This window comes from Cryptomeria japonica, chromosome 3 (genome assembly GCF_030272615.1).
Source record: "Cryptomeria japonica chromosome 3, Sugi_1.0, whole genome shotgun sequence".
Taxonomy (NCBI): domain Eukaryota; kingdom Viridiplantae; phylum Streptophyta; class Pinopsida; order Cupressales; family Cupressaceae; genus Cryptomeria; species Cryptomeria japonica.
In genome coordinates this window covers 810,993,660-811,065,748 of record NC_081407.1, presented here as the reverse complement: position 1 = coordinate 811,065,748, position 72,089 = coordinate 810,993,660, and the positions used below count along the sequence as shown (strand labels likewise).

The 72,089-nt window shown below is 37.0% G+C and overlaps 1 protein-coding gene across 1 annotated transcript; it reads left to right on the top strand.

Moving 5' to 3' along the window:
* Nucleotides 1–40,891: 40,891 nt before the first annotated feature.
* Nucleotides 40,892–47,475, top strand: LOC131054365 (MLO-like protein 12). Its single transcript, XM_057988869.2, has 13 exons — nucleotides 40,892–41,023; nucleotides 41,889–41,946; nucleotides 42,052–42,302; nucleotides 42,496–42,612; nucleotides 45,347–45,407; nucleotides 45,504–45,592; nucleotides 45,722–45,796; nucleotides 45,896–45,984; nucleotides 46,089–46,138; nucleotides 46,844–46,884; nucleotides 47,002–47,175; nucleotides 47,275–47,310; nucleotides 47,404–47,475. The coding sequence occupies exons 1-13, from the start codon at nucleotides 40,892–40,894 to the stop codon at nucleotides 47,473–47,475; spliced, it is 1,245 nt and encodes a 414-aa protein (XP_057844852.2).
* Nucleotides 47,476–72,089: the final 24,614 nt, after the last annotated feature.

Here is a 72,089-nt window from a genome sequence, read left to right as displayed (position 1 = left end):
AGATCGAGAGATCTCAATGCTTTGCATCGTCCTCAAGTAGACAACACTAAGGACAACAAATAGAAGAATGAGAATAACATATAGAAGAAGTAACACAAGAGAGGAGGAGAGAATCTGCTATGCTAATGTAACTAGTCTAGCACGTCATCTACCCCCCGATCTTGCTGATCAATGTTTCAGGAAGGCAGAGAACATGCTAGAGGAGGAACATCCAACACAGCAGATGGAGCTATCACAAGATCCAAACAAGGGCTATGTTCATGCTCTGAGCCACATTGTTCTTGTCTAGGAGCTAGGATAAGTGCTTTAGAAAATTCATTAGATAAATGGTTATCAACATCAACAAGTTCATATTCACTATCAGAAGCAAGAGGAGTAACATTTTCATCATGAATAACATTTTCATCTATATCATCATCAAGATTTATAAAAATAGGATCTTTAACTCGCACAGGATCAAGACCATCATGCATCTTATGTTTAGGAGATTTAGGCTCAATGTCTGGCTGAGGAGAAAATGGAATAATGCTTGTTGAAGGTGTTTTTGGAGATTGCAAAGTTTGAGAAGCGGCTGCTTGAGCTCTAAGACGACGCTTTCGTCGGCATTCACGTGCAGAACGATTTCGTCTAGTCTTAGTAGGAAGTGGAGAAGATTGAGGAGGAGGAATGTTCTCGTCCTTAGCACTTGGGTGTTTAGGTTGTGGTCTCTTAGGCTGGATAATAGGAGAAGAAGAAGGTCTCTTCTCTCTATAAAAAGAAGGAGGAGGAACTGCTCCATATAAAGGAGGAATTTTTGGTTTAGGAAGGAGACCAAGTCCATCATGACGAGGAGGTATAGGTCTACTTTTAGGAAATTTATTAGATATAGACATAGTGACATCCATAGGGATGGGTTGGGAATCTTCTTGAGGAAAGACATTAGTTTTATCTTTCAAAGGAAGAACTTCCTTCTCAAGAATGATAGGAATATCAAGTTTAGGTGTTCTAGGTTCACTTAGAGATAGGATCATATCTGTTTTCCACTTTTGATAAGATTTGAAAAGATGATCACTTCGCGGAGGAAGAGATTGGAATTGTTTAGGCCAAAAGTAATCAATAGGAACGCTAGAAGTTCTTTCAGCTGGTTTAAAGAGACTATGATTGACAGTAACAAATTCACCATTATGGGGAAATTTCAAACACTTATGAATAGGAGAAGCAATAGCTTTCATGGAAGACAGCCAAGGATAGCCAAGCTTCACACGAAATTGTTCGGAAGATGGAATAATAGCAAAGTTCACATCAAGAGATTTGTTATGGACCTCAATAGGCAATGTAACAGAACCAATTGCAGGAGAAGAAAATGCATCAAATAATTTCACAATCACATCTGTTTTGTCATAAATCACTTGATTCAATTGCAAAGTAAAAAGAAATTCTTCAGTAATAACATTAATCATGCACGAAGGATCAATAAGCACTCCACGGCAAGGTGTATTCTTAACTTTTGCAACTATGTATAAAGGACCATCAGGTGCCCTAATGGTTTCACTGGAATCAAATGTGATGGAAGGTTCTTTAGGGATTTCTTGCTGCTCTACAAAGTTAATCACATTCGGAGTCATAGACACAAGACCATCAGATGAAAGAGAGGAATCATTAGTCTCAATTGCATTAGAGGTATGAGAAGGTAATGGATCAGTAAAAATCTGAAGATTTTGATTAGGAGGAGCTACAAATGTATTGCCTTTATCGTTCACTCCAGAAACAGAGATAGTATTATTATCAATCAAATCTTGAATTTTACCCCTTAAAGAAAAACATTTTTCAGTATCATGCCTAGGCTGACGATGAAAGTGACAAAAAGATTTGTTATCAAAATAAGGTGAAGTAATCTTTGCAGGATCAATTTGTCTTATAGGAGGAAGAGTAAGCACATTTTGTTCCAATAACTTATTCATAATACTATGCAATGATTCATTCAAAGGAGTATACTTTCTTTCTTTCTTGAAAAATTTAGAAATAGGAGGCACACCTGATGCTGCATTCACATTGTTGTTGATGATGTTTTCATTGAATTTGATGGAATCTCTGTTTGGTTTAAACTTCCCAAATGGTTGTTGACTGCTATCACCCTTATCACTCGGAGCCATAGGATGTGATTGTTCCATTTGACTCACAGTCAGTTGATAATTGTGAAGAGTTGCACACAACTGTTGGAAAGAAGTAAACTCAGAAAACAGAAGTTTGTCTCGAATATCTTTTTGTAAATTAGAAATAAAGATTCTTTGAATATCATTGTCAGAAACTGGAAAAGAAATTTGAGCATACAAATGCTTATATCTACCAATGAAATCAGTCACTTTTTCTTTAACACCTTGTTTACAATGCATTAAATCAATCAAAGTAACTTTAGGACTTATATTGTTTTGAAATTGTTGAATGAAAGCATTTGCAAGTTGTTCGAAAGAAGTAATAGAATAAGAAGGCAACGAGCAATACCATTGTAAGGCTTTGTCTCTTAATGTTCTAGTAAACAATTTTGCAAGCAACCTTTGGTCATAAGCAAAATCAGTACATCTTGTTTGAAAGGTCTTAACATGTGTTAGAGGATCACCCTTACCATTATAAAGCTCCAAATGCGGAATTTCAACATGTTTAGGAGGAATAGCTCGAACAATATCAAGAGAAAGTGGGCTCGCAACATCAAATGTGGGCACACTAAACTTAGATTGATTCATAGAGGCAATTTGTTGCTGTAAAGAAGAGACAGTTTGTGCAAGATTGTTAATGGTCGCTTCAGTCGAAGAATTCATATTGGATGTGTTAGATTGAGATGGAGGTGTTATGTTATTGAAAGAAGGTAAAGAGTAAGGTGGTGGGACTCTATGATAATTAGTCATAGGAGATGATTGGACAAGAGGAACACTACAAGGAGGAATGGAATGGTTAAACAAATTGCCCCCTTGCGTCATGTTCATTTGTGGAGATATAATAGGGACATTCATTGAAGGAATGAATGAAGAAGTCGGATTAAATGAAGGAAGAGGGTTAATTGAAGAAGAAGGGTTGCCCCCATGACTAGTAATCACGGGAGGAATGTCTTGTGTAGAAGTAGCCATTATGTTTGATGTAAAGGTAGGTATGCTAGCAATAGAAGTCATCAAAGGAATAGAATGATTGACTTGTGTAGGAGGTTGTGTATAACCCAAATTTTCAGCACAACTCTTTATAGGCATCACATTCGAATTCACAATGTGTGAAATACCACGCAAAATATCAATTCCATTCTTATCGCTTTGAAGCATATGTTTTAGACCCTCAATTAAAGGAAGAGCTTGACTATCGGGGTATTCTTGAGACATCCATTGTCGAAAATCGTCAAATTGGTTATCCAATTTCGAAAGTTGTTCTTCAGAAACCTCATGGAGAGCTTCTTCATCATTAAGAGGATTAGAGGAATTACCCATGTCCTCGTTAAAAAGGCTATTCAAATTAGGTTCCATCTCCTCAGTAGTTAAACCTTGGAAAGACTTAATTCTACGGCTTCGTCTAACGGGAATAGTGTAAGTAGGGCTTATTGTTGTAAAACTCATGCACTAGAAAGGAAGAGGAAATTTTGAATTTAGAAGTAGCAATTTTCAGTAAGATCAGCCAATCTTCTGGATTTAAGCTGTTAAATGTAATCACAACAGTCTCCCGAAATTTCGGAAAAAATGTCCGGGACCGTGGCGCCCAGAGTGCAACACGGTCCTTGCAACTTTTTTCGAAATTTGCAGGGATGAAAGGTATGATGATTTTAGAGCTAATTTGAAAAAATTGAGTGATTTTACGATCTGTAGATAGGCCAAATTAAAGTTGCAAATTCAAAATTGAATCCTACCAAGATTGTCGAAAAATGCAAAATTTGAATTTTTGAAAAAGAGAGGGAAACTGAAATTTTGAATTTTATGATTTTTAGAGGGAATGTCAAGAGCAATGCAAATTTTGAAATTTGAAAATTGACTCAATTTCATGCAAAATTCAATTTTGAAAGCGGAAATTAAAGTTGTTGTAATTAAGCACTTAATTTCAAAAGTCACAAATTGTAAGAATTTGAAGAAAGCACTGAAATTTCGAATGAATGCAAACACACTTTTCAGGTTTAGGACAGTAAGAACACAATTTTGACACAAAATTTCAATTTCAATGATTTTTGAATGATTAGGAGCCCTAAACCAAGCAATCACAAGACCAACTTTGACTGTAATTTTGAAGGTGTTAGAATTGATAAAATCAGCCAAAATTCTGGATTTTAGCAGGAAAATACAGTAAGATCTTGCTCCCGAAATTTCGAAAAAAATGTCGGGGACGATGGCGTTCGGCGCCACGGTCCTTGCAACTTTTTTCCAAATTTTTAGGGATGAAAGATATTGTGATTTTATTGCGGAATCCAAAGTTACAGCTGATTTGGAGATGTTTTGATCAGTGAAATTGTCGGACAAAGGTTGAATCAAGAGGGTTTCAAAAACTAGGGTTTTGACACTTAACCACTTAATTTTCAAAATTAAAGCACAAATATGAATTGATAATTTGTAATAGAAGGGCAGATCTGAAACAAGCATTAATGATTAAATATTTCACAAGTTTAATTACTAAAAAGAAAATTTAGGGTTTTTATGCAATCACCTCTAAAATTTTGCAAAAGATCAAACATGGAAATGTAATCAATTTTTTTTTTCAGATCTAAGCATGAAAAATCAGAAAGGATGTTCACGTCGGGTTCACCAAAATGTAAAGCGGAAAATCGCGATCGAACCCTAGTTGCTCTCCCCTCTTCCAACTCCAAGGAGAGAGAAGGGAGATTCACTAGGGTTGATGGTTTTCACTTAGGGGAGAGACTTTACATTCAAAAGAGGGGTTGAAACCTACAAGATCCAATCCCACACAATGCAAAATTGGATGCTAAATGTGTTTCGAGGGTTAAGAAAGCAAGGCTACCCTCTTTTGTAAAGAATGTGCATAGAGGAATTAAGCTAGGAATGCATAGAAAGTGACAAAGATTTGCTTATAAACTGAGATAGGGATATAGGATGAAGCTGCGGACCTGGAATTAGCAGTAAAATGTCGGTACGACGCTGTCCTGCAAATTTGAGCAAAAGTTGTCGGGACGATGGCGCCCGGCGCCACAGTCCTCCGAAAAATCAGCGAAACGAAGGGGGATCTGTTCGTCTCTACACAAGGATTCCAGATCTTCAATTTCAGCCGCGTACCTGCAACCTACACACAGAAAAGTGAAGATGATTGGGGGGTTAGGGATTAGGGGTTTGCCTTTAGGTCAAACCCCGGTTTTGGAATTAACCAAGAAATGAGCAAGTGCTGTAAATGTAAATGACTGTGAAATAAGTACTAATACCTTGTTCTAAGGATGTTTGTATCCTTATGTGCGAAGGTATAGATGTTGTATGTTGTATGTTGTAGCATGTAGTATGTGATCTCCTCTTCAATGGTTGAATCCTTGTCTTGAATGCAACACTTAGCCTTGAATGGAGACTTGAAATGATCAATTGCTTGAAGGAATGCTTGAATGCTTGAATGCTTGAGTATAGTTTCCACGCCTTTTCCATCATGTCGAATGAAAGAGGAAAATGTAGTTTATATACTTGTCAATTAGGGCTGATAGACTGATTTTCCCGACCTTAGGCCGACCAGGAAAGTTTAATTTCCAATTTGCAAACAAAAAGACCGGAGACCCTTTAGGAGACCGGGCCCAAAATAGGACCCAGGGACCAGGGCGCTGGGTGCCATGGTCCTGGGGACCAGGGCGCTGGGCGCTCTGGTCCCACCTCCCGGGACAGCAGGGTGCAAGGAGGTTCAGGCCAAGGTGCTTGAAAAATGCAGTTTTCAGTGTCGTGAGCAAGTTTCAGGGTCTCCATTCAGGTTGCGTGTTGCGTCGCCATCGTGAAGACCGAAATGCAGTTGAAATTGCAAGTGTCACAATTTTAGGACGCTACAGAGACATACACTTTTCACCTTGTGCAGGGGGAGATGACAGTGACCCTGGAGGATGTGTGGCGCATCCTGCATATTCCAATTCGGGGGGAGTTGGTTACATATGATAGATCCTGGGGGACTCTAGTAGTACATAGATTCTTTGATGAGGATGTATTCATTGATGATGGCTGCATTGCCTGGGAGGAGATTGCTACATTATATGAGCCTTTATCAGCAGTTGTGTCCGGCATTGTGGGAGGACAACTGTGTCCTGATAGGTGCTCGCATGGTCTGGCCGTCGGATGGGGACTGGTGATAGAGTGGATGATTTCAGAGGGGACCTAATTTGCCTGGGGACCGTGTGTGCTGGTGCACCTTTATCAGGAGCTGCATGAGGTGGTATACCATGGGAGGGGCTCATTAGTAGTGGGAGTGACGTTGCTACATATTTGGGCATGGGAGCACTTACCAATGACTCTACCAGTGAGTCTCAGGTTCCGAGCAGTGGATCAGCCGTATATATTTATGTATAGCGATATGATGAGTCAGCCCCACCTAGGGAAGTTAAAGTGGTGGCGGCGGGCATTGGATGATCTTGATGCAGTGATATGGAGACCTTACTTGGAGTGCGAGCCCTAGGATGATGATGCTGAGGCACTACCATATGTGTTTATGACTCGATTCCTCATTGGGAGGACCTCGTATCATGTAGAGAGACAGGTGCCAGGTAGAGTGATGAGGCAGTTTGGACGGCAGCAGGGACTGCCTAGTGGTTCGGGAGAGTATGCACGGGTGATACGAGAGAGATATGCATGGGGGCCAGTACTTCCGTATGACCAGGCACTGGCTGAGTTTCAGATGCTGCAGGCGAGACCTTGGGACATACGACCGAGGGTTGTGGATGCAGGGGTATCATATGAGTACATGCAGTACCTAGCGGCTCATCCGATTCTATGGATATCTGATCTAGCAGAGCCGGTGCTTGATTTTGAGGATGAGAGGGGACGGAGACGGAGGAGGGTAGAAGATCGAGGACCGATAGCAAGTGGAAGAGGGAGAGGAGGTGGTGGAGATGGAGGAGGAGGGGATGGAGGAGGTGGCAGGGGAGGTGGTGGGGGTGGTAGGGGAGGTGGCAGGTTGGGTAGTCGGATCCAGCAGAGAGGGAGAGGCGGATTGCCACTGCGGATATCATAGGGACCGTTGATGCAGGGAGGAGTTAGATTGGGCGGGAGAGGTATGGAGAGGGAGATACCGATGGATAGAGGGGAGGGAGCCATTGGAGAGGGATATACCGATGAGGAAGCCATGGAGACAGGAGAGGGATCAGGTGGAGATGTGCGAGAGCGACTGATAGTACATTTGCAGTCTTGACTTGAGGCATCTGAGACACGGGTGGAGGATTTGGAGGTGGAGGTTGCAGTTAGAGATGTGCAGCTATTTGCACGAGAGGCAGAGCTGATTGCAGTGTTGCAGGAGAGGGATAGTGCAGTGGAAAGATTAGCGGAGCTACAGGTGAGAGTCCGGGTTGGAGTAGGACCACAGGGTCCTATTGGGGAGGTGATGAGACAGTTTGGACGGGCACAGGCTGAGATAGAGTATTGGCGAGGATTATATGAGCAGGTGGTGCCAGCTAGTCAGCGAGCGCTGAGCTATACATAGATACGACAGACCAGGTCAGAGCGGTTGTAGAGGATGCAGAGCAGTGGGGGAGTGATGGGTCCTCTACGAAGAGACGGGTCAGGGGGTGCAGGAGCTAGTGGGGGATTGATGGGGCCTCCACGAAGAGATAGATCAGGTGGTGCGGGGATGAGTGGGGGCAGGTGGCGATGGTGGTGCCGCATCTAGTCAGAGTGGCATCTAAGAGAGCATTTTGCATATATGTAGTTTATTTTTGGACTGTATCTTGGATGGCTCTTGGTAGCCGATTTTGTAGACTTCATTGTACTTTGATACATGAGATGATATATACGAGGAGATCCCATTTTTTGATTTATATGCATATTGTGATGTATGGATGCTATGCAGGATGGTGTTTTGTGAGTTTATGCTTAGATGGATACGTGTACATGTATGCATTTTATGAGATGATTCCTATATGTATGGTTTTATGATGATTTATGATGTTGGATATTGACATATGAATGTAGGTTTATACATGTGTGCATGTTTTATTTTGATGTAATGCTTTATGTATGTAATGCCATGATGATGATGTATGCTTATGATGATTTATGAACAGGATTTTGGTGTTTCCTGTTTTGATATAATGATGAGATAATGATATGCAATGATGTTAATGCAATGTTTGAATGAATGATTCTATGTATGGATATGCATCTAGATGTTTTTAGATGAATGTAATATGGATAAACAAAATGTAAAGTACAAATGTTTATATGATAATGTCTAAATGAATGCATATGTATAATGGATATATAAAATGGTATGAACCAATGTTTGGAGACAAATGGTTTTATGATTTTAAATGCCTAAATATGATTAAGTAAAAATGATAATGTGATGATAATGCAACTTATGGTTTAATAACTGCACCTTAATGCAATTAAAAAAAGGATAATGAATGCAATGTAAATGAATCCTAAAATGAGCATAATAAGACACTTAATAAATGGATGAATGAGTGCACCTTTTAACTAATGAATAGATAAATGAATGTATGCAATGATAAATGATAAAGGATAATTAATCATGATAAACGGATAATTGATATCTGACACTAGATGAATGCATAGTAAGTGGTTTAATAAAATCAAGGATAATTTGATCATATGAATCGAATTATGCAATGATGCAAATGATTTAATGAAGATTAATGTCAATAAACTAAATGAACTATATGCAACTTTAATTAAAAATGACATGAATGTACTTAATGCCAAAATGTAACTAAATGTAATGATGATATGACCATGAGGAATGCAAGGTTTTTGAGATTTTGCATGATGTATTGATGATGTATCAGAGTACTCGGTCGTGATTGTATTCAAGACAAGCTCAATTTTCACACAACTGTTCATATTAACCTTGTTCATATTTGCATACAAATCATACATATGAATGAGTGAATGGATGGGTGATATGCAACGAAATGCAATATATAATCAGATGAGATGAAATGACGATCCATAGTGCTCTATTTTCATCATTGAGCTTTAAAATGTTGTAAGAAAATACAAGCATCCTGACATAATGATTCAAGATGACCTGAGGAATTCTTACATGGATTTTGATATAGCAAGTTAATACAAATGACTTGATATAAGGGTCAAGTCAACCTGAGTATTGCTTGCGGAACAGACAAGGATCATCTCTGTTTATGCATGACTTGGATCGTCCTCCTTGATCTTGGGCTGATCATATCCTGAGACAAGTTCACACCTTAACAAGAGACAAAAACCTTTATCCAAATTGGATGAGGTAGGAGGAACCAAAGGAGCATTGTTCTTGTAAGCAAACAATATATACATAAAGAATAAAGAATATGGATCCTTGGTAATGGTTCATGCTCATATGGTCGAGGTATACGTTGTAGTCAGCAAGCCGTAATGATCTATGACTGCATTTTGCATAAGATCATGTAGCTTAGTGAACTTCGCATGTAGACACCATTAGTACATGCCCCAGAAATTCATCGAAATAATTCGCAGAAGATACACAAACAATGCTGTTAGAACCTGATACAGATAAACGAATGAATTACTCACAAATCAACCAAGTATTTGATAGCTTAACACAATTTTCTTGTCAAAGAAAATGTCATTTTGTCTTTGTTTTGGTAAGGAAGGATGCATCCTTGTTGAAGACAGTTCGATTGTTGATGTTGATTGTTTTGGTCAATTTGAGAAGTGATCATCGTGCGAGGATTTTTCAATGCTTGTTTGGTATCTACGCGGATGGGTATGTACAATGGTGTTGCCATGTTTTTGTTTTGATTTTTTTTTATGTTTTTTGATGTTTTTGGATTTTGAATTGTTTTGAATGTTTTTGGATTTTGTGAGACAGTTTTGGATGAATAACTTTAATGAATTACAAGACAATGTAGAATCCACTTCCATCAATAGGTTAAGGGAATTGCCCCCAGTTTAGTCATGACTATGAAAAAGCGGGATGCAAGACACATGCAGTACTTTCTCGATTGCAGATAAATAACAATCCATGGTTTGGACAGATGGATGTATTGTATGAAGTAGATGTGATCGTAACAAGTCCAAAAGACAATGGAGCCATAGCCTTTATGAGTGGCACCTGTTTGCCAGGTTTTCACCATCACACTTACCCAAGGTGCCACCGGAGTGGTTGTTCACCGTTTGGAAGCATGATTTTTCTTTACTATTTTGATGTTTTTGTATTTTTTTCAGGACATTTATCTGAATGTTTTTGGTATTTTTGCCAGTATATATGGGAGCCTGATGCTCTATGCAACTTATGTATAAAACCGCTTGAGCTGCTTGCTGTTGATCGGATCTGCTAGTGGTTCTCCTTCTGAAGTAGCCAACTGATATGCCCTGGACCCAAATACAGCAGTGACAATATATGGACCTAGCCAATTTGATTCAAACTTTCCTTGATGTTCTCGGTTGGGTTGGTTACGAGGATTTTCTCGAAGAACAAGATCACCTACCTCGAATGTACGAGGCCTAACTCGATGATTATAACTTCTGCTCATGCGTTGTTGATAGGCTTTGAGGTGGTTGTATGCAACTTGTCACTTTTCATTAAGTAGCTCTAAGTCCTGAAGACGGGATACTCTGTATGCTTCATCATCGATGAGATTGTGCAAGGAAACCCGTAGGGATGGTATCTCGACCTCAATAGGTAGAATAGCTTCTGCACCATAGACCAATGAGTATGGAGTTGCGCTTGTAGGGGTTCAAATGCTAGTTCGATATGCCCATAGTGCTGGATTCAATTGAACATGCCAATCACGACCGACATCATTGACTATCTTCTTTAGGATTCTTAATATGTTCTTGTTGGATGCTTTGGCCTGACCATTGCCTTGTGGGTAATAGGGAGTGGAAAAACGGTGTTGGATGTGAAATTTCTCGTAGAGTTCACGGACATCTTGATTCTTGAAAGGAAAACCGTTATCTGTGATGATGGACACGGGTACACCATACTGGCAGATGATGTAATTGAGGATGAATGAGGCGATCTGCTTGTCGGTAACTTGAGTAAGTGGAACAACTTCGATCCACTTTGTGAAATATTCGGTGGCAGTAATAATGAATTTATGGCCATTGGATGAAGATGGATGGATTTTACCCACAAGGTCAAGGCCCCATTGACAAAAAGGCCATGGTGTTGTGATTGGTTGCAATTCTTGTGCCAGTGCATGTATTGGGTCTCCATGAATTTGGCATTTCTTGCACTTCCTGACAAAGTAGTAGGAGTCTTTTTCCATAGATGGCCAATAGTATCCATTGCGCAGGAGTTTCTTGGCTAGTGACGGACCGCTTGCATGAGTTCCACAAATTCCTTCATGTACCTCTTCCAAGGCCTTTGTTATCTCATCTTGTTCTAGACATCGAAGGAGAGTACCATCAAGACTGCGTCGGTATAGGGTTTCAACAATAATGGTATATCGAGCAGTTTGGCGAATGAAGGTTTTACGTTGGTTATTCAATTGGTTAGGAGGAAGGGTGTGATCATGGAGATAGGTGTAGAACTCACCGTACCATGGGGATTCTGAACCGACAAGGTGACATATCATCTCAGATTCGGGGATATCATAAGCAGGGATCCAAAGCTATTCTACCAAGAACTCATAGCGTGTTGAATTCTGTGAAAGATCTAGGAGAGATGCGATGGTAGCCATAGCGTCAGCAGCTCGATTCTGATCTCTTGGTATCTGCTCAAAGGTAATTGTAGTAAATGATGCCTTTAGATTGTCCACCATTTGCTTGTATGGCATGAGTTTATCATCCTTGGTCTGATATGCATCAGTTGCTTGTCAAATGACCAGTTGTGAGTCGCCATATACTTGTAGTTCTTGTAATTTCCATTGTACGGCTAGCCTGAGTCCTGTGATCACGACCTCATACTCTGCTATGTTGTTGGTGCATGGAAATGTGAGCCTGTAAGACTTCGGGATGCTGTCACCTTGAGGTGTGATAAATAGAATGCCTGCCCCCAAGCCATGCCTAGTATACGAACCATCAAAGTATAGTTTCCATGGTTGTGCTGTTGTGATCATGAATATCTCTTCATTTGGAAAATTGGAAATGAGAGGATGATCGCCTATGAGTGGTGCTTTGGCCAATTGATCTGCAATAACTTGCCCTTTGATGGCCTTACGGTCTACATACTGGATGTCAAATTCACTTAGAATCATCACCCATTTGGCCAAGCAGCCTGTTAATGCTGCTTTGTTGAGTAAATACTTGAGTGGATCAATCTTTTCAATGAGTTGTACCTTGTGTGTTAACAGATAGTGCCTCAGTTTAGTGGCTGCCAAGATTACTGCTAGGCAAGCTCCCTCAATAGGTGTGTAATTGAGTTCATAGCCCACCAGTGTACGAGAGATGTTATGCCAATAGTACACCCAATGCTGTACTTGTTGCTGATATATAGAGTAACAAAGGTCTACTTGGATCTGGTGGGATCAACAATGGCGTATTCATGAGATAGTCTTTGAGCATCTGGAATGCTTGCTGGCATTTGGCATCCCATTGAAAGAGGATGTTCTTGTGTAGTAGGTGTGTAAAGGGATGACAATTATTTGCTAGTTTTGCAATGAATCTTCGGATGGATTGTAGCCGTCCTTGTAATGTCCTTAGCTGACTGATATTCTTTGGTGGTGGCATGTCCATGATTGCTTTTACCTTTGTTGGGCCGACCTCAATACCTTTGCTTGAGACAATGTATCCTATAAGCTTCCTGGAGGTTACTCCAAAGACATATTTCTTTGGGTTGAGTCGAACATGATATTGTTCCAGTCTATCAAAGATTTTATCTAATATGTTGAGATGCCCTTCTTTGGTGAGTGATTTTGCTAGTAAGTCATCAACATAATCTTCCATCATAGTATGCATCATGTCATGGAAGATGGTGGTCATTTCTCGTTGATAGGTTGCTCCTGCATTCTTTAGACTAAAAGGCATTACATTCCAGCAGTATGTGCCCCATGGACATGTGAAGGCTGTCTTATGTTGATCCTCTGGTGCGATCTTTATCTGATTGTATCCTGAAAAGCCATCCATGAGTGAAAGCATGGCATGTCCTGCTTTTAGATCTACTATGATGTCGATATTTGGGAGGGGGAAGTCATCCTTAGGACATGCCTTATTCAAATCTATGAAGTCAGTACAAATGCGGATGCCCCCTTTTGGTTTGCCAACAGGAACAATGTTGGAAATCCAGTCTGCATAATCAATTGGTCTAATGAAACCAACATCTAGGAGTTTCTTGAGTTCTATTTTGACTAGTATTGCAATCTGAGGATGCATCTTGCGAAGCTTCTGCTTGACAGGTTTGGCTCCTTCTGCTATGGTGAGGTGATGCATGACTAAATCAGGATCAAGTCTAGGCATGTCTGCATATGACCATGCAAAGTTGATCTGACGTTTTTGAAAGAACTCTACAAATTTAGGTTGTTCCTCTGGAGTCAAAAGAGATGCCAGATGTATGAGGTGAGGAGTTTCAGGAGTCCCCACATTGTATTCTTTGGTTTCTTCAATGCGAGTCATTGATTGTTCCCGTTGTGTGCTACAGGGAAGGATGTCAAACCTTTCATCCTCAGGCGCCTCAAAGAGGTTTTCACCATTGGATATGTTCTTTCTTTTTACTTTTGTTGAATCAAACAGTGCCACAGTGTGGTTTTCACTGGAAGATCCATGTTTTATTGTTATATTTTTGCAGCTGAAAGGTTTGGCATCCGCCCTGAAGTATGCTATGCTATTAAGTTCTATGGCGAATCTAGCTTTGTGATCCCCGCTTGGTATGTTATCCCATAGTTCCAAGAAGTCAATGATGGCCTCGTCATTTTGGAAGAGGTCAAGACATGAGGGATTTGGTTGGTTCCATTCAATGAGTTTAGGATGGATAATGGGCATTATTTCATCGATTAGGTTAAGTTCGTTAGATGTATCAGTGAGGGTTAAGACGTTATGGTGAAGGTCATTGATGGTACTCTCCCTGTTAGAATCAGGCGTGGGATGCGACGTAGGGTCTGTGGAAGAAGTTTCCAGCTCAGGAACCCAAGAGGTCTTTATCTGTGCTTCTCCGTAAACAGGGATGTGGAGGTGGTGATGTGTCTTCCTCATCTGAAGTGTTAAGCTGTATGGAATCAAATTCCCATTCATGTGAGTCGGTCTCTGAATCACTTTCCAGCATTCAATTACTATACCATACTGGGATGTCCGTTGTGTTAAACACTGCGGGTGTGATCGATTGATGTACCTTTGTAGATGAAGTGATCGGTGCTGCAGGAAGGATGATGGGGATCAATGAATCTGATATGGGGAGTATTGGTAGTGTTGACTCGGTTGCTTCTACTGGAACTGCTGGTGTTATAGATGCTGCTACGGGTTCTGATACAGTTGTTGCTGCTAATGGTGTTATTGATATTATTGTTGCTGCTGATGGGATTACTATTTTGATTGGTGGGATGACTGGTATTGTAGATGGTTGTGTTGGGATTTTGAGCCTTAGTGTTGCAATTGTGATGGTGTTTGATGCTGCTTTGATAATGAAAGGTGTCCTCTTTGTAATAGGCTGATATAGTGGTTTGCTGGGTTTTCCTTTGAATCGGAGCTTAGGAAAGATCTCCTTTTCAAAGCCTAGGCCTGTATTACCTTTGGGCTTTGATTTCGACAGAAGTAGTTCATGTCTTCCTTGTTTGTAAGATCCCAAAGCACTCTGACCATCATACCCCATTCTTTGCATAATGAGAAGGCCTTTGCCATATTGATCCGTGGGAAGTGTAGCTTGCGGTATATCAGTGGTGATGGGATCTTTATAGATCCATTCTGCTAAGTCCTCATCTTGGGTTTCTTCTTCTTGACTCTTTCCAAGGATGAAAGGCGTCAAAGCACATGCTGGTGTGATCAGTGGTTGCTGAAGTAACTGCTGCGGTTTGCCATGTGTTCTAGGAGAAGTGGGCATTTGTCCCACACAAAAGAGTTGACTCAAATTGTATTCCCCAGGACCTTCCTCTGCTATTTTCATCTTAAGCTTTTCTTGCTTGGGTATAGTGGTGTTCGAACTGGCAAGAGAGGTTGGACTTATATATGATGTGGAGGAAATGGCTTCTCTATTGTTAGGAATGGTAATCTCTAGTTGATGGCTGATATTATGACAATATGCAAAGGGATTTGCATCGCCCAGGATTGTGATCTTTACACCGTTATGTGGGAACTTGATACATTGATGGTAGGTAGATGGAATGACTTGCATGGCATGTATCCAAGGTCTTCCTAACAATAGATTGTATGGTAGAGGAAGGTCCAGAACCTGACAGATGATGTGTTTTACCACAGGGCCCACTCGGATTGGTAGTACCACCGCTCCTTTGGAGGAACGCTCTGCATCATCATAGGCCTTGATTGTGATCTTCTTGCGAGGATCCACAGATTCAATGGCATATCCCAATGTTGTGATCAACTGCAGTGTACAAATATTTAGGCCTGCTCCATTATCGATCAAGACTCGCTTGATCCTATGTTGGTTGATAAAGCCTTCAATGTGTAGCGAAGCGTTATGAGGTTGCTGGAAGGAAGAGTTGTCACTTTCGGAAAAAGTGAGACAAGGTGATGACTTTAGACTTCCAACCATGGCTTGAAATTGGTTTGTATTCAGGTTAGCAGGGACTGACACTTCTTGGAGAGCTTGATCCAAGATTGTTTTATGAGATGGAGATAGGCGCAATAGCTCTAAAATGGATATAAGCGCAAGCGTTTTGTCTAATTGTTCCACAAGATTATACTGCTTTGGTATGGAGGTGGTGCCTTGTGGAGCTGCCTTTATGGTAACCTTGCCACGACGTGTAACAACATTGCAATTTGAGCTGGGATTCTTGATGGTTATAGTTGCAATTTGTTCACTGGCATCATACATGTGATTTACAATATAATTATACGCAGCCTGCGTATAATTAGTGGTATCAGTGCCTCTCCTGGAAGTGGAAGGACCCCTTTGATCTTGTGATGGAAGTGGATTTTTGAACATCAGATGATCATTGTTTGTTGTTTTTGGGTCATGCCCTTTGATTTCAATTTCACCTCGGTCAATAAGATCCTGAATAAGATCTTTTAATCTGTGACAATTACTTGTCTTGTGTCCTCTCCTTGATGGAAATCACAGCGTTCAATATCTCTCCACCATGCAGGTTTGACCTGAGGCTCATAGTTTGATGTTTTAGGTAGAGTTACCAAATTTTGAGAAACCAATTGTCGCAACACTGTTTCGATGGGTTCCCCTAAGGGAGTGTATGTTCATTTTTGTTTTTGCTGACGAGGTCTAGGTTCATCGTGAGATGTGATGCGACCTTGATTTGAAGGAACAATTGTGTTATTCTGAGGTGGAGGATTCTGTCCTGCAAATCAAACCACAGGTTGTGCACTTTTGATAGTTCTGGCATCCACAACCCCATTGTTGACGATATTCTTGTTTTTGTTCTAGAAGCTTGGTTTGTCACTATTGAAGCGTGGGCGAGGACCATCCTTTGGTTCATTATAGATTTTGATAAGTCCTTTCTTGATGAGGGCTCGCTCACATTTCAAACCCTTGGTGATCATGTCATTAAAAGAGTCCGTGTCTTTGACATCCAGGTGAAACTCCATTTCTTCGTTTAAGTTGGAAATGAATATTTCCACTAGTTCTCGTTTAGGTAACTGAAGAGAACGTCTACTAGACATTTGACGCCATCGTTGCAGGAATACTGAGAATAGTTCACCTGGTTTTTGTTTAGTGTTGCACAGATCAGCCATGGTGATGTCGCGTTCAATGTTATGAGAGTAATGTGCCAAGAACTTCTGAATTAGTTCTTCAAAGATCCTAATGCCACCTGGTAGCTGGGAAAACCATGATGTGGTTGTTCCTCCCAAGCTTTGGGGAAAAAGTCACATTAGGTATGTGTCTTCATATGCCACTTCGAGGTAAGCTGAATGAAATTCTCTGACATGATCGTGAGGATCTCCCTTTCCTTTATATTTTTTGAATTTGGGTGTTTCGAATCCTTGTGGAAAGGGTGGCATATAAATATTCCTATCAAAGGGATAGGGACAGATGTCATTGAGTGAGAATTGGTTAGTCTTTACACCACTATGAAGTTGTTGGGCAAGATTTTCAACTTATTGCTGCAACATCTCCATTTCATTTAGAGGAGGAGGTGGTGGGTTACCTCGAGGAATGGTATATTTGATGGGATCTCTACCTCTTTCTTCTTCATGGCGACTTTGTCATTTTGATGCTTGTCGTAATTGGGCAAGATCAAAGTCAGAGGGGAATTTGGCTCCTTCTTGAGCGAGCTTTAAAAAGTGAGCATCTGCATTGCTCCTGAGTATTTCGTCAAAAAGCCTATTAAAGAGAGGGTTATGCTAGGCCCTTTCTATTGTTGCAGGAGTAGGAGTACTTGGGTTTTCGTCATTGCATTTCCTCCAAGTGCTTCTTGAAATTCATTGATATTTTCCTCCTCTTCTTCTTCAATTTCTGCTTCTCGTTGCCTTGAGTGTGATCGGGTGTGAGCCATTTTGTTTACAAGTTTTTGTTGAAGTTGAGCGAAAATGATGATGAGTTGTTGATGAAATGAAGGATTGATGGTTGGTGAATTGTGTTGCATGTGGATCTCTAGCACTTTTAAAGGTAGATGTAACTGAAATTCTTTCTTTGATTTGCTTGTTTGTTTGATAAGGTTTGATGTGATAAGGTGTAGAGAAATCTGAGATGTGTTACAGATTTAACTACCTAGTAATGAGAGGATTCACTCATGAACTAGTTTTAACCTGCGTAGATGTGTCTCTTAGGATGAGCTTATTCTAGATGTAGAAACAATCTAAAAAGTGATGTGATGCATTTGATTCAAGCAATATCTAAAAGAGAACTTAGGACAAGAACCTCTTAATGTTTTGAGAGTTGGAACAAATTGATGACGAAGTGATGATGTATGAATGAGATGATGGATGAAATGTTTTAACTTCAATAAAAGCTTTGTGTGACAAATGGAACAAATTCTACCTCTTCCCTTTCGGGCGTTGGTGGCGTTTCTCGAGTTATGTTGTATGTGATACAAACGTTTGGGAAGAAGTTGGGATTAATCTTGCCTCCTTGGTTTTTGTGATAACTCAAAGCTCTATATTGCATAAAACCTTTGCGATTTAATGATTTTGAATCAAATTCGTTTGTTTTGCCTTGAAGGTAGAGACGCATGTGACGTAGAAAAACTCTATGAGAGACAAAGATTTGTCTATTTAGATAGAAGAATTTCCTCCTTTTGATCAAAGACTTTGAGCTCAATGGTCTTCTTTTCAAGTTGATGTTCTGATGACGATTCTTCTTTCGCAAGATGTGAAGAAAGGTCATAAAGTTTGATACTTTGTTGTTTGCACTTTGTTTTTGATATTTTTGGTTGTTTTGAAAGATGTTTGGTTGGATGAATACTTCTTTTTTTGTTTTTGGAATTGATTTTTGATTCTTCTTTGACAAGAAAACAAAGCAAGCACACAAACACAAGAATATTGCCTTAAAAGGCACAAATGAGTATGGGTCTAGATCAACCCAATCTTTGGACTTTTTATGACCCTTTCCTTTAAGTGTATTTTAGGTGTTTTTCTTTCCAAAGCCTTAAGTCGGCTCAATTTGTACTTGGTCTTGACTAAAATGAAAACACCTCAAACACTTTGTATCCCTAAGGTCAAATGGCCAGTTGTGATAAATTCAGCCCACATCTTGATATTTCTTCGACTTTGATACTACATACCTTATGAATCCCGTCGTGGCAGGTAAGGATGTGATATACTAAGTCTTGCGTGAGTATAACAAATAGATGATCCCTATGATGGGGGAGTCACCACTTTTATCAAGCCACAAGTGACTTTTCAAAAAGCTATGTTTCTACTCAAGGAAATATGTATGGTGAGTATCTTGGGAGCAAAACCATCTATGCTCTTGCACTGAATTATATCTCAAATATTCTCAATCAATAGAACGGGTGGGCTACTACTTAAAGGTGTTTAGTCATTTTCGATGTCTTTGGACATAAGTTCATTCTGCAGTGACTCACTTAAGAGCCTTATAACTTGTGGTGGGGCCCATTTGTCCTTTTGGCAAGTTACACTGTAGGAACAACTATACCCAAGGCTATAGCTTTCGCTTTCACCTGATTTCTATAGCGGCTCAAAGGATTTACTGCGCGAGGTCGTTCCCAAGAGTGATGTGTCTCTTGGCAGACCTCTCTTAAAAAGATAAAAATTTGAGTGTTACTAACACTTTTCTCTTGCACCTAGGACCACGAAAGCCAAGGGAGAGGATAGTGTGTATTAGAAGTAGGACCACTCGACCAACTTTTTGCACAAGTGTGCCAAGCACGAAAAACACTTGTTCTTTTTAACTTGCCATCGCAATGTGTTCTAACTATTTGGAGATGTTGCTCCAACAATCATGGTGTTCTTTTTAACCTCAAATGCAAAATTTTAAGTAAACTAGAACTTTGAAAATCTTAGTCAACTTAATTTGAAGCACGTATGAAGGAAAAATCGCTTTGCAAATTTTTTTGAAACAAGTGGATTGTAAGTTTTAATTGCACCAAAAATTGAAGTGTGGATTGTAAATTTTTGCTTAAGTTTGATGCTAGAAATGGATTTGTTTTGTTGATTTTAAGCACCAAATGAAAAGTTAAGCCTAAACTTGCAATAAACAAAAGTTGTTTTGTTCAATTTTAGAGCACCAAACATAAATTTTGATCCTAAGCTTGCAAGAAAGCAAATTTTGTGTTGTTCAATTTTAAAACACCAAAAGGAAGTTTTTGATTTTTAAAGAGGTTGGTTTTTAGACCCGCACAAGAGACAAATAGTTAGTAAAAATCGAACCTATGGTGGGCTTCCACAAGCCTAAGGATTTTTCTTTTTTTGGTTACAGGGTCATTTTTACAACGTTCTATTACAATAGCGCTACTCTGTGTTTAAACAGAAGCGCTATTTAACACAAACGCGCTAAAAGAAGAAAAATGACAGGGAAGGCAAAAGCGCTCAAACATGCTCAATAGTGCCAAAACAAAGTCAAAAGCACTCAAACAATGTCAATAGCGCTAAGAACAATAGCGCTAGAACAACAAGTTGCAATAGTGCTACAATGTGATCAATAGCGCTAAAGTGCAACCTGTGTGTCAAGTTCAACATTCAAACATGTTAGTTGTCAAAAAAAAATTTGTTTTTTAGGTGTTCGATTCACGTCGGGTTCACCAAATGATGCTCTGCAAAAAGGGAAGGTTAGTCAATGATAACAAAATACAAACAAGAAGAAAAGCCAAACTATTAGTGCCAGAAAAAACAAACAAAATACTTTCCTACACAAGCATATCAAAAGATATATCAAAAGCATGACAGAATATCTAACTAAGAAGGTAAATATGATGAGGCATCTCCAAATGCCTCCTAACATGCTCTTGGTTTCTTCTCCTTTGCTCCTCTCCTCTCCAAGTTCCAAAATAGTGTAGCTCTCAGCAGCTTTTTGCACTATGGATGCTTATGGAGGTTTGAGATTGAAGTATTTGCTCTAAATATGAATAAAAAGCTAATACTATGCTATTGATACTAAAATGATTTATTTTATCCAAAATGACAAGATATTAGTTGATTATGCTAAAATGCTCTCATAAAATGCCTATAGCTTAAATACATACAAGTTTTCAGGATGCTTGAAGCTTTGAAAATGAGGAATGAGAGCTCTATTTATACTGAAAATAGGGAACTGGATGGTTGAGATTGAGCAATCTCAACAAGGGTCAGGATTGAATGATTTGAGATCCATGTGAGGGCTTTCAACCCAATCCTAGGATGACAAGTGTCAATGTGAGATAGGTTGAGAGGAGAGGGAATAAGCATTAAATGCTTGACATGACCTTGGAAGTTAAGGTCAAGGCTAGTTGAATGAATAAACTCTTTATTCAAAGAATAAAGCTTTTATCCAATAGATAAACTCTTGTGCAAAGGCAAAAGGGATAAACATAGTCAAAACAATAAATGCTCGAGGAGACACATGAGTGCAAGTTGAAATAACTATAAATGGTTATGTAAGAGCCATTAATGGTCATGTAAGAGCCATTAGTGGTTTTGGAAGACTTTGGAGGTTAAATTGTTGAACACACAAAGCATTAAATGCTTTTCAAAGACTTTGAAGTCTTTGAGAAGTGACTCCATGTTGCTTAGGAATGTGACAATAATTAGGGAATGGATTAGGTTAATTAGGAAGGGGTTAGAAGAATCTAGAAGGGGGTTTAGGAATGCAAGTGGATTTGGTGGGCGAGGGAAAATAAGATTTTAATTAAAATAAAATTAGTTTATTTCAACTTGTGGTTGCAACTTGCATTTGTAGGAAAATGCAAGTGGGGGGGGATTTATGATTTAAATAAATGTTTTATTTAATTTATTTAAAAGAGGAAAAGGGGGATTTAATTAAATAAATAGATTTTATTCATTTAATTGATTGTGAATTTGGTTTAATGAATTAATTAAAATAAATTGAATAATTTATTTAATTAATAGGAGAATGTTTGAAGATGAATTAATTAAATATTAATTTAATTAACTGATGGCTAGTGGATTTTTAATCAAATAAATAGAAAATATTCATTTAATTAAAATGGATAGATTTATGTGACTACATAATCATTTCAATTTATTCCTTCAATTTTAAAACTTTAAATACTCACAAATTTTGCATACAAAGTCTCATTTTTTTCCTATCACCTCCTTTATCTATCACTTGTCTATCTATACTTATATAATATATTTTATCTATCTCTTTCTTTTCTACTTATGTCACTTATTTTCTCATCCCATCCAGATAAATAAATTTCCAAGTTACATGCATCTCTGCATATATCTCCATCTTTCTATCCTATTTCTCCCTCTCCCACTCCATCATTATCGCTCCTTGTTTATATACTTCTCTCTAATAATCTCTCTTATCTCTATTTATCTCCCTCCTCTACCTTATCCTACCTATACTTATATTTTACTTTTCTCTATCACCTCCTTTCTCTCCCTATATTGTCCCCTCTATCTCTATATCCCTATAGATCTGTCTTCATGTATATTTATATCTCATTATCTCTAAATCTCACTTATTTACTCCATCTCTCCCTCCATTTGTCTTACTCTCTATATCACTTTCTATCCATAACCATCTCTATCTCCATCTTCACATCTCCATCTCTTTTGCTATCAATCTCTATTTTTACATGTTCCTCTATCTTTATATATCTTCCTCTATACATGATAAATCTTCTTCTCTGTCTCTTCCTCTATTGCCCTCTTGAAGTATCTTTCCCTTTCTCTACCTTTATCTCTTTATTTGCTCCATCTATATATATCTCTGGCTCTCTCCCCACATCCTTCTCTATAGTGCCTTTATATATCTCTATATCTTCCTCTTTCTCTCTCTCTCTCCCTCTCTATCTACCCCTATCTATAATATCTATCTATCTTTCTCGCTCTCTTGCACTATCTACATCTCTCTATCTATTGATATTTCTCTTCCTTTATATCTCTCTATCTCTTCCTTTTTTTTATCTCTCTCTTTACCCCTCTCTATCCATTTTTCTCCATCTCTTCATATATTTATCTATGTCTTTACCTCTCTCTTTCTCTATATCTATTCATCTCCCTCTCCCTCTATCTTCATTTTTTTATATCTATCATCCTCTCTCCTTTTTAATATCTAGATATGTCTACGTCTTTCTATCCATCCTTGTCCTTTAGTTTTTCTCCCTCTCACTTCATACTCCTTAATATCTATATCTCTATTTATGTCCTTGTCCTTTAGTTCTTTTCCCTCTCTTTAGTTTCTTCATCTCTCTTCACCCTTATATCTCTCCTTATTTGAAACTTAGTGTATATTGTTTCCTAATGGGTTATATCATGTCCTAAGGGGTCATAGAACATCATATGAGCCCTTAGGACACAATATGACCCCTAACGACACCATATGGTCACCTAAGGGTTCATATGGTGTCTTAAGGGGTCATAAAATACTATATGACCCCTTAAGACACAATAAGACCCCTAATGACACCATATGGTGTCCTAAGGGGTCCTAAGACACCAAGTGACCCCTTGGGACACCATACGACCCTTAATGACACAATGTGGTATCCTAAAGGATCATATGGTGTCCTAAGGGGTCATAGGACATCATATCACCCTTTGAGACACCATATGACCCATAACACCATATAGTGTCCCAAGGGGTCATATGGTGTCCTAAGGGGTCATAGAACGCTATATGACCCATTAAGACACAATACGACCCATGACGACACTTAAGGGGTCATAAGACACCATATGACCCCTAAGAACACCATTCGACCCCTTATGACACCATATGGTGTCCTAAGGGGTCATATGGTATCCTAAGGGGTCATATAACACCATATGACCCTTATAACACAAGAAGACCCATAACGACATGATATGGTGTCCTAAGGGGTCATATGGTGTCAAGAGACACCATATGACCCCTTAGAACACAATATGACCCCTAACGATACCTTAGGGGTCATATGGTGTCCTAAGGGATTATATGATGTCCTAGGAACCTTTAGGACACAATATAACCCCTTAGCACACCATACAACCCCTAACGACACCATATGGTGTCCTAAGGGGTTGTAGGACACCATATGATTTGTTAGGACACAATATGACCCCTAACAACACCTAAGGGGTCATATTGTGTCCTGAGGGGTCATAGGACACCATATGACGCCTAATGACACTACATGGTGTCTTAAGGGGTCATATTGTGTCCTAAGGGGTCATAGGACACCATATGACCCCTAACAACACAAAATGACACCTAACAAAACCTAAGGGGTCATATGGTGTTCTAAGGTGTCATAGGACACCATACGACCCTTAATGACACCATATAGTGTCCTAAGGGGTCATAGAACACCATATGACCCCTTAGGACACCATACAATGTATAATGACACTATATGGTGTCCTAAGGGGTCATATGACACCATATGACCCCTTAGAGGACCATACAACACATAAAAATATAATATGGTGTCTTAGAGGGTCATAGAACACCATATGACCCCTTAGAACACCATACGACCCATAACGACACCATGTGGTGTTTTAAGGGCTCATAAGACACAATATTAACCCTTAGGACATAATATGACCCCTAACAACATCATATAGTGTCCTAAGGGGTCATAGGACACCATATGACCCCTTAGGACACCATACGACCCTTTAGGACACCATACCACCCTTTACGACACTATATGGTTTCCTAAGGGGTCATATAATACCATATGACCCCTTAGAACACAAGAAGACCCATAATGACACGATATGGTGTCCTAAGGGGTCATATGGTGTCATGAGACACCATATGACTCCTTAGGACACAATATGACCCCTAACGATGCCTAAGGGGTCATATGGTATCCTAAGGGGTTCTATGATGTCCTAGGAACCTTTAGAACACAATATGACCCCTTATCACACCTTACAACCCCTAACGACACCATATGGCGTCCTAAGGGGTCATAGGACACCATATAACCCGTTAGGACACAATATGACCCCTAACAACACCTAAGGGGTCATATTATGTCCTAAGGGGTCATAAGACACCATACGACCCCTAAGGACACTGTATGGTGTACTAAGGGGTCATATTGTATCCTAAGGGGTCATAGGACACCATATGACCCTTTAGCACATAATACGACCCCTAACGACACCATATGGTATCCTAAGGGGTCATATAACACCATATGACCCCTTAGGACATCATACGACACATAATGATACCATATGGTGTCCTAAGGGGTCATAGGACACCATATGACCCATTAGGAGACCATACGACCCATAACAACATAAAATGGTGTCCTAGAGGGTTATAGAACATCGTACAACCCATAACGACACTATGTGGTGTCCTAAGGGGTCATAAGACACAATATGACCCCATAGGACATAATATGACCCCTAACAATGTCATATAGTGTCCTAAGGGGTCTTACAAAACCATATGATCCCATATGAACACCATATGACCCCTTAGAACACCATACGACCCTTTACGACACCATATGGTATCCTAAGGGGTCATATGGTGTCCTAAGGGGTCATATAAAACCATATGACCCCTTAGAACACAAGAAGACCCATAATGACATGATATGGTGTCCTAAGGGGTCATATGGTGTCAAAAGACACCATATGATCCCTTAGGACACAATATGACCCCTAACAACATTGTTAGGGGTCATATGGTGTCCTAAGAGGTTATATGATGTCCTAGGAATCATTAGGACACAATATGACCCCTTAGCACACCATACAACCCCAAACGACACCATATGGTGTCCTAAGGGGTTGTAAGACACTATATGACCCGTTAGGACACAATATGACCCCTAACGACACCTAAGGGGTCATATTGTGTCCTAAGGGGTCATAATACACCATATGATGCCTAACAACATTGTATGGTGTCCTAAGGGGTCATATTGTGTCCTAAGGGGTCATAGGACACCATATGACCCCTAATGACACAAAATGATGCCTAACGATACCTAAGGGGTCATATGATGTTCTAAGGGGTCATAGGACACCATATGACCCCTTAGCACACCATATGACCCTTAATGACACCATATGGTGTCCTAAGGGGTCATAGAACACCATATGACCCCTTAGGACACCATACGATGCATAATGACACCATATGGTGTCCTAAGGGGTCATGGGACACCATATGACCCCTTAGGAGACCATACGACCCATAACAACATAAAAATGGTGTCCTAAGGGGTCATAGAACACCATATAACCCCTTATAACACCATACGACCCATAACGACACCATGTGGTGTCTTAAGGGGTCATAAGACACAATATGACCCCTTAGGACATAATATGACCCCTGACGATGTCATATAGTGTCCTAAGGGGTCATAGGACACCATATGACCCCTTAGGACACAATATGACCCCTTAGGACACAAAATAAACCCTAACAAAACCTAAGGGGCAATATAGTTTCCTAAGGGGTCATAGGACACCATATTACTCATTAGCACACCATGAAACCCCTAACGACACCATATGGTGTCCTAAGGGGTCATAGAATACACCATATGACCCCTTAGGACACCATATAATGCATAACAACACCAAATGGTGTCCTAAGAGGTCATATGGTGTCCTATGGGGTCATAAAACACCATTTGACCCCTTAGGACATAATAAGACCCCTTAGGACACAAAATAAACCGTAACGACACCTAAGGGGTTATATAGTTTCCTAAGGGGTCATAGGACACTATTTGACTTCTTAGCACACCATACGACCCCTAATGACACCATATGGTGTCTTAATGGGTCATATAACACCATATGACCCCTTAGGACACCATACAACACATAACAACACCAAATGGTGTCCTAAGGGGTCATAGGACACCTATGACCCCTTAAGAGACCATATGACCCATAATAACACCATATGGTGTCCTAAGGGGTCATAAAACACCATATGATCCCTTAGGACACCATATGATCCCTTAGGACACCATATGACCCATAATGATACCATATGGTGTCCTAAGGGATCATAAGACACCATATGACCCCTTAGAACACAATATGACCCCTAACGACATCATATAGTATCCTAAGGGGTCATAAGACACCATATGACCCCTTATGACACAATATGACCCCTAACAACGTCATATAGTATCCCAAGGGGTCATATGGTTTCCTAAGGGGTTATAAAACACCATATGACCCCCTTAGGACACCATAAACCCATAACGACACCATATAATGTCCTAAGGGGTCATATGGTGTCCTAAAGGGTCACAAGACACCGTATAACCTCTTAGGACGTAGTATGACCCCTAACAAAACCTAATGGATCATATGGTGTCTAATGGGTCATACGATGTCTTGTGACCCCTTAGGACATAATATGACCCCTTAGCACACCATACAACCCCCAACGACACCATATGGTGTCCTAAGGGGTCATAGGACACCATATGACCTGTTCAGACACAATATGACCCCTAACAATACCTAAGGGGTCATAGGATACCATATAACCCCTTAACACACCATACGACCCCTAACGACACCATATGGTATCTTAAAGGCTCATAGAACACCATATGACCCCTTAGGACACCATAAGACTTATAACGACATCATATGGTGTCCTAAGGTGTCATATGGTATCCTAAAGGTTCATGAGACACCATATGACCCTTTAGGACACAATATGACCCCTAACGACATCTGAGGGGTCATATGGTGTCCTAATGAGTCATATGATGTCCTATGACCCTTTAAGATACACTATGACCCCTTAGCACACCATATAACCCCTAACGATTCCATATGGTATCCTAAGGGGTTATAAGATTCCATATGGTATTCAAAGGTGTTATAAGATACCATATGACCTGTTAGGACACAATATGACCCCTAACAACACCTAAGGGGTCATAGGACACCATATGAACCCCTAGGACACAATATAACTCCTAACGATACCTAATGGGTCATATGGTGTCCTAAGTGGTCATATGACGTCCTATGTCCCCTTAAGACACAATATGACCCCTTAGCACACCATACAACCCCTAACGACGCCATATGGTGTCCTAAGGGGTCATAGGACACCACATGACCCATTAGAACATAATATGACCCCAAACGACACCTAAAGGATCATATGTTGTCCTAAGGGGTCATAGGACACCATATGATCCCTTAGGACACCATATAATCCATGATGACACCATATGGTGTCCTAAGGGGTCATATGACACCATACATGACCCCTTAGGACACAATATGACCCCTAAAGACACCTTAGGGGTCATATGGTGTCCTCAGTGGTCATATGATATCTTATGACCCCTTAGCACACCATACGAACCCTAACGACACCATATGGTGTCCTACTAGGTCATAGGATACCATATGACCCCTTAGGACACCATACAACCCATAACAACACCATATAGTGTTTTAAGGAGTCATATGGTGTCCTAAGAGGTCATAGGACACCATATGACCCTTTAAGACACAATATGAACACTTAGCACACCATATGGCCCCTAACAACATCATATGGTGTCCTAAGGGTTCATAGGACACCATATGATTCATTAGGACACAATATGACCCCTAACGACACCTAAGGGGTCATATGGTAAAGTTAGAGGTAAGGATAGGTATGACAGAGAGATGACATTTGGGGAAGAGAGAATTAAAGAGAATTGGGGGTAATTAGGTGTTGGGAGGAGAGGGGGGATGGGAAAGTATCAACAAAGGGAGAGAGAGAGAGAGATGAGGAGAGGGGTTCAAAGAGAGAGGTCTAGAGAGAAGGTAATTAGGGGAAGGGGAGGGGGGAGAGAGAGGGAGGGAGTATCAACAAAGAAAGAGGGGGGAGAGATGGGGAGAGAGCCCCCTGATTACCCTCTCTCTAGTCCATCTCTTTGTTAATACTTCCCTCTTCCCCTCTACTCCCACTAATTATCCTCTCTCTATCACTCTCTTCACTTCTCTCCACATCTCTCCCTCTCTCCTTTTGTTGATACTTACTCATCTCCCTCCCTTCTTATCCGATAATTACACCCAACTCTCTCTCACATTATTTCTTTCCCTCAATTACCCTCGATCACCTCTCTCCTCCTATGGGTTTATAGATACTTCCCTCTCCCCCTCTCCCCACCCCCAATTACTCTCTATGTCTCTCTTCACCTTTGTCCCCATCTCTCTTCTCTCTTTGTTGATACTTTTCCCTCTCCCCCTCTCCTTCTACCCCCTAATAATCCCAAACTCTCCCTCTCATTCTCTCTTCCCCCCAATCACCCCTCCCTCTCTCTCTTCGCCTTCCACCTAATTACCTATAGATATCTCTCTCACACTCTCTTCCCCCCAATTAATCTCTCCTTATCACCTCTCTTCCCCTCTCTTTTTTTTGATACTTCCCTACGCTCCCCACTAAATTTTGTTGCTAGAGATGAGAAGGAAATGCAGAGAGACTAGTCTAGATCTTAGGGAAGAGAGAGTGACATATAGAGGAGGAAATTATGAAGAGGTAGAAATATAAGCACCTTGTAGAGCTTGAAAGATTGAATGAGACATTCATTGACAGTTAGAGATATAGGTCTAGAGAGAGATGTATAATTATGGACAAAAGAGAGGGAGGAAGAAACAAATAGGTGGAGCGATAGGTTTAGGAGAAAGAGGTGGAGAAAGGAACAAACATAGATAACATGGTTTATCAAAATTTATCAAACTCAATAAAATTCATAAATTTTCTATTATTAATTAATTACTTATTTAGTTTATTTTGAGATGATTGTTACAAAAATTCATGCAATAGGGAAATCATATAAAAAAGTCACGAGTTTTTTATGTTTTAAAAATGAAGGATGAATTTAAATGAATTATAATTATTATTTTTTTAAAAAATTGAAAATATACCTATTCCATATCATAGAGCTCTTAATTACCTTTCCAACGCCTATAAAAAATCAAAATTTTGATATAAAACACAAAAGTTATGCCCAAATTACTAAATTTTTATTTTTTATTTTTTCAAAAATGGTTATCGGATATCGGATTTTAACGGATATCCGATTTTAAAACATAATTTTTTCCCTCCATCTTTTGGTTCGGGTTTACTTTGGGATTTGGCTTGGAAGTGACAAGCCTCGAAAGTCAACTGAAAAAACATGTTTTTCAGTATTCCTTGATTTTCCAGACTTTACACTGGTGGCTGACAACTTTTTTTATAGCCAAAATTGATAAAAAGAAAATGGGTTTTTAAGGACATTCTCAAATTTCCAACAATATAAGGCTTGTCTTATTTCAACTTTAATAAATATTTATTATTTATTTTCTAATTGAATTCTGACAAAAGTCCTGATTGATAGACTGATTGAAAAATACTCATAACTTTCAAACCACATAACATTTTTTGAATCTGAAACATGCTTCACATCCTATGCTTCGTCTACTATAGGGAAAAATTAAAAAAATTTGAATTTCATAAGGTTTTGACCAAGTTAAGGTGGTCAGACATAGGAGTTTCTGAATTTCTGAAAAGCTGTAGTAAAAAATTCATAAATAATTATTTACTTTATAAAAAATTATAAAAAAATAGGTGTCACATCCGGACATGAGTCTAATACTTATATTATAAATCTTATAAAAAAATATTATGATTTTATTGTGATTAGGGTGGTCAGACATACACCTACTTCTTATCTTTTTCCTGAAATTTTTGTGCCACTGCATTGAAATTTGAAATTTTCATCAAATAGGGATTTTTTTTTCAAAAAACAACTAGTAGCTTAGAAACTACATTCAATTTTCTATAGATTCTCTTCTTACATATTTTAAAAATAATGTTCATAACTTATTCAAATTTTCATGTCAAGTTGCATAACTCTGATTTTTTGAAATTTCATTGCCACTTAAGGGCCTGTTTTGGCACACCATGATCCTGCACATACCCGTGTAATCCTAGAAGTTAGATAAGTTTATTAATATTATTTTATCTAAGTTAAGGCAATTCTCAGATTTTAAAATCTCTCATATTAAGAGAGAAGGGAATAAGGAGGCATATGTGTTGTCAAATTGGGGGTGTCATGCAAGCAATGATGACTTGAAGGTGTCATGGGAATATTTTCAAAACTTGCCCATTTTTGAAGTGGCAAGTTGACGTGATGGGCGAATGGGATGGGGGTCTTTCAACAAGGATGTGTGGTTATTTACACTGGCCAAGGGTGACGACTTAAGGAGGTACACAACCATTTGGGATCATCAAGGGTTAGTGCCATAATATGGTTGGTAGATATCTGTGTGGAGCAGAGTGAGCATTTATTATTTGCCCATAAACTTGCTCCTTGTTTCATTCTTCATGGTTGTTTTGAGCAGAGAGGGGCTCAAAGAGCGGTGTTGAAGGCAAGGAGAGATTGTGGGTTGGTCGAGCGTGTAATGGAAGCCAACTTCTTGCTAGGGACAGACAAGTAATAACTTGCCTTCATGGGTAAGGTGTCTGAGGAGCGATGAGAAATATCTTCAAAATTGAAGATCTCTGATTCCTGAAGATGGTGGATAAATTTTTGGGTGCATAGTACATGAAATTTGAGTTTAGATTTAAGACAAATATGGATGTGGGGCCTCCATGTTTCTAGCATGGTGCATGGAGTTGGGTTTTAAAGAGGATGTGAAATGGGTCATGAGGGAGTGCACTAGAGAGGAGTGGAAATATGGGTTGGAGTCTGTACTGGTAATGATATGCCCTGGTGAGGTATTTGCCACCAAATATGGCAAATGAATTTGAGATGCTGAATTCATTCTGCCCTTGAGACCGTTTCTTGTTTGGGGTGCAGATAGTGATAGAGAGCAGAAGCCTGTTGGGAAAAATGGTGTCTCAACCTTGCATTTACATGAGGTTACTATTTATAGTAAGTTTTCATTTAAGCACAAAATGGTGCAAAATTCTCCCTGAAGCTTCTGGTTGGCTAGATAAGCATTCTGATAAAGTTACCTCGCAAGATCACAACTAGTTTTGAAGATATCAAACTTTTCATTTTGGAGGGGTCCAATGAAAGGTTTAAATTTGATTTTGAGGACTTCAGAGGACCCAAAATGCCTTGAAAAGTGGGTGTTCCACTTAGAAGGCAATAGAGAACTTCATGAGCTTTCCGACGCTTCAAACGGTTCATCGATAGGACACACGGTTCTCAAGTTATGGCCTCCAAAAGTTTGTACTCCTGAAATAGGAATTATAAAATATATTGAACAAAGAAATGAGATGTAAAAGGGAGGGAAACGTGTTGATGTGTTTTTTAACATGTCTTAGGGAATCTAGAAGGGAGATAAGGTTGGCTACACCTTATTGGGTGGTTTTAGCCCATGGTTTTGTAATATCATTTGACAATTTCTTGTATTGTATCTCCTATATATGAGGTGCGTGAGATAGAGGTTTTGTGTAAGAGTCTTATGGCGATTGAGTTACCTCTGAGTCTCTGATTAGTGGTACTCCTGTGAAGAGCTTGCTCTGAAAGTATTTTGTAATCTATTATTGATTGCTGAATAATATATTGAGCTATTTTGGAGTGTGGGGTTTTTCTCTCGAAAGGGTTTTCCCCACATAATTCACCGTGTTATGGTATGCATGCTATTGTGTTTATTTCTGTTAAGTTTATGTAATTGTTGTAATGATCTGTAATTTTTTTTGCATTATCCTCCTCTCAAGATTAGTGTAGGAAGTTGTTTCATTGCTTAACTTCCTTACAAGTGGTATCATAGCTTGATCACCTTTGGTTTTAATTGTGGGTTGTTGGGTTTTTTGAACTAATCCAGCTTTGAGTGGGAGCTTGTGCAGAAGACACTTTTTGATCTTGTTGCAAGAATTTTCAGATAGCAAGTTCGTTAGGGAGAATAGAGGTGGAGAAATTTAATGGTAGTAGTTTTGAGACATGGAAGTTGAAGATGGAAGATCTGCTAATAGATCAAGATTTGTGGGATGCTGTTGATGTAAATGTCTCAAGACCTGCAGATCCTACTGCGGCTGCTCAATATGATGTCATGGACCGAAAAGATAGGGTTCTAATCAGATTGTGCTTGGCAGACTTTGTTCTGATCAATATCCATGAAGAGAACATTACAAAGAAGTTATGGACTAAGCTTGGTGAGATGTATCAAGCCAAATATTCATTAAATCAGATTTTCTTGAGGAATAAATTATATTCCTTGAAGATGGAAGAGGATGGAGGAATTGTAGATCATCTAGAAGCATTTAATATGTTGGTGGCTCAGTGTTAAAATGGACGAAGAGGAGAAATTCCAAATCTTTCTTTGTTCTTTGCCTGATTCATGAGATTCTCTTGTTATGGATATCGGTAGTACTTCTATTGTTTTGAAGTCTGAAAATGTGGTGGGTGCCCTACTTGGTGAAGAGATGCAGAGGAAGGTATCTATCAATTCTAAAGAAGCCCTAACTGTTCATGGAAGACTTAAGGAAAAAGGCAAGAAGAATGAGAAGCACAATAATTCCAAATCCAAAGGGAGATCCAAATCTCATGGAAATTCCAAAGTCATATGCTGGAATTGCGGTAAACCAGGTCACATCCATAAGGACTGCAAAGAAGAAAAGAAGAAGAAAAATAATAAGTTTGATATTGATTCTGAGTCCGAGAAGGAAGATAGTGATGCATTCATTGCAACTTTGGCTACTCATGCAGGTAATGATGCATGGTTAATTGACTTAGGTGCATCTTTTCATATGACTTCTGATAAAGATTGGTTTTCTAAATATGAAGAATTTAATGGAGGCAAGGTGTACTTGGGTGATGATTCACATTAAGATATTGATGGTTGAGGTAAAGTTAGGATCAAATTTCCTGATGGTAGAATAAAAGTGATTAGTGGTGTGTTGCATATCCTTGGCTTAAAACAAAATTTATTATCTGTGAGAAAACTGATAGATGCGGGTGTGCAGGTAGTCTTTTTTGATGTAGGATGTAAGATGATTAAGGGTGCTATGGTGATTGCTAGAGGTGTCAGATTCAACACTTTGTATAAGCTAGATGCATACATTGTTGAGTTTAATAACACTTCTGTAAAAAGTAAATCTGTGGATACTTCATCAAAATATTTGAGGGTTTCACCTTCAACAAATGGACATGGATTTTGGGTACCTAAGGGTGCTCTTTCTTTTGAAGCAAAATTACCTACAGAGAAGACTATGTTATGGCACCAGAGACTTGGCTACATTGGAGAAAAGGGTCTGAGGACCTTGAAAAATAAAAACCTTGTTGAAGGTTTGAATGATTGTAATCTTGACTTTGATTTCTGCGAGCATTGCATTTATGGAAAACAAAACCGTGTTTAGTTTTACTCGAGTTCTCATAAATCTTGTGGTGTTTTGGATCTTATTCATTATGATGTGTTTGGTCCTGTAGATGTTCCTTCGATTGGAAAATCCACATATTATGTTTCATTTATTGATGATTTTAGTAGAAGGACATGGGTATACTTTCTAAAGAGTAAATCTGAAGTTTTCAGTCATTTTAAAGAGTTTAAAGGAATGGTTGAGTTGTAGACTTGAAATAAAATTAAATGTTTGACGACTGATAATAGCGAGGAATTTTTCTCTAATGATTTTGATAGATTTTGTAAAGACTGTGGTATTTATAGACAGAAGACAACTCCGTGTTCTCCATAGTAGAATTGAGTTGCAGAAAGAATGCACATGGCACTGATGGATAAGGCTAGGAGTATGCTGGGTGGTGCTAGTCTAGAACAATTTTTTTGGGCTGAAGCTATTGCTACTACTTGCTACTTGATTAATAGGTCTCCTACATCATCTCTTGTTGATAAAATGCCTATGGAAGCATGGTCATGTCACAAGCCTTTATTGAGACATCCTAGAGTTTTTGGTTGCGAGACATATGCATATGTGCCAAAGGAGAAGCAAAAAAAGTTGGAGAACAAGGTTGTAAAATGTATTTTCATTGGTTACAGTCATGGTGTGAAAGGATACAAGCTTTGGGACCCTGTTGCACAAAAGGTAATTCATAGTAGAACTGTTATTTTTAGAGAAATTAAGTCCCCTTCTGTGTCACTGTAGCCAGAACAGACTAAACAAAAAGATGTGATTCAATTTCCTTCTACGTCTAAAAGAGTTGAATCGAGACCACTTGATAGGCAAGAAGTTAAGGAGAGCTCATCCATCTCTGAATCTTCAGAAGAGGAGGAAGAACCTCCAACTTAGCTTGTTCGAAGGTCTACAAAACATTAGCAACCACCTGAAAGGTATTCACCTGATGATTGGAGATGTATTTTTTCTTTGAATAATAATGTGGATGAACCTAGATCTATAGAAGATGCATTAGGTATGAATGATGCAAAATCCTAGAAGATTGCTATGGAAGAAAAAATGTTAGCTTTGAAAAAGAATAATACATGGGATCTTGTACCATTGCCTGAGGGACGAAAGCCTGCTGGTTGCAAATGGGTTCTCAAGAAAAATATTGTTTCAAATGGAAGCATTGCGAAGTATAAAGCAAGATTGGTTAAAAAAGGCTACTCTTAGGTTGAGGGTGTTGATTATGGTGAGATATTTTCTCCTGTTGCAAAAATGACATCCATTAGACTTTTTCTTTCTATTGCTGCTGCTTATGATTTAGAGGTTGAGAAAATGGATGTGAAAACTGCTTTCCTTCAAGGTGATTTGGAGGAGGATATTTATATGACACAACCAGAGCACTATGTGGTGAAAGGTAAAAGTAATTTGGTCTGTAAATTAAAGAAATCTTTGTATGGCCTCAAACAGTGTCCCGAGAAGTGTCTCAGGATGTGGTACCAAATTTATTTGATACATATTTATTGAGTCGAGGATTTGAGCGTTCTAAATCAGATCACTATGTTTATTATAAATCTCATGGTGATCATTTTTTGTACACTGCATTGTATGTTGATGATATGTTATTCACTGGTGAAGGGAAATGTACGATTTCAGAACTAAAGTCTCAGCTTGCTGCTAAATTTGAAATGAAAGATCTTGGTGCAGCAAAACACATTCTTGGGATGGAAATTAGAAGAGATAGAGTGAATAGAAAGCTATGGCTAGGCCAAAGTAAGTATGTGAATTCAATTTTATGGAGGTTTAACATGTAAGATTGTAGACCATTATATGTTTAGTTGGAACAAAACTATCTGCTTTAGATTGTCCTACATCCCCATCAGAAATGGAATACATGAGTAGAGTGCCTTACCAAAGTGCAATTGGAAGTTTGATGTATGCTATGGGTTGTACTAGACCAGACATTGCCCAAGCAGTGGGAGTTCTTCCTAGATATATGTCTAATCTTGGTAGAGTTCATTGGGAAGTAGTCAAAGAGTCTTCAAATATTTGAAGGGCAACTCAGAGTATTCTTTGTGTTATCATGGTAATTTGGTTGGAGACATGACTTCCCTTGATATTCATGGTTATGTGGATTCAAACTGGGCAGGTGATATTGATAGCGAAAGATCCACTAGTGCATATGTGTTTACTTTATTTGGTGGTGCAATTAGTTGGATGAGTAAGCGACAGGTTGTGGTTTCTTTGTCCACTACTAAAGCAGAGTATATGGCAGCTACTCATGCACATAAAGAATCTATTTGGCTTAAGAGACTGTTTTTAGATATTAGAGTAAATCAAACAAGGAATAGTGACAATTTATTGCGACAGTCAGAGTGCGATCTGCCTAGCTAAGAACCTGACATTTCATGCCTAGACCAAACATATTGATGTTTAGTATCATTTTGTTAGAGATATGGTCGAAGATGGTAGGGTGAAGTTGGTTAAGGTAGAAACTTTGATGAATATTGCAGATGCTTTAACTAAGGCTATGAACATAGAGAAATTCAGATGGTGTTCAAAGTCTATGGGCCTCATGGCCCCTAGTAATTGATTTATTGTGTTGATACTCCCTTTGCTCTTGCAAGGAGTTTGACAAATGGGAGAATGTTGGGAAAAATGGTGTCTCAACCTATACTAAAATTTCATTTGAGCACAAAATAGTGCGAAATTCTCCTTGAAGCTTCTGGTTGGCTAGATAAGCATTCTGGTAAAGTTACGTTGCAAGATCACAACTAGTTTTGAAGATATTAAAGTTTTTATTTTGGAGGGGTCTAATGAAAGGTTTAAATTTAATTTCGAGGACTTTAGAGGCCCCAAAAGGCCTTGAAAAGTGGGCATAAGCAACATAGCTTCTTACGAGGCAATAGATCACTTCGCTAGCTTTCTGACACTTCAAACGGTTCGTCAAGAGGACTCACGGTTCTCAAGTTGTGGCCTCTAGAAGTTTGTACTCCTGAAATAGGAAATATAAAATGTATCGGACAAATAAATGAGCTATAAAAGGGAGGCACACATGTTGATGTGTGTTTTAACACATCTTAGGGAATCTAGAAGGGAGATAAGGTCAGCTACACCTTATTGGGTGGTTTTATCCCTTGGTTTTGTAATACCGTTTGACAGTTTCTTGTATTGGTTCTCCTATATGAGATGCGTGAGATAGAGGTTGTGTGTAAGAGTCTTATGACGATTGAGTTACCTCTGTGTATTTGATTAGTGGTACTCCTATGAAGAACTTACTATGCAAGTATATTGTAATCTGTTATTGATTGCTGAATAATATATTGAGCTATTTTTGGAGTGTGGGGTTTTTCTCCTAAAAGGGTTTTCCCCACGTAAATCACTGTGTTATGGTATGCATGTTATTGTGTTTATTTCTGTTAAGTTTCTGTAACTACTGTAATGATCTGTAAAAGTTTTTGCATTATCCTCCTCTCAAGGTTAGTGTAGGAAGTTGTTCTGCTACTTAACTGCCTTACAAAGCCCAAGAGAGGTGGTTTCTCATCAAAGAATACCTATATAATTTTGACCGAATGGAGCAAGCTGTGGGCGGGGAAGACCATAAGAAAGCCAAGATGAAACTTGTCTTCCACAAGGAAGATTATTGGGTTGGCGGAGGGAGCCTGAAGGAGAAAAAGCCAATGCAATGAATGGTTGTGTCATGGAAGGTGCAAGTTTTTTGTTGTTTGATCACCACAATTTCTTCTCTTGAGGAATACGGGCAGGCTTGCGCGTTGATTGTAGAGGGTTTCCAATTAATAGGACCCTTTATTTTTGTATATTTATGCATTTTGTATCTAAAAGACATTGTAGTTTCTCATGGCCATGGTCATTATCTCGATATGCTACAGGGGTGTTGGGGTTGGTGGATTGTTAACAATTTTAGTATGGTAGGAGTTTTTGGGAGTTAGGTTCTCAGTATGTTGGTGTTTCAGAGATATGCATTGTAAATCCTTTTTATATTAATATAAAGCTATATTTAATTGATTAAAAATAATAATTACTAACAAATTTATTTAATTTTTTTAAAAAAATTTATATTATTTTTAATAATGTTAAAATGGGTCTCAAGGTAGTGGTTTGCAAGATGGATGATGGTATCTTGGGTCTAGGAATAGGTTCATAAGTTTGTTTGCTAACACTAACATCACTTGTGTTGTTGGTCTCTTTAATTTGTGAAACATCAAAATCTAAAAGTAACTTGGCACCTTGTTGGACAAGTGTCAAAAATTAATGATTGAGATTTGAAATCAAAATTGCCTCATGGAGTTTGTTGAATCTAGGATCTTGTTGAGCATCTTGTATGTCATCTAGTGATGGCTCCTCATCATTTTTGAGTACATTGTTCCTAAGAGGTCTTTCATTAAAAAGATTTGTGGGATCTTGGAAGTCTTGATTTATTGCTCCATTTCCTTTTTCTTTTGGGCTCTAGTCTTAATGGGCATGCAAGAGTTTCAACCTAGGCAATGTGGAAAGAAGGTTGTGAAAGGGGATCCAAAGTGATTACTCTAAGCTTGGTAAAATGGGAGGAGAATTGGACAAATGCTTGGTGATGAAAAGAAGTTAAAAGTTTCTCTAGATCTTAGATAAAGCTAGGTGATGATAAGGCTATCTTAGACTATGATAGATGGCCACAAGCCAATGGATAAGAGAGGGTATAAACTAACAAGGAGATGATAAACTCCAAGCCAATCTATCCCACTCAAAAGGACTATTTTGATCTCCTACTCAAGGACGATAGATCCCAAGCATTAAAGATCAACTAGTGATGTATGTAAGATAAAGATTGTGAAGTTTGTCGAATATAAAGTCAAATGAAAGACTGAGGTTACGAATAAAAATGGATGTGTTGAGATAGGTTTGAAGCTCAATAAGTATAAAAATTTAAGGCTAATGACCAAGATCTAAGTGGGTATCCCCTGGATTCAATTATGTAGGAATAGGGGTCAATAGTGTAGACATAAAGCTCAAATGCGCAAGAACAAAAACTCAATTGCACAGACAGAAAGCTCAAATGTGTGATAGAAAGCTGTAAGTGCACATAGGAATACGAGACAAACACATAGAAAAAGGTGTAAAATGTGCAGGTACAATTAACAAATGCACTACAACATGCATCAAATGCACCAGAAAATTGAACAAGTGTACCAAAATACTAGACAAATGCCTCGAACTACTGGACAAAAGTAGCAAATTGAAAAGATAAGACACAAGAACAGCCTGCAACCTAGTTTATCAAATCTAAATGTGTTTCACTTGTTTTCTCAAAGTCATTAAGCCTAAAAGTGAAGTCTACAGTCAACACAAGGCTCAACTGGTGTCCGGTAGTCTGAAAAGAATAATTGTAGTGTACAAACTGATTTTTACAAGTGGAACTGAGGCATTGACAGCAGACAACCATACTGAAATTCGAAACTTGTAAATGGAAAATGACGTCTGATTTTTTTGTTACCATGTGGGTTTTATTATTAACTTGTACATGTTTTAATGGGTCATCATCTAGTGAGAAAATCATGATTGTCAACCATTAACGCGGATGAAGATCATGAAAATCAATAATTGTAGACCGAGTTTTACTTAGTTTTATAAGGGATGTTCCATCATCAATACAACTAATTTAAAAAACTAACTACTACAGGACCCGGCCCCCACAGCATTACTTCAATAAGATCTTTTGAAGTCTATTTCACTGTATTAGCTTGAATAAGCCTTTAACTTGAAACTCAAGGGCCTATAAACAATGCCTTAAATAACCTGAAAGTCGTATAGAATATATTCTAGATTGACAAGTGTTAGGTTATTTGTATAGGCATCACATGGTAACAATAACATCTAGGGAAAGCTCTTCTGAAGTCGATTCATTGAATGAGCCTGTAACTAGAAACTCAAGTGCGTAATACGTATAGACAATGATTTCATTAAATTAACCATATATTTTACGTCAGAAAGGCTTAAATTGAAAAATATGTGTCAGAAATATTTTGATATTGATAATTAATGCTTTACTTACCATCAGATGAATATTTCTTTTAATGATCTCTTCAACCTCGCCTTTGGTATGTTGGAATAATTTTAAATTAGAGAAGAAACTATCAACGTTTATATTATTTTACAACTTTTATGATATTCCCAAACTTTCTATCTTTGATTCATACAGTTCTAAGATACTGATTACATTTAGGGTTCAATTGCAGACAGTTCTAAGATACTGATTACATTTAGGGTTCAATTGCAGAAATATGTTTATACCGCCAGAAAATTTAATAGCTTAAAATAATATAAAGTTAAGGACAAAACAATAATTTTAGTTTTAAAAAACTTTAACAACTGTTGCATTAAACTGTTTAAATATATCAAATAATATAATCACAATCATTCCAGTAAAAAAAACTAAATAAGAGAACATAAACAATTAAAACACTCTAAAGAAAATCCATATTAAAAATAAAAAATAAAAACAAAAACTCAGTCTTCAATGAATAACAGTAACACCGAACAGAGTTGAATATGTCAGCATTGAGGAATACGAGTCAAGTTAAAGTGATAAAGTCAATGCAAACGGTAAGCTTGTCTTTGGTCAGAAGAACCGCTTAGAGATACAAAATTCGGTCCATACATGTGTGAATAACTTGTTTTTGTTACAAGAGGCGCCCAGAGATACAGGATTCAATCCATATTACAAGAGATACAGGATTTGATCCATATTATAAGAGATACAGAGATAATAGCTGAAGGCATATTAGAGATTCTGAGATATAGAGAGATAACAGGTAAGGCATATTCAAGATAAAGAGGAATGGCTGGAGGTGGCGAGGCAGCTGAACCTCGATCATTAGAACAAACACCAACTTGGGCTGTTGCCATTGTTTGCTTGGGCTTTGTCCTTATTTCTATAATATTAGAAAGATCCATAAATTTGATTGCCAAGGTAATTTATTGTTTTAAATTAATTAGATAATGTTTTAGGGAATTCATTCAATCCAATTCAGAAACAGGAATAGTAAATAAGAGATCAAATTGTTGCATTTCTCAAAATCATTCTTGAAAACTAACTGTTATTTGGGTTTAGATGAAGATGCTGATTTGAATGTTCAGTAACATCTGTAAATTTTGGGTTATATAGGCTAGAGTATTTGTTATCTTTAAATTTGATAGAATTTTTAGTTTTCATCTTTTATAAATAAAATTTGAAAGAAAATGTTAAGTAAGAAGGAAAAAAGAATGTGTAATCATATAACAGTTAAAATTTTAATTTGTATATTGTAACTGTTCTGCTATTTTAATTTTTTTATACATTATAATTTAAAAAAATCTATAAGATCATATATTTTTAATAAAATAGATAGCCCATAGCTTAATAACATAAAATTAAACATCAAACAATCAATAAATGATAGTTTGAAAATAACTATTGAAGAAGCTACAATTTAACATTCTAAATCTTTGGAATCTCATAACACCATGCTGCTCCTGTGTGTAGATGTCCCAGTTTGCTGTTTTGTCATTAGTAGTGTTTTTATTTGTTACTTTATGGTTCGTCTGGGTGCATTTATGTTTCACAAAAACATTTCTGTTAGTTTACTGGTACTTTGATGGTTGTGGTTTAGAATTTGGTTTTCTGGTTGAGAATGGTTGTGAGGCCTGTTTGACTCATTTTTTTCCATTTTATTATTTCTGAAAATCGAAGCCCTTCACTACTTTAATAATAAAAAACATTTTTCTGATCTCTTTAAATTGAGATGAGTGTTATTGGGTAAGCTGAATTGTATTTTTCGTTTTTAAAAAAATTGCAGTGGCTTAAAAAACACCACAAGAAAGCTTTGAGCAAGGCACTGGAAAAGATTAAAGCAGGTGATTATTTGGAGATTTAAGAATTTTTTTTTTTTTTATCTTTATTAACTTCAATCCAAAATGTTCAATAATCCCTCTGGATTATTTGTGATGATACCAATGCAGAACTTATGCTGGTGGGGTTTATATCTCTGCTACTTACAGTTGGACAGAGGCCGATTTCACAGATCTGTATATCCAAAAGCTTAGGAGACACGTTACTTCCATGTTCTAAAGAGGAGGCCTCAGTTATGAAGTTTTCATCAGTAGGAAACCACAGAAAGCTCATTACACGAGGAGGTGCGATCCAGTTACAAGTGCCATTGAGGCGTATATTGGAGGGTGCTGCTGATCAAACTGGCCACTGTGCCAAAAAGGTAAGCACATTTACCAATTCTTTCATTCATAACCTTCTTTTCACAAAAAGAAAAAGAAAAAGTGATGAATAATAACATATTTTAAAATAGAAAAATTACATTTATCAGCAACTTTAAAAAGGCCCAAAGCCACAACTACTTGTCCTTTTGGTTAGCTCGGAGTTTATTCGTGTGCCCTTTGCTGATATTGTAGGGAAAGGTGCCTCTTATCTCCCAAGATGGTCTCCACCAACTACATATCTTCATCTTCGCATTGGCTGTCTTTCACGTTTTATCCTGCATTATCACCATGGCCCTTGGACAGGCAAAAGTATGGGCAACTAAACCTCTTTAAATTTTTAGAGATTTAATGTCAGAAGTGAAATTGATTTTCTGGATATTAGGGGAAAGGACTAGTTGAGTGCATTCCAATTCTTGTAATAGAAGTTCTTGATTTAATATTTTCATACTTGCTGATTTAATGTTCAATTTTTGTACAACATTCTTGTGATAGAAGTTCTTGATTTAATATTTCCATACTTGCTGATTTAATGTTCAATTTTTGTGCACCATTGCACTAATAGTTGCGACTTTAAAGTTGTTATTGCTATGATGAGTACCAATAATTAAATGAAATATACCATTTGTTGTACAAAGCAACCAATCATGTGATGCCACATCAGCTGCACAAGTATTGGGGCCCCTTTTGCACACCTATTGATCTCACTTTTTTGGGGGGCTATTTTGGACACCTTGGCAAAAAGCATGCTGATGTGGCATCATATTTGATGATGTGGCCCCGACACCTTAGTTATAAGTAAGGGACTTGCCAAGTAAGCTGCTGTAAAAAATTGGGAGTGATTGAAATTTCCATGTAGAATTTTGAGAAACCCGAAGTTAGGGTGCACAACTACTAGGTCCTCTCCCCTAGTGTATAAAGTTTTAATTGAAGTTATGGGTTTTTGTTAAGGGGTTCAGTCTTCTAATTGAAAAATGAAATAAATACATAATTAAATTTGTTTATATATATTGTTATTTTTTTATGGATTAGAGAGGGGTCAAATCTATGATCATTTTTTGTTGTTGAGGTGAGGTGTTTTGAGCACCTAACTTGGCTTGAATCTAATACTGGTGCAATCAAGGTAGGGAGATTCAATGAAGGACATCCCCGCCTTGCAGCTCATAACACAAAACTCCATACAAGATACTAGCATAACACAAAACAATATTCAAGATATCGGCAACCAGTAACAGAACACAAGGTCTAACCGGTAAGCAACCCTAAATGGTAGAAGCAACACATAATATAACCGATAACCAATAAATCCTTCATTATAATCATTCAAATATTTACAGAAGCCTTCAACGACTACACATGTTGGACCACAGCCCAGGGTTACAAAATATTCCATCAACATACAAATCGAAGATCAACAGATCTTTTTCTCGACAAATAGTTCTCTGGTAACAGTTTTCACTATTCTACACTGATCCGAACTTCAGTCTCCCCGAACCAAAATCTCTCTGGAACTATGTCTTCGCTCGATCTCTATCCTCTATCTTCTGTCTTGAAATAAATCACTAAAATTTCTCTTTATACCATCCGCAAGCGTTAACAACTCGATCAAGTCGGCCAAAAACCAACCGGTTCATGATGAAACGTATAAACAATAACACGTTGGCCCAAGTCACCAAGAACAACTTCCAATCACGTGGTCCTTCCGGGAACATCGGATAAGGCTCAAAGCAACATCACTCAACGATCCACATTCCGGGAACATCGGACAAGGCTCAAAGCAACATCACTCAACGATCCGCAAAAGGTGCCGATTTGAACTACTTTGGTGCTCCTACATCAAATACCATGTTAATTTTTTCATGGATTAGCTAGGACTCGAACCTAAAACCATAGCTTGCTAGTTAGATGCTTCACCATTGAGCTACTAGTCCACTTGGAGACTAATCAATCTCGAAGATTAGCCATGACCAAGCCGGGAATCTGAAGAATCTTGAAGCCTTCCCAAGAATCCATAGAGTCCATAACTATGATTTATCATTTGCTTCAATATTTAGCCAAGAGGTTTTCAAAAAAGACTCAAATATTTATTTTCTTACATAAGGACAATGTCTAGATTTCTCTAGTAGTTGCCTAAACACGTATCTCTTCCTTTAAAACACTTAACATTCTATGAAAGGAACTTTATCTCTCTACAAGAAGACCTACTAGAGGGGTGCAAATGCTAAAAAACCATCATCATTAGAGAGTACAAGAACCTTACCTTTACTTGTAAAAGATGTTTCACCTATTTCAAAAGCAGTCCCTTCAAAATTAGAGCCCACAAGGCCTATCCATGACTTCCAACATCCTCTACTATTGAGAGACTAACAACCTTGAATGTAAAGCTCACCATGGAGATTTCTACTTAGGCCCTTAGCCCACAACACCCATCCATGACTTCCAAAGAGAGACTGAGAACCTTGGATGCAAGGCTCACCATGAGGATTTCTACCTATGCCCTTCATCTTTAAATTAATTTTTTTAGAAATTTCCTTCATCTTTAAATTATTTTTTTTAGAAATTTCTTATAGAAATTCCCCTTTCATTTTGTGAACCCTTATCTTGAATGATTTCTATTCTTAATTGTATAATCTATATTTCTTATCATAAAAAAATGCATGGACGTTAAATTTATTAAATGATTAATTTTTCAACCAGATTTAATATCATGTTTCTAAATATAATATTGTAAAAAAAAAAAAAAATAGAAACAAAAAAATGTTATTTTTTACTTCTCAAATTCCATCTAGAATTAATATAAAATGAATCAAACTACCACCAAAATCATCAAAATAAAATATTCTTGAAAAATATTGTATATTTGAGTTTATATCAAAATTATTTTTTCATCTTAATAACAAATTTCTAAACATTAATTAATACAAAATCTAAAATTAAAAAAAAATTAAGTTACTCATAAAACCATTATTTCTGATGTGGTCACATAAATCAAACTATTATTATAAAATGGCAATGACAAGAGTTTGATTATTTTCAATGTGACCAGATGAATGTCTGGAAAACATGGGAGCAAGAGACTAGAACTTTGGATTATGAATTTTCAAATGGTTAGTAGACATGTTTCTTGCTAAGTCTTTTTGACCTTTATCTCCATATTTTCATATGTTCTTAGAATGTAAGAGCAAGTGTTTGTGACGATACAGATCCAGCCAAATTCAGGTTTACTCGGGAAACAACTTTTGGAAGGAGGCATATGAGCTTTTGGTCTCAAACTTCATTTTTTCTCTGGATTGTAATTATCTCTCATTTTTACTTTTCAACTCTATTTAATTTTTTATATATATTTTCAAGTGTTAAATTGTTTAGATTAGTGTTCTCACTGGAATATAGATTATATTAATAATATAGCATTCTATTATAGGTATGCTTTTTCAGACAATTCATGAGGTCTGTGCCCAAGGTTGATTACCTCACACTTCGTCATGGCTTTATACTTGTAAGTCTGAAGACTCTTTCAATATATTATGTATGAATGGGCACACAGATAAGACGTTTCTATAGTAACAATGAAAGGTTCAACATCAATTTATGGCAGGCCCACTTTGCTCCACAGAGCAGATTTGACTTCCAACTATATATAAAGAGATCACTCGAAGAAGACTTCAATGTTATCGTTTCCATCAGGTATTGGTAACAAATTATTCTGAAGTTTTTTTTAATGACTTTTGAGTTTGTTTATCTCTATGCCTAATTGATGACGTGAATAATATTTATGTCACTGCTTGCAGTCCTCTTCTATGGTTTTGCGCTGTTTTATTTTTATTTCTCAACGGGCATGGTAAGTCTCTCTAATTAAAATTTGCATTTCTATATTTATGAGATGCTTATAGGTGCATATTAAAAGCTTCTATGTACTAGTTTTCATGTGTCGAACTGGTCCTACAAATTCCTTTTCTATATTATTGCTATAGGTAAATATCTAAAATATTTTAATAAAGAGTTTTTTTAAAAATTTATTTATTTTTGAATTGTGATCAGTAAGGCACAAGACAATTTGAATTCAATAGTAAACATCACAGTCTTAGATTCAACTGTATGCATGTTTTTTATTTGATGTTTCAGACAAAAGATTATTTGAATTCAATAGTAGACATCACATCTTAGATTCAACTATTGTATGTAGTTTCAAATAAGAAACAATTTGAATTCAATAATAGACATCATATTATTAGACATTCAGATAATAGACAATTTGAATTTAATAATACTCATCACATCTTAGATTCAACTGTGTATGTTTTATAATAGATGCGTAGACATCACATTACTCAACATTTCAGATAAGAGACGGTTTGAATTCAATAGCAGACATCACATCCTAGATCACATCCTAGATTCAACTTTGTTTTTTATTTGACATTTCAAATAAGAAACAATTTAAATTCAAGATTCAAGTTTTTTTTTAATTCTAGGTTTCACATAAGAGACAATTTGAATTCAACTTAGTTTCTGAGACTAATCAACACGTGGATAATTCATGCAGGATGGTTGATATATTTATGGCTGGCATTCATCCCATTGATTGTAAGGCCACAGAATACTAGTTCCACACCATTGTTTGAGTTTGTTTCGAGGAATTATGAAGTGCATTGATTTGACAGGTTTGTGATGATTATTGTGCTACTTTTTTTCACTTTGCAGTTGCTTGTAATCGTGGGAACAAAGCTCCAAGTGATAATAACAACAATGGCCTTGCAAATCCAAGACAGAAATTCTGTTGTACAAGGTACTCCGGTGGTAAAACCCAATGACCAACTGTTTTGGTTCAGTCGTCCTCGCTGGATTCTCTATCTCATTCACTTCACTCTCTTTCAGGTAACCCTACCATAGCCTTTACAACCTTTTCCTTTTATCTTACAATACTTTACAAATTTCAATTTCCATTCTCTAAATTTTTTGACATTTGTTTTGCAGAATGCTTTTCAGTTTGCATTCTTCTTTTGGGCATGGGTAAATCCTTTGGAGCTTTCACTCTCCCTAGTCTTGCTTATTCTATGCTTTCCACTGAGATTCTGATACATTACGTGCATTAAATTGATGCAGTATGAATATGGCTTAAAATCTTGCTTCCATCAAAAGACACAAGGTATCATAAGCAGAATTAGCGTGGGGTAAGTTTTGGTTTTCCCATCTTACTCCGAACTCATTTTTTTTAGTAGTAATATAAAATTATGTATCAAGGTTTGATTTAAGCAGTATATTTTAAATTTTGATTAATTTAGGTGATTCAGATGAATTATCTAAATAATGATCTTATCAAAGAAATTAATCCAATTTCAAGTGAACCACTTAAAACAAATAAAAATCAAATCTGCTGTTAATACATATCTACCTTGTGGTATAGTAATTATATACAAACTTACTATGTTCTAATTTTTGAGTTTTTGTTTAGGATTATTGTACAGATCTTATGCAGCTATGTAACTCTCCCTCTCTACGCTCTTGTCACACAGGTATGTATCACACCTGGGTATCAAATTGTTAACAAATTTAAATTATGCTTTTCTGAATACCACGCTTATAGCAAAAATAGTACTGAAATAGAGAACCTGGAATATGCTTTGCAGATGGGCTCAAACATGAAAACCACCATATTTGATGAGCGTGTAGCGGAGTCTTTGAAGAGATGGCACAAAGGTGCTAAGAGAAATGTTAGACGGAACAAGAGGCTATCAACTGATCCATCAAGCGGACAAAGTACTCCACTGGAGGGATCTTCTCCAATTCATCTGCTTCACAAATACCAAAGTGCAGAAAACCCGTCTCAATATGAACTACCAGACATTGGCATGGATACTCCTTCGCCTTCTTATCACTCTGGCCAGAATCCCACTTTGTTCAAGGAAAATTTTGAAGGACATGGGGAGAGGAATGCTTTAGAACTGAACAAGGGGGCTTCTTGGAATCATGAGGAAAACCCAAACACACAAGACGTTGAATCAAACCCTTCAGATTTCAGCTTTGCTCACGACTTGCATCAGCCACCCCATAATTAACTTTATTAACATCTGTTAATAACATATGGGTTTTTTGGCCACCTTTTGACAGCTATTAACTTCATTAACATCTGTTAGTAGATATTATTTTCTAATCTCCACGCGGCTGTTTGTAAAACATTTCTATTTTGGCTTTGTTATAATTTTTGCCTTATGCTTGCTGTTTATTGAGGAGGCTGCTACGTATTGTTTTTTCTCCTCCTGAGGCTGTCCAGTTTTTTGTCCTAGCTTGTTGTAGCAGAAGTTTAACAATGAAGAGGTAATTTTTTTGTTTGCAGAGGCTTCTGCGTATTGTTTTTTCTTTCTCCTAAGTTGCTGGGAGGCTGTCCATTTTTTGTCCTAGCAGAAGTTTACGATGAAGAGGTATTCTCTTTGATTGCTGAGATGTTCCCAATACCAGCTGTAGCTCTACTTATGGCTGTATATTCTATATAATTTTAGATTTATATGATTTAATACAAGATCATCGTTTCTGTTTAACATATTCTCTCTTTTTTTGGTTTGTCAAGTTCTGAGTAGAATTCAGAATCTTTAATGAAACTCTGCACGTGACTTGCAATGTTAAAATCTTAATGCCAGTCGCCTAAGTAACTGTGACTCTTCATTTAATTTACTGGTTTTCTCTTACGGAACCAACAAAAATTGGCACATAACAACAAAAGCTGTTATAAACTAAATTTCCCGGTTTTTTTAATATAGATTTTATTTTTAAGAACAACTTGACTAAAATGAATCAATTAAATTTAGAGTCGTCAATTACAATGAAACATCTGAAAGTTTCAATAGAATATATTTAAATAAGATGAAAGAACATTGAATTTGATGGAAATAAAATTCTCAATTAAGCAAAACACAGAGGTTGCAGTTGTGATTACCAATTACTTGTAATGCACATGCGGAATATAAAACCCCCCAAAAACTACACAGCTGGAGACTTGTAAGTTTTAATTTTCTATTAAATCAGAAAATAAACTTTTACAAAATAACTTAAAACTGACTGCGCTACTGATTACAAATTATTTGTAGCGATCTCGAGCTGCTCAAAACTTCCTCTACTAATCTGGAGCTTCTTACTGACTTCCCATTTTGTTTGGAGCTATCTACTACTTCCTTCGACTAACTGACTGTTGGAAGAACATTCTTCCTATTTGTCTCATGCTGTCCACTTCAAAATTCCTCCTCAAACTCACCTACCAGAAATAAATTCACTGCAAACTGCTACTACATATCATCCATAACAAGCTTATCCAACCTGAAGGTGAACTATCAAATGATTGGGCACATTCCTGGGGTAGTTGACCCTGTTCCCAATATTCCAACTATCCAACTATCCAACCACCCATAAGCCCATTTAGCTAAACATTCCAACTATCCAACTATCCAACCACCCATAAGCCCATTTAGCTAAACAGTCAACTGCCTTATTCCACTCTCAAGGAACTTAGCAAAAAGAACTGACTCCAAAGAGTCTCTGAAACTTAGAGTTTGTCTACCCACCACAATTAGATGTGAGTCAACATCCTCCAACCTCTGCTTATTTAGCATATCCATAACAACTTGAGATTTAGATTCTCAAATAATCTCCATCCAAGAGCACATCCTCTTTCAAGCACAAAGAGAACAACAAAAGCCTCCATAAAGTTATTAGTTTGTTGTCCCTTATGCATAGATAAGAGGAAAATCACCCAACCTATCCTTGCCAATACCTGCAATTCTAGCATGCCTAGGATTTCCTCAAGAAGAACCATTAGTATTAATCTTAAGGACTTCTCGTGACAGAGGAGACCACTTACCATCCCATTGAACCTTCTTTTTAGCATGTCAACACCTGGCTTGTCAACTCTTCCTAGAAAGATGATCTCTAATATCCCCCCCCAATATATTCAAATTCTGAATAATAGGCATGTCACCAAGATCCACATTTGTAGAAAGATAACACTTTTCCATCAAGGTTTCTTGAATCATATTAATAATTCTCCACCACGTTGCACCACCGTCCTCTTATTTTGAAAAATCCAGCGATTTCTTTTCTTTTTAACCACAATTGCCAAATAATAAAAGGGGGGTCAATATCCCAAGCTACCTTGAGGAAGGAAGCCTTAGTTGGGGGTTTGTTGAAACTTTTCTAGAATTCCAATATAGAACTAGCATGAACATGAGCTTGCTTCCAGGATCCCCATTAAAAATGCCAAACTTCCTTGGTGAAAACACACTGAAAGAAAAGATGTGAAGTACTCTCCTAATTTTTGTTACACAAAAACAAATTAAAAGCCCCTAAAACCCTCTTTTTTGAAGATTCTCCCAAGTAAGACATCTATTCTACACAGCTAACCACATGAAAAAAGAAACTTGGGCCAGGAAAATTGAATCCACACCTACTTCCACCAAGGAAAAATTACCTTCCCATATGTCAATCTATCCAACTCCATGTAACTTGATGCCACTAATAACCTACCCTTCCAATGTGGGCCCCAAGCATGAACATCCTTTCCCTTTAAGGAGTTCACATTCTTCACACCAAAATCCTAGCAAGTTCTTCTTGAGCATCCATTGTTCCTCTAGGAGGCCATTCATGTGGCACTTTCCATCTAGTCACTTCCCCTTACCCCAGATTTAGGGTATCTTTAAAATCCTCAACTAAACTCCAACCTACTTCAAGAAAGCTATCACATAAAGACTGCAATTGAGAAAATTGCAATAGAATGGGAGGGAATCTATTCGAAGGGTCATACTAGAATAGAGCTTCAGTTCACCTTTATTACATATTCAAAAGAGCCCTTTCTTAACAACCTGCGATCCCCTCCTAAGAGTATTCCAGATCATGGAGCCTCTAATTGCCATATTATACTACGTAACTACCTTGCTATCCACTCCCTCTAAATACTTTATTGTAAGGATTTTCACCCAACCTTGATCTTGGTTGATGCATTATCTCTAAAAAAGTTTACCAGCCAAAACACGACCATTCATGCCTACTTGACACAAACCAAGACCACCATCATGTATTGGCCTACAAATAGAAACATGTTTAACCAAAACTCCACTTTGAAGAAAGAAAATTACTTGTCCACAAAAATTGCCCGAAGAGAGCATCAAATTCCTTATGTCAGAGCAGTTTTAACAAAACATCTATAGATGGGTATAGCTTAAACCATATACTTCAAAAGCGTCACTCTCCCAGTGGTTGAGATCCATCTATAAGTCTAATGACTGACCTTCTTTGCGAATTTTATCGAAAATATCCTACCAAAACTTGCTAGGCAAAGAAGGATTTGAAAGAGGAACCCCAAGATAAACAAAAGGAAGAGAACCAACTTGGAACCTTAAAATCCTAACAATTTTGGCTTGAATAATTAAAGGGGTATTAAAGAAGAAGATAAAGGATTTATTTTAATCTTCTACCTAGAAGCTACCAAATAAATATCCAAAAGCTTTCTAAAGTTAGCTACCTCAATAATTCTGGCAACACCCATCAAAGCCATGTCATACACAAATTGAAGATGAGAAAGAGGAAGACCATTACCCCAATTCCAACCCTAAATCAATCCTTTCCTTACACGACACTTGATAAATCTTCATAGCTCTTTAGCCATTAAAATAAATAAGGGGAGAGGGGATCACCTTGCCAAAGACCTCTAGAAGCACCAAATAGCTTTTTGGATTCACTATTGATAAGAACAACAAAAGAAGAGGTAGTGATACGACTCATAATCCAATTAATCTACTCATTTTCAAAACCAAAGGCTAAAAACACTTTTCATTGGAAGTTCCATTTGACTCTATCATAGGTTTTGGCCATGTCCAATTTTATAAACATAACTTTCTCCTTAGAAGTTTCCATAGAATGAATTTCTTTCATCACTATGATAATCTTATGAAGAATTTGTCTTCCAACAACAAAACCTCCCTACTCTTTAGAGAAACATTTATTGAGCCATGCCTTAAGCCTATCTGCAATCAATTTTGTAATTATTTTATAAATCACAATACACAAAACTATGGGTCGAAAAGAATCAAGAGAGTTATATCCTTCCTTTTTAAGAATGAGAGGAAGGAATGTAGTATTTATGACCCTTAGAATTTGCTTGTTTCTATAAGATTATTGCACCATTTCCAAGAGATCAAACTTAATTATCTCCCAAAATTCTTGATAATATTCTATAGAAAACCCATCCAAACCTATAGCTTACCCTTCTTCATTCCAAACACAAATCCTTGAACTTCAACTAAAGAAATTTTTTCTTGCAAATGTCTTTATTCATAACATTAAAAAATAGTCGAAGGAATAAAATCAACCGCGACACCCTCTTCCACACTGGCAGGAGGAGAATCGTCAATAGACAAGGCCCTAAAGAATCTAGTGGCCTCTTATGAAAACTCCCTATTTAAACAAAGAAGTGATTCCTTTGAGGATATGAGAGAAGTAATAGAATTTCCATATATTCTTTCCTTCCCTAAATTGTGAAATAAATTTGTGTTCCTATCACCTTCTTCGAGCGAATCAACTCAGAAGTTTTGCTTCCAATAAATCTCCTCTCAAAATTCCCATTCCTCCCAATCCTTCATCAGAACTGACTCCTCTCTATACAAATCCTCTGATAAGCCTTGATCTCTAATTTGGAAAGTAATGGCATCTGCCCAAGATTGAGCCTACACCTTCTTTGAGAAGATATTAGCAAAACACTCCCTGTTCCACCTTTTAATCTTATACTTGACAAATTGTAGTTGCTTGACAAATGAGTACATTGTAGTACCATAAGCAAGCTTCCCATCATGCCACCAATCCATTTAAGATCTTGAAGGGAAGGGTATTGAAGCCACATAAGCTAAAACCTAAAGGAGGTATTTTTTGAGACACAATTTAAGTATGATTACCTAGTTATCATCCATCCAATAACAAGAGACCAAATATCTCTCTAATCTCTCTCCTATAGCCTCATCTCCACATCTTCTTTTATTCCAAGTGAACAAGCCATTGGTAGGCTTAACATCAACAACCTCCATAAACTCAATATTTTCCCTTAAAAGATGAACAATAGGATCAAGCCTTATATTACCTCCCCTTTTCTCCTTTAGACAAGAAATTGCATTAAAATTCCCTATCAGGATCCAAGGGAATAAAGGGGCAAGAGAGATAATAGATTTGATATGAGACTGAAGCAAAGATTTTCCCATAGATCATTTGTAGTATAAACATTAGTGAAAAAGAGTTTCTCACCAAATTCACAACTTGCAACAATGATAGAGATAGAAGACCTACTAGAAATCCACTAAAGAGGTACAAGCTTACGCAGGTCATGAAGGCAAGCCATACCCCCTAAATTGCCTCGAGCCCCAATGCACTAACAATGACTTTGAGCCCAAATTTTGGACACCTTATTTATCATACCATGAACTAATAACTTAGTTTCTTGAATGAGCACCACATCATAAGAATGAGATCTAATCAACTTTCAAATAGCCTTTTGTCTAGGGATGTTATTCAACCCCCTTACATTCCAAGATAAAACAATCATTTATGAGGAGAGAATTGAGAATCAATGGACTTTATAGAGCTAGGCTTGACCAAAGTCTCACCAATTAATGTCACCTTTTCTTAATCTTTCTTCCAACCCTTTGTTGTAGGAGGTCTCTCAAGAGCACCTTTTTTAAGAGCCTTTTGTTGTAATTCCAATATAAGAAAGGTTATCTTATTCTTACCGCCATCTAGAAAATACTTCTCTAGATTAATCACTAAACTTGTTCAACTTGGAAATTTTTTTACTTCTTTGCACCCTCTTGTCTCCAACTCATTAGGGGTCAATAAGGGAATATTTGTGTCTATTTGAGAATCTAGGCCTCCATCCTTAGTAGCAATATGAAGAGAGTACTATCCTTCTTAGCAATTATTTGATCCATTTCCATAGAAACTAGATCAATAGGCTTACATATAAGAGCCTCATCAAACTCGTCTAAATCTTCTAGTGCATCAAACTTCTTAAACACCTCATATTTCTACCTATCCTTTAGAGTTCTTGTTTGTCCTCTTCGCTCGCTTCTGGTTTTGATCAAGATAAAAGCTTTTTTATCCTCCACTATCGATGCATTTCCTTTATCTTTCTTAGGTAAAGAATGAGATGACCCATTACTAGTAGCCTTGTGTGGCTAGGTTTAGGACACATCCACTACAAATGGCCTTTATAGATCCTTATACCTCCCTATAGATTTATTAAAAAATACACACATCAATATATCTTTGTATAAAATAAATTGAGACATACCTTTTAAAAATGAGCTTCCCAATTTCCTTTCACCCAATGCGTTTCTTCCCTTAAACTGCTTAATTATAAAAATCGATCTAATGACAACGTGTAATACATTTCTCTATCTCTATTACCAATGCCAAAAAATATTTTAAATTGCCTAACAACATCTACATGTAAAGATGTAGACGTTCATAAAGAGCTAATTTCCATAATTTCCCATATAATCCCAAAATGTAAACAAGGATACATCAATATTCAATTACAATGTTCATCTCATAAGAGGGATGATACAACAAATGAGACGATAAAAGCTGATTACATCAATAAATATGAACAATGATACTATGAAACTTCTGGTCGCCTTGAACTCCACTCCATTTGCTCCCCTAAAACGAGAATATGATCTAGGCGCTTTTTTGCCCAACGACGAAGCAATAATATAATCTCCTTATTAAGAATGATATAACTATAAGAAAACCTTATTAATAAGTTTATTGTGATTTTCTATTTCATTACTTTATGGATTCAACTAGATCTACTAAATTCCTAACAAATAATTATAAATAAGTAATATTACTTGAGAAAAAGCTATTTTTGGGGAATTAGGTTCCTTTCTTTGGATGGGTCCTCCTCTCCTCACTAGAGGTTTAAAACTAAACTACTTTATTTATTTTACTATAATCCCTTCCTTAGGACACCTATACCCATACCCCATACGTGGCATGTAGGAACATTTAAACATGGAGAATATTTGCTCCACCACATTTTAAGGAGTTAAAAGGTAAATCTAAAGATGATTTTAATTTATAAAGAAGAAAGAAAATGTTAAGAACACTAGGTTTCCTTTTATCTTTGTTACGTGGAATGGATCTTTATTCTCCCTAAAATTTTAAAAGGAGCTCCAAACTCTTATACAGATTATAAGATGCGTATAATGTAGAAGGGTTGCACAGTTGTATTGCATGCCATGAAAGTATATGGACAACATAGTTGTATCGCATGGCATGAAAGATTTGCAAAAAAATATTTTCTTTTATAAAGGGAATAAACACAAAATAGATATACCAGAAGGACTTAAAGGTGGCACACATACCTATATTTATCACATTAATTTACTGAATTTATGTTGCTTTGCTCTGCACTGACGGTGTTCATGATTTTATTATCAAAATAATATTAATATTAATAAAACATTTTTTTATTAAAATAATGCAAACATATAAAATTGTCAATAAAATATAATATTTGTTTTTCTATCAATAACCTCTAATTTAAATGACAATGAAACAAGTAGTTTTTATTTAAATAAAAATCATAATTAGTATAAATTCTTTTTCTTTATCATATAAATAGATAGTCTAATGAACTGAGATCATATAAAATATTCATAAGGATTTTAAATAAATAAATAACACTTTGTAATTTATTAAATCTATCAAGAAAAACATTAAATCATGTAGTTTCCTGCTAGGATATAATTTCCAAATCGATTCAATAATCATTCATGTTTCTTCTTCTAATTAACTCATCAATCAGGTTAACCATCATTTGAAATCAAACATGTATCCATATTAAACTACGGGAGTGTGTTCTATTCCATCACATCATCCACTTCTAGATGACAAAACTCAATTTTATGTCAGCACATCACTATACAAAATCAATATTTATCATCAAATTTATGCATTTCTAAATAAAGGTAATAATTAATTGATCCATAATCCAAATTCAAAATAAATATATAAAGTCAACATTCAACATATTAATTATTATTCTAATTATATCATATTATGCCCAAATATTAATAATAATTATATCTGATAAAATTTAGGATTGTGACATTACATCTATAAAGAAAATAAAGAAAATATTTACAAACAATTAACATAAAGAGAAGATGAGGGTTCAGATAGCCTTAATGACTTCTTGAGATCTTTCCAATTGATCAACTGGGAACATACTCCCATTTACAATCATCATATATTCATATGTTTCCAAATTGTTTCTACTCAAACCATCCCTCAAGGCCATTATGTTGTCTACCATGTCCTTGTGTTTTATTATTTCCTTTATTGAAAACGTGTCAGCTACCAAACCTTAGAAGGCATTGGGCTTCAGCCTTCTCAATGCCTTATTTGCCATCTCCCTCAGATTTGGGATTACAAAACTATTAACTACCTTTTTGGTAGCTTCATGATCGGCTATGGTCCTGGCTATAATGTAGACAAGAATTGTGAGTGTGGGAGCCTTTGAGTACCTTGTCCCCGATTATCTTTTGGATTGCATCCCCCACTGCATTATTATTGATCATAAATACTTCCTTAAGCTACTCCTCCACTGACTCCTGCTTGCAATTGCATTTGAACTCCGGGATAGAAATGAAATCATTCGCCATCTATCAGTCTCCTTCCGAGTCTATTTTTCTTTTGGTTTCATCTTAGTTTTATAGTTAAAATTTAATTCCTTATGCTATCACACATCTTATAACTCCCTACCATATTGGGCGCAAAGTTACTAAGTTTCATCCTCTTTGATCTGCTAAAGATCTAGGCCGATATCTCATGGACTGGTCATTTCATCTCCCATTGTTAGAGTGAAATGCTCCCATGCATCCTGATCATGGGCAATGATTGACATTTCACTCTGATCATTGGTGCGATTGGATATGAAATTATCCATGTTTGCCTCTTTATATATGTGTCTGATGTTACATTCACCTAAATCTTTTAGGATCTCTTGGATTTTTTCCAACCACATTCCTACCTTCCAACTTGTGGCACTTTCAATGATAATAGCATAGATGACATTCAGAGAATCCCCTTCAATGTCTATGTTGATTAATTCTTTATTTTGCACAATTTCAGGCCGGTTAGAAGGGTGGAAAATTCTACATTATTATTCATGTCGTTGGGTAATTTGATGGACCCTCCCCATATTAACTTACTTCTCTTGTTTCTGATCACAAAGCCTGCTCTAGAGAAACCCACATGCAACCTTGTGTTGTGCCATCGAAGTTAAGTTTGAGCCTTCCTTGAGGAGGACAACACCACTTCACTTCCTTCTTCTTCGTATTATTTATGATCGTGTTCCCCTTCGGGAGATTCGGATGTGGCCATTCTTTCACCATACAATCATCCCACACAGTGTACATGTGTTGCTGCTTTTCTACCACCTTAGAGTTTACATGTTCACAAAGTGCCACCTTTATTTTGTTTATGATTTGATGTCATGGTATTGTCTTTCTCTTCTAAAATTCAATAATTTCCAGTGTTCCATGGAAACACATTTCCCCCTCCCAGGCCCAAGTCCCCCCGTCCCCGAAACCTGTTCCCGAAACTTTTTCCCTTTGTCCCCTGTCCCTGAAGCCCGTCCCCTCGTCCCTCCGTCTCCCCGTCCCCAACATCCATGGAACACTGATAATTTCTCTCTTTCCAAAGCATCTATATTATTTTAGCCAACATGACATACCATAATCGATTCCATATTGTGCCCTTCCGTAAGGTCAGCCAACAAGTGAATATCTCCTTTAGTGATGCTAGTAGAGGACCATGATAGTTTAGTTTCTTCAAGCGATAATGCCAACATTCATGGGCCATCTCACATTGGATAAACAAATGGTCTATTGTTTCCTCATGTTTATTACACAGTGGGCATTTAAATGAGCCTTGAAATCCTATTTTCTATAGGCACTCCGCTATTAAAATCTAGTTTTGTATTGTCATCCATGCAAAGGCACCTGCCTTTGGAAGACTGTGTGTATCCTAGTAGAGTTCAATTTTCCATTCATATTTTTCCTGTTCTTGTCTTGCCAATTTGTAGCCTAGTTTGGCAGTGTAATTGCCAATTTTTGATGCATAGTAGAAGATTTTGTTATCTCCCCTTACAAGGATGATATGTCTTGTTGCTAACTCTTTTCTTATTATTTCTTTGTAGTTGTCCTCTAGCATATCCAGATCTTTCCACTTGAAGGTGGGTGACCTTCCTATTATTCCATTCCACCTCCATGTAATCCTTGACTTTTTCGCCCATAATCAGCTGTACTATTTCTCTCTCTTTCCATTCTAAGAAGATCAATTAATGGTTGACCCGACTAGTGACAATGTGTCCAAACTTGCACATTAAGTTCCATATGATTGACCCGACTAGTGGGTTTTCTATAATGACTATTCTTTTTGGGTTGTCTTCATCTAGGCATTTCTTTTGTAGGACTTGGCTCCATAATGCCCATGTCTCTCTGTACAAACATCACACCAATTTTTCTACCAATGCTTTGTTTTGTAACAATATGTCTCTTACGCCTAGTCCTCCTGCCTCTTTATAGTTTTTGATGATGTCCCATGCTACTAAGGGGATCTTGTGTTTTTCATTTGCTCTGTCCTACATGAATTTTCTTAGCTGATTGGTAATTTATCTGTGTTGATTTGTTCTTCCAACATTCCGTTTTATTTTCACATTCTATTATCTCTCCACAAGTTATTTCTTACTAGTCCATAGAACAATAGTGCCCTCAGATAGGTCGCAAGGAGCTTTTCCACTATATATCCCAATTTTATTGCTATTCTTCCTTGTACTGCATGGCCTATGTTAAAGAAATTGTATATGGTAAAACTGGGAATTCAAATATTGTAAAACCAAACAAAGATCCAACCATATAAAACCCTAGTTCTACAATTAAAATCCACCATACACCAATGAAGAGCCTAAAACATGCAAAACATAAAACCATGAAAGATTATACCAGTAACATGCTTAGTAGGGTTTGATCTCCATTGATCTTGCTTGATATGGTTGCCCTCAAATTTTGTATTGTGCGCAAGAGCTCAACAAAGAACAGATTGTGGTTTGTGTAGTCGCTTGAGTGATCACTAGTTAGGGATATGATCGCATTAGGGATTGATAAGGATGAAATGATCCTCTTATATAGACAGTACCCTAGTAAATGGAAGGATATGATTAAGAGGTGGAGGGATAAATAGTTGGCTAGGATTAAGAGGTGGAGGTATAGAAAATGGGAAAATATTAGAGAGGTGGTTAAAGATAAATTAAGAGATGAATGACAAGTGTCACAAAGGGAAAAAGCTAATGAATTAATTAATTAAATAAAGATCTATTTAATTAATAGAGTGGGGGCAATTCAATAAATAAAATATTTATTTAATTTTGGGGAAAGGATAATTTAATTAAATAAAAAACATTTATTTAAATAAGAAAAGGATAGAAGAGGATTAATGAATTAATTAAATAAATAAATAATCTATTTAATTAATAGAAGGATTAAGATAAAATAACTAAATAAATAAAATATTTATTTAATTAGGCTAGGACAATTTCAGGGGTCTACAAAAATAAATCCTTGATTTATCTTTGTTAATATGCTATCCAGAGGCTGTGCAATAACCATCCAAAACTTGTTGAATGTTTGTAGCTTCGTTCAAGGAGGCTTGTCCATACAAGATTGTGTCATCTACGAAAATTTGTATGTAAACTTTGGGAGCTTTGGAACCACTTTAATTCCACTCCACACATCTGTTTTATACATTGCAAATATCCTTCTACTTGGTGTATCTACCATAATCATGAATAGAAATGGGGACATCAAGTCGCCCTATTAGAGGCCCTGCTCGCCTTGGAAGAATCCACACAGGCTGTCGTTAATTAAGACTGCATACCTTGGGGGGCATATGCAGCCATATACCCACTCCACCCATTTATCACAAAAGCCAAAAAAAAATAAGTATCAACATTAAAAACCTCCATTGTACATGATCAACTGTACTTCCAGGCAACCTGATTGTAACTTTGATAGATAGACAAATTGAATAGGCACCTTCCCAAAGTCACTAACATACCGGTATGGTCAACCAGCTACCTGATCTGCCACTGAATTCAGTATGCCTAATACCAATTGGAGGATATAGCTATGAACTCCCCCTGAACTACAAATCTCTGGTCTTCTTAGCATGTCAGGTCCTAATCCGGTGCTTCAATCTGCACCTTGTGTCGGTAGAGGTGAGCATCTGTGAACTGTAGATGATCTATCACATCCATGATGTCCATCACAATCTTGTGACATCCTCTTCCATGACCACAATGCCAGCCTATATCAGTATAATGTCACCTATCCAACCGGTTGACTCATCAGGATGTGTGTACATGAGATCAATTTCCGGTTCAACACATTGCCAAACAATGCTTCTCCAATATTGCCCAAGGCAAATTTCTTCTTTCCAAGCCACCAGAGCCACTGCAAAGTTACCGGAATGCATTGCAACACATGTTCTTCAATACCAGTAACTGTCCCTACCGACAACATACTGCACATGCCAATTTACTATACCAATCCAATATTTCTACCAATATAATTTATCCACTTGTCCTCCTTCCGGTATCACATCCCACTTTGACACTAGCAATAGTGATCCATCTCGCCCGTGTGAATGTGTAGCCAAGATATTAATTGCACACACTCTTTCATCTCAACTTCTCCCTCATGCCGGTAACTACCCGTCCTTAATCTTTGTCCTTCTCAACATTTGGGGGTGAATGATCTAATCAACATGTAGCTCTCCCTAAGGATCTGCATCTCCTTTATACTTTAGGAGATATCACCTATGCATTGAATACCCAGTGCCGGTTTATGGTCATGTTTTCATCCTTCTTCCTCCATACCTGCTTGGACTCCCTCCTATTCTCATTTGTAGCCTTTGGAGCAGGTCTCATCTTCTTCTGCTAATAGGTCTTTTCTTTACCAGATTTTGTAGTATGACTGGATACATCAATAATACATTTGGACTAGATTTTCGAATGAGGTTTCCGACGGAGAAGGTATATTGTGGCCAAATTTGATTTTTTTTAAAAAAATGCCCGCATTCTTTGTAATTCCAACGGAAATTTCCCATTTGGTTTCGACGAAGAAGGCATTAGCAATGACAATTTTCTTTTTTTCAAAAAAGTGCTCGAGTTCGTCGTAATTTCGACGACAGCAGCCATTACAAAATAAAAAAGAGGCGGGGAATTCATTTGTGAATTGCAATCCCGCGTAGGCATCTATGACGAATTCAACCCCCAAGAACATCAAACCCGCGTCGAAGGCAATCCCGCGCAGGAGGTAGATTCAAATTGCCCTAGTTTTTAGTTTCATGTTGCAAAAAATATACATGTGGTGGTTAATTGCCCTAGTTTAATCTTGTAAAACCATAGAACTGTGATTGAGGAGTGAGCGTTCAATTTTGTAGTAGCAATCCCTTCCTCCCGTATACGCGCGTGTTGATTGTTCACATGAGATCACATCTCTTTGCGGCATCATATCAAATAATTCACGAGCCTTGTCCATGTTTCCACATTTTGCATTCATGTCAAGCAAGGCATTTGCAAGTACAACACCTAACAAAATTCCTCTATTCATTATGCTTTGATGGATGTCCATACCCTGTTCCAAAGCTCCCATTTTTGCACAGGCAGGGAGGATGCTGGCAAAGGTTGTGGAATTTGGCTTTATGCCTTCCAATTTCATTTGCTTGAAAGTGTCTAAAGCCTTTTCGACAAATCCATTTTGTGCATATCCAGCAATCGTTGCAGTCCATGAGACAACATTTCTTTTAGGAATTCTATCAAACAGTTCACGTGCCTTGTCTATGCTTCCACATTTTGCATACATGTCTACCAGGGTAGTTACAACTACAACATCTGACAAAATTTCTCTATCCTTTATGCTTCGATGAATGTCCATAACCTATTCCAAATCTCCCATTTTGGCACAGGCAGGGAGGATGGTAGCAATGGTCGTGGAATTTGGCTTTACACCTGCCGATTGCATTTGCTTGAAAGTTTCTAAAGCCTTCTCAACAAATCCATTTTGTGCAGTTGCAACTACATCTGACAAAATTCCTCTATCTTTTATGCTTTGATGGATGTCCATACCTTGTTCCAAAGCTCCTATTTTGGCACAGGCTGGGAGTACGTTGGCAAACGTAACTAAAGAAATGCAATGATTAGCTCCAAAGACATCAAACCACTACTAACAAAACTGAGAGTCTAAAATTTGATAGGGAATAGTGTGAGCTGTCCTGAAATAAAATATTTTATTTTCAATTTCAACTAAAACATAATTACTCAGCCATTTAATGTTATTAATAAGTGTTTAATTTATGAAAGAGATAAATGGTTGGCCACAAGTACATGAGTTAGTAAATGCACACAAATAAGTGAATTTGATATTCAAAACTATCTACAATGAATTCAATTCTTGTCCATTAGTCATTTATGTTTGCAATAAGCATCTTTCTTTGTTTTTCTTAATCTTTATTCATAGTTATGTGTATATTTCACATTCTATAATTAGGATATCAATTGCTATGGCTAAACACTAGCATGATGTTTGTGTTGTGGTATAGATGCATGGAAACATAATTATGGGATTGTTATATTATAGAGATCATAAATCTAGATATCGCATATTAGCTCTAGCTCTTCTTGGATTGAGTCTAAAGTTGACATACAGTCATAAAGCCATTATTAGCAGATCTATCCATTTCTAGTAAAGACAATTGAGAAAGTCATTTTGATATTGAGAGTTTCTTATCTGTTTACCTATTTATCATTATTAAGCCATAATATTTAGGTCTATTTATCTCTCTTGCAAAACCTCTGTAAGTGTCCTAGATTGTCCCTACTACTCACTCTTCAATGAAATAGTGGAGTTCTAAAGATTTGTTGCACAAGATGGTGTTGAGCGTATCAACAAGGCTAGCATGGAAGGCATGTTCAAGCTTTCGCTTGTACAACTTACAACAAATGATTTGTTGATAGAAGAAATTCTTGAACTAGGAATACAATTGAAAGACAAGTAAGTACATACAAACCTCCTCAGTTGAAAGTAAAATCTGTGTATAAAAAGAGTACATTGAATCCCAATCCATAAACACAATAGAGATACCGATGGAGACTTAATTGGATGTAGCATGTCGCACCAAAGTTGTTAGAGTATGTTAAGCTAGTACATAATGTTTCCTAAAGCCACATTAGTATTTTACCTAGATCATTATCTACCAAAACTAACTATAGTAATCCTTTTGAGGATTCATTTCATGGTGCTAGATCTTCATTTAGTTCCACTTCTTGTTGGAGAAAAGAACAGTTATTTCTTGAGGTAGATGAATATCACATCAACAAAGGACAAGATCCTTTCTAGAATATAACAAATTCTACTCCAACAAAAGATCATGGGGGTTTCACTAGAGATATTGAATAAGAGATAGACTTCTACTGCTGCATTAAAAGCATTGACATGTTCTTCATTTATTGATGTAAACTCTCTGTGACGCCACCACAACCAACAAAGGTGTAAAAAGTTGTTTGTAATGCATGGATTTTTAGGATTGTCCTTTGAGAAAACAAAATTAAAGTATGGAAGTAGGATCTGCCAGCTCCTGAGGGAATCTTGATGAAAAATAGCTGTAAAATATTTGGGCGAGCTTATATGCAAAATAAGCAAACTAGAAATCTAAATTCAATAAGATGCTCTGTTCAATGATGATAATTTCTATTTTCTTGCCAATGAAGAAAGACCATGTCAGACAATATCAACAAACAACAAAATAAGGAGACAATTGCTAGATTGTGGTCTAACTTGAAAAGAAAAGGTGATGGAAAATGTTATTGTCCATGCAAAATTTGTAAGGGGTTAAAGACTAGAAGACTTCTAATCAAAACAACAAAGAAACATTGTAGGCTGCATGGCCACATTGAAGGTGGACATGATTATCATCCATTGGTAATTTTTTCATTATATCGTGGCGACAATTTATATACATAATAAATCACGTGATGATGAGATCATGATCACGGTTTATTTGTTCCTATTAATTTTATATAGGTTGAGCACCTCGGAGCACATGGTATGGATCAACACAACCCTGAGAATATGGTTTTTGAAGTGGACGAACATGGAGGTGTGAATATCGAAGCTAAAGATAATGATCCCATGGAAGATGACGATCATGAGCCAGAAAACACAATTGAAGATGATGGTACACATACATTGATCCATGACTCATTTAGTACTCACGCAGCTGATCATGATGATGAAGATGACCTTGATGTTGTTCATGATGTCCCTCTACTTGAGAAGGCGTTTGAGGCCCTTTACGAAGGCTCGCAGGCAACTCTTCTCTCTGTTGTATTGTTGTTGGTGAAATTGAAGGTTATGAATGGTTTATCCAACATAACAATGTCACGTATGTTAAGGTATGTCATATATGTCATAATAAACTGTGAATCATGCCATACCATTAATATTCTTTATTATAACAAATTATATTTTTTCTTTGTAGATTGATAGGTGAGTTTTTGTTACCACCATCAAATATTCTACCTCGCTCATACCGAGAATTATCTGCCGTTATGAAAGATATTGGAATGGAGTATCAAGCAATAGATGCTTGTCCCAATGATCATATTATATATCACAAACAACATGAATTTTGAACTGAATGCCCTGAATGTCATATCAGTAGATATCAAATAGATCAAATAACACAAAGGGTTCCTCGCAAGGTTCTTCGCTATATTCCCATTATTCCATGTATGCAACGATTATTCAAGTGCACTAGCTTGGCACAATTTATGGATTACCATGCACACAATAGAAGTCAAGATGACATTATTCAAATGCCTGCAGATGGTTCAACATTTATGGACATAGAGGAAAAGTGGCCACACTTTAAAGAGGAACCTTGTAATCTCAGGCTTTCATTGCCAGCGGACAGTGTCAATCCATTTGGAGAGATGAGATCTGTTTACTCAACGTGGCCTATTTTTGTTATCAACAATACCATTCCTCCATGGATGTTAATAAAGAGGGAGCACATAATGTTGGCAATGATTGTTCCAGGTATTTTATCATTTAAATATAGTCGTCTAAATTTAATTATAAATATTGCAGTAAAATGGTCATAATAATTATGTAATGTTTTTGTTCATTCAATTAGGTAAGTACCAAGTTAAAGATATGAATGTATATATCGAGCCTCTTATCGACGATTTGTTGGAGTTATGGAATGGTGTCACCATGTATGACGTCTCTAGACCAATAGGACAAAGACAATTTTGATTCCATGCGATGCTTCTATGGACAATACACGATGCCCCAGGGCTAACACATTTTTGTGGTATGTTATAGTGTTTAAGTTGTGCATGAACATTATAATTCAAAAAATTATCATATTTAATCCAATTATACAATATCTTGTAGGTCTTCAAACAAAGGGAAAATTTGCATGTCCTGTTTGTAGTCCAAAGATGAAATCTCGTCATTCAAAAAGTTTAGGAAAGCAGGTGTTTAATGAGTATAGGCACTTTCTCCACAAAAATCATAAGTATCGAAATACTGAAAAACATCTTTTCAATGGGAAAGAAGAGAATACATCAAAACCACGAAGAATGACACCTCACCTGTGGAAGTTGGAATATAATAGAATTAATCGTCAAGGTAATGCTATTCCATCTATTGGTTTGTCATAAAACTTCTTTTCTATTTTGTTTTGTTTACTGATGATGTGATTGATGATCATGAAGGTCGTGAAGGCATAAATGACCACCTTCCTAAGGGAATAAAAAGTTATCCCCGACAATTTAGTAGGTTGCCCTACTACGAGCAGTTACAAATTGTTCATTTGTTTGATAGTATTCATATTGGAAAGAATATAACAGAGACATTATGGAAAATATTGGATGGAAGGCGTGATAAAGAAAAAATTGTCAAAATATGTAGTGACATTCAGGATTCCAATCATGCAATGATAAATGTCATTCAATAAAATAGCCATGGAGACAGGATTTGCTGTGAACATAAACAATCTCATATCAAAGAAAAGTGAATTTGGGCCAGGGATGAAAACAGATGATTGGCATACCTTCATTAAGGTAATTCATGTTCTTGTGTTTTTAGTATGTATTTAAGTACCGCGCGTACGTGTACTTTTCATTATGTTACAAAAAATGAAAAGATAATTTTATAATTGTTGCAGTACATTCTACCTCTATCTCTCCCAGACGACTTCGACAATAATGTCAAGCAAGTCATATATGATCTTGGAAAATACATGAGGTAAGTAGTGATATTTGTTTAGTTTGTTGTATAGATATTATATTTGCGATTTATTTTACTTGTTATGTAATATATTTTTTTGCGTCTTGAATACCTTGTAGGTGGTTGTCATGTAAAGAAATCCATAAAGACGATATAAAATATTGGAAGAGAAAAATTCCTCATTTAATGTGTGAAATGCAAAAGTGTCTACCTCCAGCTTTTTTCAATGCACAAGAACACTACCTCATACACCAAGTTGAGGAGATTGAATTGTGTGGACCTATACACACTAGGTCAATGTGGATGGTTGAGAGGCACTTGAAACTTTTGAAGGCTTTGGTTCGACAAAGAGCACATCCTGAGGGTTCTATGGTGGAGGGATATATGGTATACCAGACTATGGTGTACATTTCTGAATATCTTCCTAAGTTTGCAGCAAAGATCCACGTGGATCGCATTTGGGATCCCAACACCATTAACAAATCCGAAGGGGAGTACTTGACGGGGAAAGGTAGATTGAGGAAAGTGAGAGGTAATTATAAGATGTTACTGTATTTAATTAATTCTTAATCTTCAAAATAAATCGATTGTAAGATGTCTATTTATTTTTTGTACAGTTGGTCGAGAGTGGGATGCACTACATTTGTATATTGCAAACAATCTTGATTGGATGACGGTATGGATTGAACGTTGTCAACATTCTGGACACACGTTAACATGGGAAGGTGTGGCTTCATTGGTTAAAGAAGCACATCGTAATGGAGATTCCAATGTTACGCAAAGGGAAATTGATTTAGCATATGGTTTAAGAGATAAAAAGGTACGTATAAATTTATTAATCACTCATATGTTTATCAACTCACAATGCAATAAATTTTACATGTTTGACATATCGCAGGTCAAACACCACAACGCTATGTGCTACAATGGTCATAAATTTCGCATAAAAAAGTTGGATGACACGAAGAAAACTTGTGATTCTGGCATCACTACAGTCTTTGAGGTGATAAATATTTCATCGAGAAATGAAATTCATCCTCAACATTCTCAAAATCGATACTATGACATTTTGGATGATATACTTGAGTGTGACTTTAATTCCTTCAAATTAGTTTTGTTCGTCGTCAAATGGTACAGGCTACGATTGACTAAAAATGATCATGATAGAACTCTTATTGAACATGATAATGGTTTTATAATGCTAAATACAAGGTCATTTGAACCAGTTGGGGATGAGCCCTATGTTCTTCCAAGCCAATGTGAGCAAGTATTTTACTCAGAGGTTCCACATAAACCGGGTTGGTCATTTTTTGTTAGACATGATCCAAGAGGAAGGTCGATGAAGTATAATGTGATGGAAGAAGAAGATACTGAAGAAGTAGAAGATGAAGTGGATGATGATCACGATCGACAGTTTCTCAATGACGATGAAGAAGAACAACAACAATAAGAAGATGATGATGATGATGATGGTGATGGTGATGGTGATGGTGATGGTGATGGTGATGGTGATGGTGATGGTGATGGTGATGGTGATGGTGATGGTGATGGCGAAGACGTTGATGATGACGACGATGACGACGACGACGACGACGACGACAACGATGATGATGATGATGATGATGATGATGATGATGATGATGATGATGATGATGATGATGATGCCGATGATGATGATGATGATGATGATGATGATGTTGGCAATTGTTTATTACCTATGTGATGGATGGTGATTTATGATAAATATGTGATGGATTACATGTTTATGATGACACATGATATGTGATGCTAATTGTGATGCTCAATTACATATATGATGACACATCATGTGATGCTTCTGATGCTTATGATACGTATGTATTTATTGTTTATCAAATTACAAATGTAGTAATGCTTATGATGCTCAATTGATGGTGTTGATTGTAGGTATAGTCCCTGTGTGATGCTGTCACCCTTGGTGGGAACAGGTCATTGACTACAGACATCATCAACCATTTAGTTGAGGATCCTGCATAGTCTACATAAAGTAAAGGTAAGGAATTAAAAAATTTACAATGATTTTGATGACAACATCTTTTTATTATTTAATACTCTTTTTGTCTACAAAGTTCATGTTGTTCATGTTGTGTACTATGCAATTTCGCTAACGTTTTTTATACTTTTTCTTTGTCAAAGGCCGACATGGATCTATCACATATCACAGACATAGATGTAGCTTGAAACACTTCTACCGAGCAGGTAAACCTCATTGTAATTGTACAAATTAGATAGAAGCAAACTGTTACATTATTATGTTCTTTTTTTTAGTGATTTATACTAATTTTGTAATTGTTAACGATATTCTTGACACATATGGATGTTCGGGGAAAGGGAAAGGGAGTTGTAGTACCTGAGCACCTTTCTATGGATGTGAAATCATTAGGGTTAAGCAATGATGACCTTGAAGATCCCACAGACCTTGTGAAATTCTTTAAAATGCCTCTTATAAAAATTAGAAAAGAGATTGTTGCTTTGGCAGCCGTGCATCCTACCACTGATGAGATACGACAGAGGGTGGAATTATTGTTTAAGACAATAGAAAACTTGCAAGTAAGCAGTAACGAAAGCTTTAATTATAACAAAAGTTCAATAATGGTTTATATTTTATTCTCTTTTATGTCATTAACTAAAATATGTACGTATTGTTTTTACAACAATTTATCCACCCTCATGAAAGTCATTCCCACGATCAGGGTGTTGTAGGATCTTCAGGTGATGACGATTTTCTTGTATTATCACTTTCTTGGCTTATCACTCTGAGTACCCAAAACACATCGTACTTGATACTGTCAATTTTCAAAATAAAGGTTCATCCTTGTTTACAATTCTTGCACTTTTCATATATTTAATGTTTGATATATTTAATGTATTATTCTTTAGGTGCTGTCAATGTTACTGTGCAAATGCCGCCACCGCCTCATCAGAGGTCACCCTCACCTGTATTGCCGATTGCAATGTCGGCAACACATAGCATGCAAACATCCTCTAGTGCACATCATATTGGCCCACCCACTGTTGGTAGATCCCTCTTTTTCTCTATCTTTTGTCATGTGTTTATTTCCTTTCAAGCGTTCTTTCTTGAATTCTAATGCCATTTCATAGTGGATTCATTTTTTGCAGGAGGAGATGCACATGAGGATGTGCCAGAGGCGACTACTGCTGATAACATACCATCATTTCCTGGATCTTCTCGTATTGCTAGTATGGGAACGTTGCACGCCACATTGGTGGTGAGCGACGAAGAAATGATTCCCTTAAAGATACAAAAGGTTCCAGGTACTTTAAAATTATTATTATATATACTCTAATTGTAATTTACTTTATGATCACTTGTTGTGGACTAATGATCCCATGAATTTTTTGCAGGCAATGATATTTTCTATAAACATCTTAGTGACATTGCATTGCAGATATTTGGGCCCATCATACGTAAAAGGTGGTACATCGTATGTGAACCAACTCTAATCCACTTTTGATTTCATATCATTACTAGAATAGTTTTCCTTTGATACATTTCTTGAAGTGTAGTAAATGTAGCTTCAGTTCATTTCTGAATCTAACAGGTTTGTTTTTGCTTTAAAAGGTGGAATGACCAAGAAAAAAGGTTAAAAGATTAATTGACAAACCAAATGGTTGAGTGGTTTGGAAATGACACCTTTGACAAAACCAAGCTCCTTGAAAAAGCTGGCACATATCTAAAGTATGTGAGGGACCAATACAGGATCCATTTGGAGAGGAACCTAAAGTACGAGCGTCCCCTCATGATTCCAGAGAGGGAGTGGAAGGACCTAATTTTGGATGCCAAGGAGAAAATTGAAAGGAAAAAAGGAAATACACCACTAGACGCCAGAAGAAGGTATGGGATACTATTAAGAATGTAATTATGTACTAATTAATTACTCTTTATATTTATATAATCTAATATATTTCAATTTTTTTATAGACTGGGTGACACGTCAAAGGCAACCAAGGCAAGGCAAGAAAAGAACGGGCAACACAAACTCGGCTCTGGTGGTTACATGCAACTTGCTGCACGAATTGTAAGTATCTCATGTAAACGAAATATTGCATCAAAATATTAATAAATTGCAAACGTTTTTTTTTATCAAACAATGCAAGCAAAATTCACAGTACCAAGCAAAAATGCAGGGTTCTAAATTCAATAGAGCACCCACAGAAGATGACAAGAGAATTGCCTATCAGCAAGGCTATTCATCCATGGCTGATCGGCTATGAGAATTGAGTGGGCATACACAACATTTGAGTGCATCCGTCACACAGGTAAATATGGTAAATGGAAGTTGTTTCAAATTGAATACTTTACCAATAATATAATTGATTTTGAGTTCCAACATAAAGTGACTATATTTGTTTTAAATAAGCAAGCAATGATAACAATGTGCATGTCATTGGAATGCAGCCTGCTAATTGTGAAACACCACCTGCACATGAAGGTCCAGATGTGCATCCCAGTAGTGGAGGTATTCATTTGCTATTCAAATTTATTTATTTAGCTATTAATACAAGTATATATATCTTAATTTGTAATTAGAGTAGTAATTAATGTAACCTTTTTTGTTAATATTTTAGAGCTTGTAGTCGGTGGTGAGCAAGTGGAGCATGATCTGGGTACACAACCTTAAGAACGTGATGTTCCCCACTCAGGTAAAGAGGACCACTATTATTTCTTTAAACAAATATAATTGCAATTGGTGTTCAACATTAATGTAACCTTTAGTATTTCAACTCCAGATGATCTAGAGGGTGTTCAGCATGTTGAGGTTGAGGCTACACAAAATGATGTGGCCCCATCAGGTAAAGAGCACAACAATTATGTTCTCTAAATTAATGAAATACTTGTAACAATAATAATAATTTTTTTTAAATTTAACCCATTTCTTTGTTATTGCAGAGGACCCCCCTTCGCTTCAGTGTCCTCGTCCTCAGTATAGGACTAGGCATACATTGAGATCATGAGCAATTGGCAGAACATTTGCAGAGGGGGGAAATGATGAAGAAACCGATGTTCCACTTAGTCTTTTCATAGCTTCAAAGAAAAAACAAAGAAAGAAATGATTGTAATCTAACTAATTTGATAATGACTGATTTTTATGTGTTAGTGAATGTAATTATGTGCTAATTAATGGTTATGGATGATATGTGTTAATTAATATTGATGAGTGTTGCGTGTTAATTAATATTAATCAATGTTATGTGTTAATGAACGTTATGTGATATTAATGAATGAATGCTATATTTTATTAATGGTAGAAAGAATTAATGAATGAATGTTATAAGATGTTAACGGGCAATTTAGAGTGATGTTAAGGGGGGGAGGGGAGGGGCCAAATGAGCTTCCAC

Coding starts and splice junctions, on each gene's coding strand:
- LOC131054365 (XM_057988869.2), top strand. CDS start 40,892: ATGGCTGGAGGTGGCGAGGCAGCTGAACCTCGATCATTAGAACAAACA. Junction 45,797..45,895: donor TTCGTCATGGCTTTATACTT/GTAAGTCTGAAG, acceptor AATTTATGGCAG/GCCCACTTTGCTCCACAGAG. Junction 46,139..46,843: donor TTTATTTCTCAACGGGCATG/GTAAGTCTCTCT, acceptor TAATTCATGCAG/GATGGTTGATATATTTATGG.